This window comes from Cervus canadensis, chromosome 15 (assembly GCF_019320065.1).
Source record: "Cervus canadensis isolate Bull #8, Minnesota chromosome 15, ASM1932006v1, whole genome shotgun sequence".
Lineage (NCBI taxonomy): Eukaryota > Metazoa > Chordata > Mammalia > Artiodactyla > Cervidae > Cervus > Cervus canadensis.
The window spans coordinates 20,414,240-20,486,328 of NC_057400.1; positions in this window are offsets into that span (position 1 = coordinate 20,414,240).

Here is a 72,089-nt window from a genome sequence, read left to right on the forward strand (position 1 = left end):
TGTTCTAGCTGGAATGGGTGAAGGATAGGGAGGCCCGGCATGCTGCGATTCATGGTGTTGCAAAGAGCCGGACACGACTGAGCAACTGAACTGAACTGATGTTCTAGCTTGCACTTTTCACTTGCTTAAAAATGTCCTCAGCTTTTATTACTATAATCCAATAGAGCAAGGGTTTTAGACGGTTAGTGATGTGGCTATGTGCAATGCTGTGCTCAGTCGCTTCAGTCACGTCCTATTCTTCGTGACCCTATGGACTGTGACCCACCAGGCTCCTCTGTCCACGGAATTTTCTAGGCAAAAATACTGGAGTGGGTTGTCATGACCTCCACTAGGGCATCTTCCTAACACAGGAATCAAACCTGCATCTCCTGTGTCTTCTGCATCACAACCAGCTTCCTTACCACTGAGCCACTAGTGATAGGGATATCTTGTTTATTAAGATATCTACCCTGAGATCATAAAGATATCTGTCTATGCGTTCTTCTAGAAAGTTCATTGTTTTAAATTTCATGTGTCAGACGCACAATACAAATAGAATTGATTTTTTTGTGCACAGTATGCATTGTGGGTAATTTATAATAATCCCAGCAGTTTTTTTGTGTGTGAAAGTACAAAAGACTTAAAATATTAAAAAAATCTTAAGGAATAAAAGCTACAGGGCTTCAAGACAATATAAAACTACTGTAATCAAGACAGAGTGATACTGGCATAAAGACAGACGAACAGATCAATAGAACAGAAGAGAGAATTCAGAAATAATTTCTTAACTGCATGTTCAGCTAATTCTCAATAAATGTGTTAAAGTAATCCAGTGGGGTAATGAAAGTCTATTTAACAGATTATCTTGAACTACACTCAGCTTTAAATAAAAAATAAGTAGACTTCAACCCACCCTATACAAAAATTAAGTTTGCATAGATCATAGACGTTAGCATTAAAAATATATCTTTAAGTTTCTAAAACACACATGCACAAAGATAATATCACCACGACCTGGAAGTACGCAAAGGTTTTTTAGTCATTTTATTTTTAAGATATCTGATTGACCCAGCACAATTTATGTTGAAGGGAAGAGCCAATTCTGATTCCATGTTGGATCTTTTTTTTTTGATTTTACCTTTTGCTTTCGGTTGCTTTGTTATTATAATCACACATAATGGCCGGGCTCAGGGGACCCTGTCTGGTCAGGATTTGGGGAGAGCGGCACCTGTGGACGGAGAAAGGCCTGACCCTGGAATTTCCTCTGCATCTGCAGAGAAAAGTGGTCATGGTGGTTTAGTTGCTCAGTCGTGTCCAACTCGTTGTGACCCCATGGATTACAGCCCGCCAGGCTCCTCTGTCCATGGGATTTTCCAGGCAAGAATACTGGAGTGGGTTGCCATTTCCTCCTCCAGGGGATCTTTCCAACCCAGGAATTGAACCCAGGTCTCCTGCGTTGCAGGCAGATTCTTTACCAACTGAGCTACAAGTACTGTTAAAGCACCTTTGTCAGAGACAATCTGACACAGCCCACCTGTGAATGGCTACAGAAAAGAAATGTATCATGTTTTGCGAGATAAATGGCCTTTTTTACTTTACTTCCTCACCTTCTCTCCCTCTCTGTTCTATAAAAGAACCTGGCATCCAGACCCTGATAAGATGATTATTCTGAGACATTAGTCTGCTATCTTCTAGGTCAGCTGGCTTTCCAAATTAAGTCATATTCCTTGCCTCAACACCTCATCTCTCAGTTAATTGGCCTGTTGTGTGGTAAGCAGAGAGAGCTTAGACTTGGTAACAGTTACTGAAAAGATCTTGTCCGACAATGTAATCACTGGCATCAATCAAGTGTCCATAATTGCATGGATTAGTTTTTTGGCTCTGTATGTTTTCTCATTATTTCATTATGAAAATTTTCAAACATACTGAAAAGTTAAAAGAATTGTTTACTAAACAATTTTGAAAAAAAAAATGCTAAGATTATACATAATTGCCTTGAATGTATAGATCTAAAGATTATTTAAATATCTAAAGATAATTTACCATCTTAACAATATTGAGCCTTTCAGTCCATTAACATGGTACATTTCTCTATATATTTACATCTTTTTTTCTAGCAATATTTTCATGTTTTCAGTGTACAGGTCTTCTTGTTATTATTGCTGCTGTTAAATGTACTTTTAAGTATTTTATATTTTACAATGCTATTTTCAAAAAGACAACATTATTAAAGTATAAATTACATATAACTGCATTCATTTCAAATGTACAGCTTAAGTTTTAAAATCATATGATGTACCTATTTTTTAAATTAATAAACTTTACATTTTAGAATAAATCTTCATTTACTGAAAAACTGATCAGATAGTACAGAGTGTTCTGGTATGACACTCCCCTCCCCAGTACACATGGCTTCTCCTGTTATTAGCATCTTGTACTAATGTGGTAAGTTCATTATGTTTGGTTAATTGATATTAACACAGTATTCTTGTCTACCATTACAGTATCATACAGAATTAATTTTACTGCCCTAAAAGTACCCTGCGCTCCACTCATTCATCCCTCCCTTCTTTCCCTTAAAACACGCCAAACCTACAATCTTTTCTGTTGTTGCTGCTGTTTTACTGTCTTTATGGTATTGCATTTTTCCGGAAGGTCTCATTCTTTTAGAGAGATGTTTCTTTCCCCGAGATGGAAAACTGGAGAGGGCTGGGGCTGTGTGTTTACCTTCCCTGGGTTTGTTAGGCCGTGGTAAAACCCAAGGTTCCAAAATAGTTTGGTTCTAGGTTCATCTACCACAGCGCAACTGTTAGGGGAAGCACACGGACTGAAACTGCCCATCCTGGCCAGGTTCTCTCGTAACCGTTTGCATGAGTTGTTTTAGGACAGGAGGTCCCAGAAAAGAACACAGAACTAATAAGCCACAACCAACCCGAAGAATTTGGGAAAGGTCAAAAGGAGACAACCCGGAAACTAATTCCATCTCCATAAAACCCGGGACTGAGCCACGTGGCAGAGCAGCTCTGGGTCCCCTTACCCTGCAGCTCTTTGCCCAACTGCCCTTTTCCAAGAAAGTCTCCTGCTTTGTCAGCACGTGTCTACTCAGACAATTCTTCTCTGAATGTTAGACAAGAGACCACTTTTGGGGTCCTGGAGGGCACCCCTCTTCCTACAACACAACGGATTCAAATTCATCCCATTTTATGGCTAATATTCCATTGTATGCATGGACTGCATCTTCTTTACCCATTCACCTGTCAGTGGGCATCGAGGCTGCTTCCGCATCCTGCTACTGTAAATATTGCTGCAATGAACAGTGGAGTACATATGTCTTTTAAAATTGTGGTTTCCTCAGGGTATAGGCCCCATAGTGGGATTGCATATCCACACTGAGTCTCCAGCTATTCATTAATTACAGTTTATGTTTTACCTGGTGCTAATTCCAGCAGCAGACTTCTGCTTGTAGGTGTGAGCTCTTGATCTGGTGAACTACGATCTTTTATATTTTCCTACTCTTTAATTTTTGGAGCAGCACTTTGCCCTGTGACCTAAATTTTCCAATAGATCTTAAGAACAGTTGTTGATTTTTAGTTTGTTCAGTTTTTTTTTTCTTGTTATTAACACATGTGAGATCAGAAACAGGAAATCAAAGGAATAATCCATACATTAAAAAAAATTTTTTTTCCATTTTGCTTCATCTGAGTGGGTTGGCTAATGTAAATTATATAGTCTGATATACTTAAACCAGAAATCTCCATTATTATCTATAATAACCTTCATATCAATTCTATGAATAGTTAATCTATTATTCCTCATTAGTTGCCATTGATACCCTGTTTCTAAGTCTTTTCCTATATTTCTCCCTTACTGTATGGAATTGCCCTTTTAATAGCTAACCTAAGTAGTTTTTATTTTGATATGTGTAAATTCTTCCAATCCTTTATAACCTAGTCAAAATGGTATCTTTTCTAGCAAATGCCAAAAACATTACTTTTTTTCTTAAACTCTCTCAGTGTTTTATTTGCAGTGTTCTTACGCTCCATATCACATTTTCAAATGCATTAGTTATTTATGGGCAGATAGGTCACTGCACAGATTATAAGAGCACATCATCTCCCAGATTAATTTTTATTTACATCCCAGAACCTATTTCAGTTCAGTTCAGTCGCTCAGTTGTGTCTGACTCTTTGCAACCCCATGGACTGCAGCATGCCAGGCTTCCCTGTCCATCACCAACTCCTGGAGCTTACTCAAACCCATGTCCATTGAGTCAGTGATGCCATGCAACCATCTCATTCTCTGTTGTCCCCTTCTCCTCCTGCCTTCAATCTTTCCCAGGATCAGGGTCTATTCAAATGAGTCAGTTCTTCACATCAGGTGGCCCAAGTATTGGAGTTTCAGCTTCAGCATCAGTCCTTCCAATGAATATTCACAACTGATTTCCTTTAATTGACTGATGGATATCCTTGCAGTCCAAGAGACTCTCAAGAGTCTTCTCCAACACCACAGTTCAAAAGGATCAGTTCTTCAGGGCTTAGCTTTCTTTATGTTCCAACTTTCATATTGATACATGACTATTGGAAATACCATAGCTTTGACTAGATAGAACTTTGTTGGCAAAATAATGTCTTTGCTTTTTAATATGCTGTCGAAGTTGGTAATAGTTTTTCTTCCAAGGAGCAAGCATCTTTTATTTTCATGGCTGAAGTCACATTTGCAGTGATTTGGGAGCCTGAAAAAATAGTCTCTCACTGTTTCCATTGTTTCCCCATCTATGTGCCATGAAGTGATGGGACCAGATGCCATGATCTTAGTTTTCTGAATGTTAAGTTTTAAGCTAACTTTTTCATTCTCCTCTTTCAATTTCATCAAGAGGCTCTTTAGTTCTTCTCAGCTTTCTGCCATAAGGATAGTGTCATCTTCATGTCTGAGGTTATTGATTTTTCTCCTGGTAATCTTGATTCCAGCCTGTGCTTCATCCAACCCAGCGTTTCTCATGATGTACTCTGCATATAAGTTAAATAAGCAGGGTGACAATATACAGCCTTGATGTACCCATTTCCCAGTTTGGGACCAGTTTGTTGTCCCATGTCAAGTGCTAACTGCTGCTTGTTGACTTGCATGCAGATTTCTCAGGAGGCAGGTAAGGTGGTCTGGTATTCCCATCTCTTGAATAATTTTCCACAGTTTGTTGTGAACCACACAGTCAGAGGCTTTGGCATAGTCAATAAAGCTGAAGTAGATGTATTCCTAGAACTCTCTTGCTTTTTTGATGATCCAACGGATGTTGGCAATTTGATCTCTGGTTCTGCTGCCTTTTCTAGATCTAACTGCACATCTGGAAGTTTGTGGTTTATGTACTGTTGAAGCTTGATTTGGGAAATTCTGAGCATTACTTTGCTAGCATGTGAGATGAGTACAATTGTGCGATAGTTTGAACATTCTTTGGCCTTGCCTTTCTTTGGGGTTGAAATGAAAACTGACCTTTTCCAGTCCTGTGGCCACTGTTCAGTTTTCCAAATTTGCTGGCATACTGAGTGCAGCACTTTCACAGCATCATCTTTTAGGATTTGAAATAGCTCAACTGGAATTCCATCACCTCCACTAGCTTTGTTCATAGTGATGCTTCATAAGGCCCACTTGACTTCACATTCCAGAATGTCTGGCTCTAGGTGACTGATCACACCATTGTGGTTATCTGGGTCATGAAGATCTTTTTTTGTATAGTTCTTCTGTGTATTATTGCCACCTCTCTGAATATCTTCTGCTTCTGTTAGGTCCATACTATTTTTGTCCTTTATTGAGCCCATCTTTGCATGAAATGTTTCCTTGGTATCTCTCATTTTCTTGAAGAGAGCTCTAGTCTTTCCCATTCTATTATATTCCTCTATTTCTTTGCATTGTTCACTGAGGAAGGCATTCTTTTCTCTCTTTGCTATTCTTAAGAACTCTTCATTCAAATGGGTATATCTTTCCTTTTCTCCTTTGCTTTAGCTTGTCTTCTTTTCTCAGTTACTTGTAAGGCCTCCTCAGACAACCATTTTGCTTTTTTGCATTTCTTTTCCTTGGGAATGGTCTTGATCACTGCATCCTGTATAATGTCATGAACCTCTCTCCATAGTTCTTCAGGAACTCTATCTATCAGATATAATCCTTTGAATCTATTTGTCACTTACACTGTATAATCATAAGGGATTTGATTTAGGTCATACCTGAATGGTCTAGTGGTTTTCCCTACGTTCTTCAATTTAAGTCTGAATTTGGCAATAAATTCAAGATCTGAGCTACAGTCAGCTCCTGGTCTTGTTTTTGCTGACTGTATAGAGCTTCTCCATCTTTCCCTGCAAAGAATATAATCAATCTGATTTCAATATTGATCATCTGGTGATGTCCATGTGTAGAGTCTTCTCTTGTGTTATTGTAAGAGGGTGTTTACTATGACCAGTGCATTCTCTTGGTAAAACTCTGTTAGCCTTTGCCCTGCTTCATTTTGTACTGCAAGGCCAAATTTGCTTGTTAGTCTAGGTAGCTCTCACTTCCTATTTTTGCATTTCAGTCCCCTATAATGAAAAGGACACCTTTTTTGGGTGTTAATTCTAGAAGGTCTTGTAGGTCTTCATAGAACTGTTCAACTTCAGCTTCTTTAACATTAGCAGTTGGGGTATAGATTTGGATTACTGTGATACTGAATGGTTTGCCTTGGAAACGAACAGAGATCATTCTGTCGTTTTTGAGATTGCATCCAAGTACTGCATTTTGGACTCTTCTGTTGACTATGCTGCCTACTCCATTTCTTCTAAGGGATTCTTGCTCACAGTAGTAGATCTAACGGTCATCTGAGTTAAATTCACCCATTCCTGTCCATTTTAGTTCACTGATTCCTAAAATGTTGACATTCACTCTTGCCATCGCCTGTTTGACCACTTCCAATTTGCCTTGATTCATGGACCTAAGATTCCAGGTTCCTATGCAATACTGCTCTTTATATCATTGGACTTTACTTTCATCACAAGTCACATCCACAATGGGTGTTGTTTTTGCTTTGGCTGCATCTCTTCATTCTTTCTGGAGTTGTTTCTCCACTAATCTCCTGTAGCATATTGGGCACCTACTGACCTGGGGAGTTCCTCTTTCAGTGTCCTATCTTTTTGCCTTTTCATACTGTTCATGTGGTTGTCAAGGCAAGAATACTGAAGTGGTTTGCCATTCCCTTTTCCAGTGGACCACGTTTTGTCAGAACTTTCCACCATGACCTATCCATCTTGGGTGGCCCTACATGGCATGGCTCATAGTTTCATTGAGTTAGACAAGGCTGTGGTCCATGTGATCAGTTTGGTTAGTTTTCTGTGACTGTGGTTTTCATTTTGTCTGCCTCTGATGGATAAAGGTAAGAGGCTTATGGAAGCTTCCTGATGGGAAAGACTGTCTGGAGGCTAAACTGGCTCCTGTTCTGATGGCCCTGGCCATGCTCAGTAAATCTTTAATCCAATTTTCTGTTGATGGGTGGGGCTGTGTTCCCCCCCTGTTGTTTGACCTGAGGCCATACTATGGTGGAGGTGATGAAGACAATGGTGACCGCCTTCAAAAGGCCCCATGCATGCAGTGCAGCCCTCAGTGTCCTCCGACCCTGCAGCAGGCCACCATCAATGCACGCCTCCACTGGAGACTCCTGGACACTCATGGGCAAGTCTGGGTGAGTCTGCTGTGGGGTTACTGCTTCTTTCTCCTGGGTCCTGATGTGCACAAGGTTCTATTTGTGCCCTCCAAGAGTTTGTTTCCCCAGTCCTGTGTAAGTTCTTGTGGCTCTATGGTGGGGTTAATGGCGACCTCCTCCAAGAGGGCTTATGCCATACCCAGGTCTGCTGCACCAAGAGCCCCTGCCCCTGCGGCAGGCCACTGCTGATCTGTTCCTTCGCAGGAGACACTCAGACACAGTTTTGGTCAGTCTCTGTGGGGTCTCTGTGTCCTGGTGTGGACAAGGTTTGTTTGAGTCATCTGAGCATATCTGGTGGGTAAGGGATTTGATTCTAAATGCAATTCCTCCCCTCCTACCATCTTGCTGGGGTTTCTCCTTTGCCCTTGCATGTGGGGTATCTTTTTTTGGTGGGATCCAACATTCTCTAGTCAATGGTTGTTCAGTAGTGACTTGCAGTTTTGGAGTTCTCACCAGAGAAGATGAGCGCATGTCCTTCTACTCTGCCATCTTGAAAGTCACTCCCCAGTTCAGTGCTAGTTCAGTGCTTCACAACTAACAAAATGTTACTCATATTTAACACTATATCTCTCATCTTAAAAGTGAACTCTAATGAAGTCTAGCACCAATTCCAGTCATAAATAATCAAATCAAGATTTAACTATCACAATTCAGACATCTTCCCAGAAATTCCTATAAGCTCATTTTTTGTGGTCTTAAATCTTCATTCAATGTTGGCTATCATTAGTATCACATCAAGAATGCAGAAATTTTTCACTACCTTTCCAGGTTCTTGTGGCTGGCCTAAGAATTAAATTGACATGAGACAGAATATAGGGGAGAAAATCAAAGTTTAGTAACAGGTATACATCAGGCTTCCCAGGTGGCTCAGTGGTTAAGAATCTGTCTGCAAGATAGGAGATGCAACAGGAGCCACAGGTTCAATCCCTGGGTTGGGGAGATCCCCTGGAGGAGGAAATGGCAACTCACTCCAATGTTCTTATCTGGGAAATCACATGGACAGAGGAGCCTGGCAGGTTACAGTTCACGGAGTTGCAAAGAGTTGGACATAACTTAGCGACTGAGCACACATACATAGGAGAAACCCAGGAAAACTGAGTAACTCACCAAGATGACCAAAGCACTAACCTTAAATATCATCTTTGGCTGAAAACAAAAAAGGATTTTGCCAGTAGTGGCTTGGAATGTCAAGGGGGAGGAAGGCAATTCACATAGAGGAGGAAAATCAAATGGTTGGTAAACAAATGTTTTCTGGGTCATGCAGAGACACTGGGACACAGAGTGGACTATGACCTTTTTGCCTCTCATCACAACTAGCCCATATTCTTTGTTGATACCTCTGTTGATGGCTCTATTCCTGGAACAGGTCCTCTATCTAAATTATTTTAGGCAGTTGGTGGAAAGGTCAATATTTTTCCTGAGTCTTTTGGAGCTTGATTTTTTTTACATTGAAATGGATCCATGTGCCACAGACATATTTTGGGGGTGGCAAATTTTGCTCCTCTAGAATGGTCTCCACTCCAGGAGATAGTGGTGGACAGAGAAGCCTGGCGTGCTATAGTCTATTGGTTCTCAATGAGTTGGACATGACTTAGTGACTGAGCAACAACCGTGGTCTCAAATTAAATTATACTTCATGTCAAACAATTAAATATATTCTCTTTCCCTGGAACACTTCCCTTTCTCTGTAGAGTGCTCAGATTTAGCAATGTAGAGTTAGCAGGACCAACAGAGTAAAGAACAGAAGAGGGGAGATGAGAACACTATCAACTGTGACCTTACTAGAGATGGTAGTAGATGCTCATAGGTGCTCTGAGTTCTATAACTGCCAAACTGAAAAGTGCTGGAACAGCCAAAAAACAGTGTCTGTTTTTAAATCTGCCTTGGGAATAAGCAAGATGAAGTTATAGTTAAATTCCTTCATGCAGAGAACCCATTTCTAAGAGATAACTTGAGGAATGTAGGCTCAAATACATTTTGTGAAAAACTTGCCTAGGCATTAAGCTTTCTCCTAGACCTTAGAAACTGACTGCCTGCAATTCAGGATAAATATGGATAAGATGGTAAAAGTAGGAAATCATTTTTCCCTATGTTGAAGGAAAGCTAAGCTTTCCCAGAATGATGGAGGAAAACTGAGTTGCAAAGTAGTAATGGGAACATTTTTTCTCAAAATGGAAACATCTATTAGAATTTACATTAGTCATGCCTTCACTAGAATACTGTAACTACTTTTGGTTTTCACACCTTAAAAGAGATTTAAAGAAATAGGAGAGGGTCAAGAAAAGTCACAAAAGTAATTAAAGAATCATAAATCAAGAATTTTGAGAGAAAGTCAAGGGTACTATATCACTTAATATAAATAATTTAGTTCTACAAATATATATCAACTATGACTCTACTTTCCACAATTATGTCTTACATAAGAGAGAATATCAAAATGAGTTATGCACAGAGTAAGTAGTTTTAGCATTTAGAAACATAAATTTTTCAGGTCAACTGTTTCCCATATCTTTTTTCATCGGAATACTGTTTCACTGGTAGGTTTCAGTTAAGAGCACAAATGTTGCCCTTAGATAGACCTGGTTCATGTCTTGGCTTTAAAATATTCTTACTGTAAGAATTTGGGTAAATGTTATTAGTTTCTGTGTGTCTTGGTTTTCTTATAAAGAGGGAGATAGAATACATAGTAAGACTTAACTGAATGGATGAAATGAATGTGTATCTAATATATGTACATATAAAAACATAGTGCTTCCCTCTTCACTGGCACATAGTAAACACTTAATAAAATGTATTTATTTCTATAATAAATTATTTAGAAGCAGATCATGTGGAATGTCAAATTCTATGTGTCTATAAAGTTGTCCTGCAATTCCTCTGGAAACCAAAATGGAAGCAATTAACATAAATTCAGAGAAATGTACATTATTGGGGTGGGGAGGTCACTATAATAGTAGCTAGTAATTATTGAGCACTTTGTGACACTTTGTAGTATAAGTATTTCACATGTACTGACTCATTTAGTTTTCACAAAAAATCTTCATGAAGTACATGTTTCTATTATGTCCATTTTACATGTGGGAAAAAGATTTCAATAACTTTTACTATGTGACACAATGAATATGGGAGGAGCTAGGATGTAAACCAGAGAGTTTTGACCCACTTATCCACTGTCAAGATTAGTCTTCAAAATTTACAAACAGCTTATGATGTTTAACAGCATCAAAGCAAACAACTCAATAAAAAAATGGGCAGAAGACCTAAATAAAGATTTCTCTAAAAAAGATATACAGATGTCCAAGAGGCACATTAAAAGATGTTCTTCATTGCTAATTATTAGAGAAATGCAAATTAAAACTACAATGAAATATCACCTGACACCAGTCAAAATGGCTAGCATGAAAAAATCCACAAACAATAAATGCTAGAGAGGATGTGAAGAAAAGGGAACTCTCCTACACTATCGTTGGGAATGTAAATTGGTACAGCCACTATGGAGAACAGTACGGAGGATCCTTAAAAAGCTAAAAATAGAGCTACCATATGACCCTGAAATCCCACTCATGGGCATATATCTGGAGAAAAATATGGTCCAAAAGGATACATGCACCCCAATGTTCATTGAAGCACTATTTACAATAGCCAAGACATGGAAGCGACCAAAATGTCCACTGATGGAGGAATGGATAAAAAAGATGTGGGACATATACAATGAAATATTAAAGTGAAATTTAAAGTGAAAGCCTAAGTCGCTCAGTCGTGTCTGACTCTTTGCAACCCCATAGACTATGCAGTCCATGGAATTCTCCAGGCCAGAAGACTGAAGTGGGTAGCCTTTCCCATCTCCAGGGGATCTTCCCAACCCAGGCATCAAACCCAGGTCTTTCACATTACAGGTGTATTCTTTACCAGCTGAGCCACAAGGGAAGCCCAAGAACACTGTAGTGGGTAGGCTATCCCTTCTCCAGCGGATCTTCTCGACCCAGGAATCGAATCAGGACCTCCTGCACTGCAGGAGGATTCTTACCAACTGAACTATCAGGGAATGGAATATTAAATGGAATATTACTCAGCCATTAAAACAAATGAAATAATGCCTTCTGCAGCAACATGGATGGAACTAGAGATTGTCATACTGAGTGAAGTAAGTCAGATAGAGGGGAAATATCATATGACACCCCTTATAAGTGGAATCAAAAAAGAAATGATACAAATGAATGCACTTACAAAACAGAAACAGACTCATAGACTTAGAGAACAAACTTACAGTTGCCAAGGTATATTTAGGGAGCTTGGGATGGACATGTACACACTGTTATATTTAAAAAGGATAAACAACAAGGACCTACTGTATAGTGCATGGAACTCTGTTCATTGTTATGTGGCAGTATGAATGGGAGGGAAGTTTGGAGGAGAATGTATACATAAGGTTGAGTCCCTTGGCTGTTCACCTGAAACTATCACAACACTGTTAGTCAGCTATACACCAATACAAAATAAAAAAATTTAGGGAAATAAAAAAAGAATGGTGAGGTAAATACATTTGAGAATTATTTTATACTGGGGTAAACAGATTGTTATCTTCTCTGCTTTAAATTTGTTTACTTTATTGTATAAGAGAGCATGTCGACAGGGATCTGAGAATTCTTAAAAATTTTAGGACATCAACATAATTATCATGCCTAATCCACAGCCTAAAAACAACACACACACACACACACAATCACACACAAAAAAACCTGAGTATATTCTTAGACTATTGACACTAAAACAAAATTTTTGTCCACACCAACTGTGTATTTGGTCTTGGCAAGTCTGTTTTGAGGCTTTCTGTGTGTTGAGTATTTTCTTACCAATGACAGTATTTTCTTGCAGTATTTCAATTGTCATAAAATCTGTATCTCAGAATGCAAAAACTGAAAAACTTTCAAATCCTAGACCATAATCTATGTATCCAGTGTTTGAGAATTTGAATACCAGGTCATATTCAATACCGTAATTGGTGTCAGTAAAGAAATAGTATGTTTTTAAAGAAAAAAATAATTTCAAAATGAATTATTTCTGATGTGGGTTGAATGTATACCAAGTATTAAAAATTATTAAAGTAACTTAGACATAAATTTTTAAAAGCCACATAACTATTTTAAGCCTGCATGCATACATAAAGATTCTCACCCAAAGCTGGAGGTTCCAAAGATAAACTGACAAACAGATAAAACAGCATACCACAGTAACCAAGTTCATCATGCCTGGTGTGATACATAACTACAATTTCCTACTTGATTATAATATTTGGGTCTAAATGACAGAGAACAGTGAGACAGGGAATGTGAAGCAGTCAAAGCTAGAGACTTTTCCATCTCTGACAACACAAATCTTTGCCCAGATATTACAGAAGTCATTTTAGGCAGAAAAGATAGAGCTTATAATTGACTTTTGGTCCAGTAAACAAGAAAAGAAAATGAAAATGTGCCACCCTTAGGTTGATATAAACGTGAAAATTACACACATTATGTTTCTTTAGCCTTCTCATCAATCAAACTATTTGATTCTAAATGAATGATTTTTTGTTTTTTTGTTTTAGTGGCTCTTCTTATCATAATTAAGATAAACCCACTGTTTATTTTTACTATGGAGCTTTACTGCATTTTTGACATTAGTTGAGAAATATAATGCAACAAGGAGGAGGAGTATATTCCTTTGGAAAAAATATACAATTGACCCTTGAACAACATGAGTTTGATTTGCAAGTTTCCACTTATAGATTTTTTTCAATAATAAATACTGCAGTGCTCAGATCCAGGATTGGTTGAATCTATGGATGTGGAACCATGGAATCAGTTATAAGGAACCTCGGATACAAAGAGGAGGGCCAACTGTAAGTTAAACAGGGATTTTCCACTGCAAGGAATGTTGTTGCCTCTAACCTGACGTATTCTAGGCTCAACTGCATATATCATCGCTAGGGATTTTGATGCTAAGCACATTATTCTTAAAAGTGTGAAGTAGTTGAAAAGATGCTGGTCATTTATTTCTGCTTTTTGTTTGATTACTTGGCTTATTTGTAGCAATGTCTTCTTTGAAAAGTGGACATTAAATAATCAGTGAGCTACATCTTCTCCCACATCAAGGGACATGAAAATTGTGACACAATGTTGGAAGTGATAATGAAATATATTAACCAAAATGAAAAGAGTACTTAACCCAGGTTGAGCAAAATTCATTTGCATCTTTCAGTCAGTCAGCAGGTATTTATGAAGTTCTCACTTTTTGCTTAGTGCTGGGCTACACAAAAGGGGAAGTGAGCAGTGCTTTTAGAGTGTACTGTTTGTCAGTCATTATGTCAGGCACTTTGTGCACCCAATCACGCTGATTTCTCAGAAAGATCAAGTAGATTGGATATAACTGTATGCATTTTACATAGAATATAACATAAGTACAGTAAGTTACTTGCACAAGGTCAAACATCTAGGAAACTGCAGTTAGAATTTGAATCTAGAGTATCATGTGACTCTAAAGTTTATAATATTTTCACTCATGCTATTTCAGCTTACTTTCAATTTGGTGGTGAGTAAATGAAAAAGAAGTGAAATAATAAGTAAAGCTCATAAAGCAGGTGTCACTGAGAGCTAGGAAGTTTGGAAAAGAGATAGATAACATGGGAAAAGAGAAGAGGACATTAAGTATATCTATAGTAAGTCCTGTGTTGTGTGTTCCAGCTAACAGTACCTCTGCTATCTGATAATTAATGATGTAAGAATGGAATAATAAAACAGTCATTCACAATTACTGGAATATGTTTGGTCAATTTTGGCAGAATTTTGGTGACCTCCAATAGTTAAAGGTAGGTAAGAATTACATACATCCTTTCTTTAACGTTACTACCAGGTAGGAAAGGAAAAATGCGTCTCAGACTGAATCCCATCATACATGTAAGCATTGGTCATTAAACACATACAAATCTTTTCATAAAACTTGTCCTCTCAGCTTGGTGTAGTGTCAGCTCTTTCTACCCTTTCAGGAACTCCGCTAACAACTTGCATGAAAATTCCCTCGAGGTAACCAGACTGCTGCTCTGTTTCAGGTGAAAATGTCCTTCCATAGCTGGGTGGATGTGGGGCCTGTTCCTATTCTAAACGCAGGGCACTCAGAGGTCTGGCTATTGAGTCTGCTATATTTTTATACCCTGCTCATGAAAGGATGGGAATGTCCAACAATATTTCTATCCAACCCACACACAAAGTCCAATGGAAAATGATGTCCTGACATTCTCTCTGTTAAAAGGTAACATTTCTAGGTTTGATCTGGACAAAAGGTGCCTCTACATTTAAATACAGATAATCTCTAACTTAAGAGGGTTCAACTGGCAATTTTTTGACTTTACAATGGTACAAATGTGCTGAATGTTCAGTATGTGTAATATATATATAACATAACACACACACACACACATTTATATATACACTTTGAATTTTGATCTTTTTCCAGGACACAATATGCAGTATGAAAGTATGAAACTCTTGTGATTCTGGGCAGTCATGTGATCACTAGTGGAACAACCTACATTTAGCACAGTGTTCAATAAATTATATGAATATTCAACACTTTACTATAAAATAGGCTTTGCTCTTTGCTAAATGATTCGGCCCAACTGTAGGCTAATGTAAGTGTTTTGAGCACCTTTAAGTAAGGCTTAGGGGCTTCCCCGGTGGCTCAGCAGAAAAGAATCTTCTTGGGATGCAGACTACCAGCAATGCAGGAGATACAGGTTCAATCCCTGGGTCGGGACAATCCCCTGGAGAGGGAAATGGTAACCCACTACAGTATTCTTGCCAGGGAAATCCTATGGACAGAGGAGTCTGGCGGGCTACAGTCCACAGGGTTGCAAGGAGTTGGACACAACTGAGTGACTGAGGACAAGGAAGCCTTGCCTAAACTATGTTGCTCCACGGATTAGGTGTATCATGCATTTTCAACTTAAGATATTTTCAACTTAACAACAGGTTTATTGGGAACTCGTCTCATCATAAGTCAAGAAAAATTTGCCACTGTGTGTTCCTAAAGATGTTTGTGTATTTTGTGTGTATTTCAAACAATGCCTCAATTACAGTGTTTGAAGAAAAATTACAGGAAAATATAAAATTTAGTCATGCAAGCTTGATAATAAACTTAAGTTTTGATCAGAATCTAGAAATCCAAGAAAGATTGGTCCAGACTACAGTGAAAGGAGAGGATTCTATAAGAGAACTGACATGCTTGAAAACCTGTATAGGTAGGGCAAAGCATTATGTGTTTAGTGATTGGGACTCTAAAGATGAGATCAGAGTGTTTACAGTCTCTGAGCTTGCTTTTCAACTTTGGCTCATAGGCTTATGTTGATCATAGAAGTACATCTTTGGAGGGCAGTGGAAGTGGAAGATAAAGTCATATATTATATAGGGAAGGCCCATTTGATGGGGAGGAAGATGCGTTCCCAAAAGAACCTCTAAGTTCATAAGTAACTTTATTTCTAGTGATGCTTTCTTTTAGTAAAGAGAAGGACTGCCTCAGGAGTTCCTGTTAGAACTCGCAGGCTTCTGTTTAGCCTGGGCTTTCCAGAAGTCAGGAATATGGACTATTTTGCCTTTTGACTAAGGTTCCTCTCAGCTTTTTTGATTCTGTAAATGAGGAAGACTTTGAAAAAAACAAAACAAAACTTTGTAATCTTTTTCAGTGATTTCTTAGTAATACATTTCTTAAGACCTAGACCCTAAGGCTACCTTCTAAGAAGATACCACTTTATAGCAAGTTTCCTTTGATAATTCTTTCTCCTTAATGATCTTTTTGTTGTTTGTTGTTACTTTAAAAAGGGTGATGCTCCAGGGCAAGTCAAAAAGAAACTGAGCTGTCTGCCTTTTCTTTGAGTGGTAGCTGTGCATCCAAGAGACTGGTGGTTTTGATTATAGTTTAGTGCTATAGGCCCAGTGGTCAGAATGACTTCCGGTAGGGATTTTAAAAATGGATAATGCATCTAATGATTGGACACATTCCTCTCCTTTAAGAATGAAATAAATTGTTTAAAGAGACAATAATATATATATATATATATATTATATATACATATATATATGTATACATATATACACATACATATATATTTAAAAAATATATGTATGTGCTAAGTCGTATCCTACTCTTTGTGACTCTATGGACTGCAGCTCACCAGGCTCCTCTGTTCATGGAATTTTCCAGGAAAGAATACTGGAATGGGTTGCCATTTCTTACTCCAAGGGATCTTCCTGATGCAGAGACTGAACCAGCATCTCCTGGGAAACCCTTAAAATATAAAATGCACTATAGTCGCTCAGTTGTGTCCAACTCTTTGTGATAAAAGGCACTAGCTAAAGCAGTAAGTGTTAGAAGAAATAAAACATCTATTGACTCTTTCATCACCTTAAACTTTTTATCAGGCTTCTTCTCTAAACATTAATTATATTATCTTTTTCTCACTCATGAAATGTCTCAGTCTTTGTTTATAACTGATGACTGACAAGATGGTTTCAGCCACAATAATAATACAGCTGTTAAATTCATCATTAATACTCTTCTGTTACTCATGCTGAAGCAGGAAATTCTTTCAAGAATCTTTATTTTATTCTCATATTAATTGTCCTCTTAGCTATCAATTTACAGAAATCAGTTTTCACTCTATGTATTTTGCCCAATTTGAAAGACTCACAGTTGCCTTTGATAAGGTTTATGTGTAATATTACTACATAATAGGTAAGATGAATAAGTAAAATAATAAATGTATAAAAACCTGCCACTTATTAAAAGTCTATAAATGAGTTACTTAATTATAAACTGTATATGTTGTGCCATTTACCCTTATAACAACTGAAATAGATATTTCCATTTTAAAAATGAGATTATGAAAACCTAGAAAAATTAAAGTTTTATAATATCTTTTCTTTCATTTATTTGTATTAGTTGGAGGCTAATTACTTTACAATATTGTAGTGGTTTTTGCCATACATTGACATGAATCAGCCATGATTTACATATGTTCCCCATCCTGATCCCTTCTCCCACCTCCCTCCCCATCCCATCCCTCTGGGTCTTCCCAGTGTACCAGCCCTGAGCACTTGTCTCATGCATCCAACCTGGGCTGGTGATCTGTTTCACACTTGATAATATACATATTTCAATGTTATTCTCTCAGATCATCCCACCCTCGCCTTCTCCCACAGAGTCCACAAGTCTGTTCTGTACATCGTGTCTCTTTCTCTGTCCTGCATATAGGATTATTGTTACAATCTTTTAAAATTCCATATATACGTGTTAGTATACTGTGTTGGTGTTTATCTTTCTGGATTACTTCATTCTGTATAATGGGCTCCAGTTTCATCCATCTCATTAGAACTGATTCAAATGAATTCTTTTTAATGGCTGAGTAATATTCCATGGTGTATATGTACCACAGCTTCCTTATCCATTCGTCTGCTGATGGGCATCTAGGTTGCTTCCATGTCCTGGCTATTATAAACAGTGCTGCGATGAACATTGGGGTGCACGTGTCTCTTTCAGATCTGGTTTCCTCAGTGTGTATGCCCAGGAGTGGGATTGCTGGGTCATATGGCAGTTCTATTTCCAGTTTTTTAAAGAATCTCTACACTGTTCTCCATAGTGGCTGTACTAGTTTGCATTCCCACCAACAGTGTAAGAGGGTTCCCTTTTCTCCACACCCTCTCCAGCATTTATTGCTTGTAGACTTTTGGATAGCAGCCATTCTGACCGGCGTGTAGTGGTACCTCATTGTGGTTTTGATTTGCATTTCTCTGATAATGAGTGACGTTGAGCATCTTTTCATGTGTTTGTTAGCCATCTGTATGTCTTCTTTGGAGAAAAATCTGTTTAGTTCTTTGGCCCATTTTTTGATTGGGTGATTTATTTTTCTGGAATTGAGCTGTAGGAGTTGCTTGTATATTTTTGAGACTAATCCTTTGTCTGTTTCTTCATTTGCTATTATTTTCTCCCATTCTGAAGGCTGTCTTTTCACCTTGCTTATATTTTCCTTTGCTGTGCAAAAGCTTTTAAGTTTAATTAGGCACATGGCTGATTATTTTACCAAAACTAGAATTTGAACCAAACATAATACATATGCTTTCCCCTATGCTGTCTCTAATCATAAAATTTCTCTCATTGATTAAATCATCTATCTCAAGAATCTAGAGAACCTATTCATTTGGCATAATTACAGATAATCTAGCTAACATCTTAATAATGAAGATGGATGAACAAACTGTCTTTGTCTGGTAAATTCACTATTACTACAGTCTTTAAAGGAAAAAAAAGAAGTTAAAATATACTTTAGTTTAACTGACATGGAAGATGTGATATATAACTCTGGAATGATATTTATATGAATATCATAGCTTTTTATAAATTGTAAATAGCTACCCAGAAAATTTCCATTATTTTAGAAGAATTCAGAATTTTGGTGATTTTCAAAATTGATACTTTCAACATTAAGATTTTAAGATACTAAAAACTCCAAAAATGTAGCACAACCTTTACTTTTATTACCGTGGCTATTACTAAATTTCATAATTGAAATAATATTTCAACATTCAGATTAGATTCAGATCAGTCACTCAGTCGTGTCTGACTCTTTGCAACCCATGGATGGCAGCAAGTCAGGGTTCCCTGTCCATCACCAACTCCCAGAGCTTATTCAATTTCATGTCCATTGAGTTGGTGATGCCATCCAACCATCTCATCCTCTGTCAGCCCCATCTCCTCCCACCTTCGATCTTTCCTAGCATCAGGGTCTATTCCAATAAGTCAGTTCTTTGCATCAGGTGGCCAAAGTATTGGAGCTTCAGCTTCAGCATCACTCTTTCCAATGAATATTCAGGACTGATTTCCTTTAGGATTGACTGGTGGATATCTTGCAGTCCAAAGGACTTGACTGGTTGGATCTCCTTGCAGTCCAAGGGACTCTCAAGAGTCTTCTCCAACACCACAGTTTAAAAGGATCAATTCTTCGGCACTCAGCTTTCTTTATAATCCAACTCTCACATTCATACATGACTACTTGAAAAACCATAGCTTTGACTAGATGGACCTTTGTTGCCAAAGTAATGTCTCTGCTTTTTAATATGCTGTCTAGGTTGGTCACAGCTTTTCTTCCAAGGAGCAAGTGTCTTTTAATTCCATGGCTGCAGTCACCATCTGCAGCGATTCTGGAGCCCCAAAAAATAAAGTCTCACACTGTTTCCATTGTTTCCCCATCTATTTACCATGAAGTGATGGGACCAGATGCCATGATCTTAGTTTTCTGAATGTTGAGTTTTAAGCCAAATTTTTCACTCTCCACTTTCACTTTCATAAAGAGGCTCTATATTTTTCTTAGCTTTCTGCTATAAGGGTGGTGTCATCTGGGTACTGAGGTTATTGATATTTCTCCCAGCAATGTTGATTCCAGTTTGTGCTTCATCCAGCCTGGCATTTCACATGATGTAATCTGCATATAAGTTAAATAAGCAGGGTGACAATACACAGTCTTGACATACTCCATTCCCAATTTGGAAACAGTCTGTTGTTTCATGTCCAGTTCTAACTATTGTTTCTTGGCCTGCATGCAGATTTCCCAGGTGGTCTGGTATTCCCATCTCTTTAAGAATTTTCCACAGTTTGTTGTGACCCACACAGTAAAAGGCTTTGGCGTAGTGAATAAAACAGAAGTAGATGTTTTCCTGGAACTTCCTTGCCTTTTTGATGATCCAGCGGATGTTGGCAATTTGATCTCTGGTTCATCTGCCAGCTTTAATATCAGGAAGTACACAGTTCACGTACTGTTGAAGCCTGGCTTGAAGAATTTTGAGCATTACTTTGCTAGTGTGTGAGATGAGGGCAATTGTGCAGCAGTTGGACCATTCTTTGGCACTGTCTTTCTTTGTGATTGGAATGAAAACTGACCTTTTCCAGTCCTGTGCCCACTGCTGAGTTTTCCAAATTTGCTGGCATATTGAGTGCAGTACTTTCACAGTATCATCTTTTAGGATTTGAAATAGCTCAACTGGAATTCCATCACCTACACTAGCTTTATTTGTAGTAATGCTTCCTAAGGTCCTCTTGACTTGGCATTCCACGATGTTTCAACATTAAAATATTTTTAATATCTTAAAAATATTTTGTCCATAATATTATATTATATATAACACTCCATAATTATAAAATTATATATAAATATCTGTATAATTTATATATAATTATATATTATATAAATATATATTTTATATAATAAAATATGTAATTATAATAGTCTATAATATTATATTCCATTATATTATAGACCATAATACAATATATTATATCATATAATAATATAGTCTATAATATTTCAACATTAAAAGTGAAAAACTAGTATAACTGGTACTCAAAGGCCTTATAGCATGCATGCATCACATATGCACATATATATAGTTCTCTTCCATGTTTACTTGAGATCCTTCAGGAGATATAAATAAATGGTTTAAAAGAGTTGAAATTTTTCAGCTTTTTCCTTTTCCTCTGCTCCTGTCCAAGAATACCATCATTCTGATTTTTCTTGCCTTTATTCTCAAGAAATTTCATTTACGCATAAAGAATAGATAGAAATCCTTGTGAATTTGAAATGTATTTGTAATACATTGTATACTGTACTATATAACATTCTCTCCCTGTTTTGGCCAATACTATTTGATTTTTGATGAATGTATATTGATTTATCCATAGCTACACATATTTTATTTTCTCTTTTTAATACCTCCAGTATATAGACATGGGCTTCCCAGGTGCCACTAGTGGTAAAGAATCTGCCTGCCAATGCAGGAGACACAAAGAGATGAGAGTTTGATCCCTGGAGTCAGGAAGACCCCCTGGAGGAGAGCATGGATACCCACTCCAGTATTCTTGCCTGGAAATCCCTTGGACAGAGGAGTCTGGTGAGCCATAGTCCATAGAGGTGGACATGATTGAAGCAACTCAGCATGAACTCGTGCAATATATAAATATACCTCAAATTACACATCCATTCTCTTGTGATGTAGGTCTGTATGTCTGTACAATCCCCCACCTCATTTTGGCTTTTAAATAAAGCTTAAGTAAACATTCTTATATATTTCTCCTTTATTTTCTATGTAATAATTTCTCTAGGATAGATATATAAAAGGATTTACATGGCCCTTTCATTTTACTAGATACTGCAAAAGTGTTTTTTGTAAGGTAGTTTTACCAATTTATATTCCCTTGAGTTGTGTATGAGATTTGCCAATTGATTTGCATCTTCATAACTATTTTATGTTCTGTGCTTTATAATGTTGTCAGCCTAAATGGTGGTAATATATACCTCATTTTGGCTTAAAATCACATTTTTCTGATTACTAATGAGATTGAACCTCTTTTCATATATTTACTCACAATTTAGAATTTCTCTTCTGAGAAAGGCCTATTAATATTATTAACTCATATTTCTTTTCTTTTTTCCCTCTCTCCTTTATGATTTCTAAGCTGAAGACTAGTATTTCATCAGATATATATGTTGCACAAATAGAACCTTACCAAATCTGCAGCTTGTTTCTTCCAAAAAAATCTGTATTTAGGCACATTTGTCAATCAATTTGTTTGTGGTTTGGTCTTTTTCCATCTTGTTTAAGTGTGTGAAATGAAATATGACTCCAGTATCTTTTCATTGTGAAAATTCAATGTTACCAGGACCATTTGTTGAATAGTTTAAACTTTATCTACTGATTTACTAGGCTGACTCTGTCTTATACCAAGCTTCCATAAGTGAAAAGGTCAGTTTCAAACTCTGAAACGATATATTTATTTCTTTGTCAGTACCATGCTGTAAATTGATTTTTTGCCCTGCAATTTTACTGTATTCATTTATTATTTCTAATATATATTTTTTTAGTTTTCTGTATATAAAATCATGTCAACTGTAAGTAGTGACAGTTTTACTTATTTTCCAATCTGGATGCACTTTATTTCTTTTTCTTGCCTAACTGCTCTAGCTATGACTTTCAATATTACATTGAGAAGAATGGTGAAAGTGGGTTTTCTTGCCTTATCTCTCTGTGCTGGATTTTGGTTAACTTCCTCAAATGTATCTTTAGCTTTTCCATTTATTTCTTCCACTGTGTTTATTATACTGCTTTATTCTCTGTTGAATTTTTAATTAATATTTAGTTAATTTTTAGTTTTCTCAAGAGAGGCTTATTTTTTTCAGTTGAGAGTCAGGACAGAGAGAGTCAAGCTTCCTTTGTCACAGTGGTTTTCTTGTGTCAAGATTGAGATTTGTTTTAATTTTTAGACCACATTTATTCTGAAGATGTGGTCTTTTGCTAAAACCAATGTTTTTTATGCGTTGGTTTGGAGTCCTGCTTTCTGGTTCTTCTAAACCAAAAGTCTTACTGCCTATCTCTGGAGGGTCATTCATATATTTTTTCCCAATTAAAAAATCCTTATTGTATTAAAGTCCCAGCACCAGTTCATACTTATCATTCTGCTTTTGTTTCTGTCTTTATGACTGTCCTTTAGTGTTTTCCTTGCTTCCTCAAGAATTCAAATGTTCATTTAAAAGAATTTTGTTATATTTGATGCTTCATTTCTGGCTATTGTGATGAGTAGGATTTACATTTGATCTAGTCTGCATATTGTCATTCAAAACAGGGAAAAGGAAGGGAAAGGAATCAGTATTTATTGAACATTGCCTTGTGCACAGCATTTTACTGGAACTGTCACATACATCACTTCCCTAAATTCTTACAAGGAAAATGAGGATAGAAGATACTATTAATACTATGATGAAGTCTGTATTTTTAGAGAGATTATTCTAGAGGCCATTTGAAGAACACTTTGGGGACTCCCTCGATGTTCTTCAATGATTAATTTCTCTAATGTGAGAGGAAGATTAAAAGTGTTTGTTTTATTATAATTCAAAGCAACATGGTAATTTGCATGCCCTGGAAGACTGTGAAAATTGAACAACTTTTTATTATACTGAAAGGATGCTATTAAATGATGAAGTGAAATTTGATATGTTAGATTTACCATAGAAGGTTATACAGTGGTTATATAGTCTAAGTAGGGGAAGAAAAGTAATGATGAGTGTGCCTCACTTATAAGGCAGCCCTGAGATCAAGATCCCAAGCCCCTGATCATTTCTCCTGGAGCAAAACAGTCTGGAAACATACACAATTTCAACTCATGTAGGTAATTGTTATATCACTTTAAAAAATACATTATTTCCATTCAGTTCAGTTCAGTCGCTCAGTCACGTCCAACTCTTTGCGACCCCACGAATCGCAGCACGCTAGGCCTCCCTGTCCATCACAAACTCCCGGAGTTTACTCAAACTCATGTCCATCGAGTGGGTGATGCCATCCAGCCATCTCATCCTTTGTTGTCCCTTTCTCCTCCTGCCCCCAATCACTCCCAGCATCAGGGTCTTTTCCAATGAGTCAACTCTTCGCATGGGGTGGCCAAAGTACTGGAGTTTCAGCTTCAGCATCATACCTACAATTTTAATACACTGGAGGGGGGGGGAACAGGTGATATCTCATTCAGCAATTCCTCTCTCTACTTTGATCTGTGAGCACTGTGTGTGTTTCCTGCTGATCAACTCTTCTGTTCTTTGACCTATTTAGATCATCTCTCTTTTGGCCACCTTTTATGGAAGGTATTTATAGAGTCTTTTCACCCTCACCTCCTAATATCTGCTAACCTTTAACCCTGTTAGTTCAGTACAGGTTTAGCATCTTCAGAAGCCACTTGATATGGGCACATTTTTCTACCATAGCCTCTGAACTTTTAAGTGAGGGAAGGACCTCTCTCCTCACACGTGTTGCTGCATGAGTTATCTTGAAAATCTGAAGTCTGCAGCTGTTAGCTCAAGGACAACCCAGAGGAAAAGTCATTTCCTCCTAAACTTTTAAAGAAATTTCTTTGTGCTCAGTTCAGGCAGAAGGAAGGAGTAAGATGAAGGCACTGTAATAAACTGACCCCCTAAATCCAAATCTTTCAAGTCCAAAAAACCTTTTTTACTTTCTCCTTAAGGAAGCAAATAGCTGCAGGAAGGACATAGTATCAAAGTATGCCATGGTTTTCCTTAGCAGAATAAATGTGCATCTATTTTAAAATAGGATCATTAAAAGACACGTAACTATAGGAAAGAATGAGACCTGAAGTCAAATTTTTCATCCTTTTAAAAATCCTTCACGATTTTTGTTCCTTGTACTTCAGAAAGAGAATGATTAAAAGCTCAAACAAATCATAAAAAAAAAAAAAAAACACCACACACAGATACATCAGTGAAGGCACATTTTCTGTTTCCTCTGGCAAACCAGGATGTATCTAGGAAGTTTAATGACTACATATGAACAGTATTTTCTGTGTATGAATCACCTTTCATTGAGGATATTCTCTAACACTTTACCGCAAAGAATCCTATTAAATCCAAAACAAGCTCCATTATCACTGGGGACAAATTCCACTAAAGTGTTTTCAAGGCATTTAAGTTATGAAGACCAAGACCATACTCTTATTTTGCAATATGACAACCATTACACTCCAATCCTTTTTTTGGTATATTTTCTATGCAAAAGAAAATGCATAGCACTCTATAATTGGTTAGAAATCTTGTTACTTCCAGGCTATAATAGACAATGCTCAGGTCGGGTAAAGGATTAGGGACAGGGAAGGAAGGAATAGAGATGGTAGGTGTCAGACTCTCAGGGAAGAGAATCAAACTAGTTGTTCATAGTTATCAACTGCTAAATATCCTACTGAGAGAAACAAGAGACTCCATACCATTTATTCAGTGTCTTGTCTAGTTGGGGGAGAAGAACAACTAGAAAACCAGCATGAAGGGTTATTGCCTATAGCTAAGAGGAAACCGCAGAAACGGAGGCAGCATTTGCTGTGGATTTCAAGGAAGTCTTAATAAGACTAGGACTGCATCTTTAAATATGGGCTGTAGTTAAATTGTTGAAGGAGAAAAGGGTGGTTGTGGGGTTTTTGTGTGTGTAGGGCAGTGAGGAGGCAGGCAGGATGAAACCTCAGTCAAGACCCAATTTGATGTGAGCCTGATGGAATAGAATATTCTCCTGTATCTCTCAGAACATCTTAGTGAAGAAACCTTTACAGAGGCTTCCCTCGATTCCACATGCAGAATTCACCATTTCCCTAGTGTTCCATTTATAGTCCTTATAATGAGGTTTAATATAAGTAATTATTTTAAGCAAGTAAGTAGAGGGTTTTTTTTTTTTCTTCAAAGAGGTCTCCCCATGCCATCTCAACTTAGTAACACAATAAGGCTGGGCACCATCCTTTAAATCTCAGGTGTTTCACATAATGCCTAGGACAAGTTCAATGTTGATTGGATATGTATCAAAGGGAGGGAGGAAAAGGAGAAGAAGAGAGAGAAGAAAGAGAAAGGGAAAGAAAGTTTGCTGAGTACTAGACAATCATTACTACAGGGAAAATGCTTGGTAGGTTTTTCTGTGGCTGTAACAGAGAATATCTTCCATTGAATGAAATGGTTTTGGACAAACAGCCTTCTCTTAAACTAAACAAAACTAAGTCAAGTGGAAACATGATTGGTTCCGATGAACAAACTTCTGGGTGATTATTTCTTTTCCCATTTTCAGCTAGAATATTTTGGCATCAGAGGCATATGGCCCTTGTTACATTGTCTCCTTGAAAGGAGTTACAATGCCTATCATGTTTATGGTGTCTCTTTTGGTTAGGATTGTCTTGGCTCATTTTTGTACTCAATAAATAACTGTTAATGTTGTAAAAAAACTTCTGAAGTTTTTTTTAATTTCATTATTTTTTTTGATGTGGAGAACATTTGTGAAACACATTATAATAGCCCAAACTATGATGTGTAATTGCCATTATTAGACAGTGCTTTAACTAGGTATTCTAATAGTAATTACATTGAAAGAATGACCTTTTTCAAATCAACCCATGTTAAAGCTAATGTAGTAATGGATACATGTATATGTATGGCTGAGTCTCTTTGCTCTCCACCTGAAACTCTCACAAAACACATTGTTAATCGGCTATATCCCAATACAAAATAAAAAGTTAAAAAACAAACAAAACTAACAGTGTATGTCAGTGAACTGCTGAAATTTTTCAACAGCTTGGAAAATATAAATTTAGTAAATATAACTATCGCTGAATAATTTGTCACTCACCTGTACCTCTTAAGACAAATTAATATGTGTTAATTAAAATTAACATATCTTTTTATCAGCTCATATGCTTAACAAACACTTCATACCTGACAGGCTTTGAAAGGAGTAGGGAGTGAGAGACAGTAGACACCACAACACTGACAAAGTGGTGTTTCCTTGTTTTCTTTTTACTAACCATCCAATTCCCTTAAAGACTGCTCTTAGGACTTTCCTGCTTTATGCCAAATAATGTCTCCTCCAATAAGACCACTCAAAAGCCCTGGAGAAAAGGGGGAAAAAATGTCTGCATTATGACAGACTCTGATAGGTTTTCTCAATTCTTACTTAAAAGTCAAGGAAGCAGGTAGATTTTGAAGAACAAAAGTGTCAAATTGAACACTATCTTTTTACAGTATAAGGGAAAGGTCAGTGGGGAAGAAAAGCTTAAATTAAAATTTAAATCTAGGGCTTAAGGATCTAAATGTGACTCTAACCTTTCACATAATAAGCACAGTGTTGTAAGATGAGGTGTTCTTTTATGACCTCTTTCATCATCACCTCTTCAGGGAAAATGTCATATACAATATATAGATATTAACTCTTTGACGTAGGTTGGAAGAGCTCTAGGAAAATAACCAATATGGAAATTAAGTCCTTAAATAATATCTTGATTTACAACATGAAGGTACTTTATTGGGTGAGATTATCTGTAACTAGAAGTTCAATAACATTAGCAGAGGTGGTTTGTGAAGCCACAGAAAGACGGAAGACTAGCTGTTGCCTCTTGCTGGTGATCTGTATTCTTTTGTTGAAGTCAGTCTGATCACATCAGTCAACCGTAACTCTTTGAGTATATTCTTACTTGTTTTTATCTCTGATCAAAATTATTTTTAGAAATATGATTGTGGTGTTGTTGTTGTTCAGTCACTTAGTCATGTCCGACTTTTTGTGACCCCACAGACTGTAGCAAGCCAGGCTCCACAGTGTTCTCTAGGCAAGAATGCTGGAGAAGGTTGCTATTTCCTTCTCCAGGAGATCTTCTCTCATCAGGAATCAAACCCGTGTCTCCTGCATTGGCAGGTAGATTCTTTACCACCGAGCCACTAGGGAAGCATGATCATAGATACACTGAACTTAATTCTTATGTTTAAGTTGCCCTATTTTCTTCATTCAAGTTTGATGCTGTGTGTGTTGTTTATTCATCTTTGTATTGTGAGCATAAAATCAAGACTCAAGTTGCAACTTTCCTCTCTGGCATCACATATGAGGACAGGGTAATATATATTTTCCCTAGGTGAACTGTGAAGTCCTGATAGCTGGGTAGTCTCTCCAGTGTAACAAACTGTCACTAAATCCCTGCCCCGTTTTATACTTATAACCCACTTACCACTTTGTCATGATTTTCTATTTGATCTCAATAAGTTTCACAGATGAACTTTGTCATGATTTTCTATTTGATCTCAAAAAGTTTCACAGATGAACTTTCCTTAGACAACTCATCTTAACAACTTTATATTACTTGATCATAATTTACATCTTGGGCATGTCATTGCTAGAAATGCTTCAAGCAACATATAAATACCACCAACACATTAATATAATTTGAAGCAGTGGAAATTCTGAGGGAAAAATGTGTATCTACTAGATAAAATATATTTACTCATTTTATACTTTATTATTGGTTATAAATTGTATAGTAGTAAAATTTGTAACTTTAAATAAATTTGACAAAGATATTTAGCAAACATCATGCATCAGTCTAGCTAATAAGCACTGAGGATTGAGATCTCAGAGACAATAAGACAGAAACTGCTCTTCATGAAGTAATAGGATCCTGGAGAGAAAAAGGCATGACTACACAACTCTAAAACCCCGTGAATTTACAATAAAATCACAAGTACAACATTTTGAGAATTTGGAAAATGGAAGACTACTTACAGCTTTTATGCTATGGAGGAGTGAGGAGGCAATAAGGAGAGACTTTATTTTTCATTTATTCTAATCTGAAAGTGTGATGAAAATGATTATTTCTTTCTGTGAAAACAATGAATGTATCAAAACACACAAAATAAATTTATGAACAGTTGTATGTTATTTGGAGACCAGTTGCATGTTATAAGGAATCCAAAAAAAAAAAAAAAAGCTTGAGATATTTACCAGTGATTTATTAAATATCTATGACATATCAGGCCCTAAATTAGGTCAAGCAAGTACTAATACCAGGGAGAATAAACTAAAAGTAGAATTAGATTTCATTTTCAGAAGGAGTTGCAACAAATCTGTTGCTATATCTAATCTATCAAAATAAGCACAAGAATTTTCTGATTGAAGGACTTCCCTGGTGGTCCAGGGGTTGACTCTGCACTTCCAATGCAGGGGATATGGTTTTAATCCCTGGTTGGGGAACTAAGATTCGACATGCTACACAGCACAGCCAAAAAACTAAATCAAATAAACATAAAAAAATAATTTTCTGATTGAATTATTATCTATCCATAATTTAAAATAATTAAGGGGTTGTTCATGCTCTATATATAATACAGTCCATTACCTTCTAAAATAAATGCTCCATTGGACTCAAAGAACCTTAAGCAGTGGCCAGCACAAACTCTAGTGCACAGAAAGTACTAAGTACTTTATGAGTGATCAAAATCTTTTCAAAAACATTGATTAAAAATAATTGATAATTTTATTGCTTTAAAGTTCAATAAATTGTTTAATAAATCTAGCATGATAGAAACTCATACATCCATGGTGCAAGAGCAGTGTGCTGGAAGTAGCCTTTCCTGGCTCTTGAGAGCTAACTGCTCACAGTTTCAGGAATTTTTTGAGCAAGGCTTTGACATGATAGTAGCTTGAAATCAGTCACAATGGGAGTGTTGCACTACAATACTCAGCAAGTGTTACAAATGTTAAACATTTATCAGCAAACTCCAGACAGTGTATCTTTGAGTGCTGTGCATGTCCTAGCTGTTCCCTGTACTTTCTAGATCTTTCATCTAAAACTCAAGACCCTGGGAAAATTCTTTTTCTGGTCAAAATTTATTTTGGAAGCCATTGTTCATAATTAGACTTTGAAATAGCAAGTCAATGCCTCTCTATGTTATTCCTTGAGTTTTACATGTTGATTTTGAAATGAATGAAGCACAAGTCCTATTCCCAGAACTGTTAATTGCCTCCCAAACTGTGTTTTCTATCCATGGATCCATATCATGGTATCAAGCCATGTACATTTCCATAAGACTGTGGAGAGCTTTGCTCTTGCTTAACCTTAAGGTGATCCAGAAGTTTGACCCATAAATGGAGCTCTATGACAGATCCTGTTTGTTAGGATCTCTGCATCATCTATTCTTTGATTCTTAGTCAGCCTCTGGGATAACAATCAGGCTTCCCAGGTGATACTAGTGGTAAAGAACCCACCTGCCAATGCAGAAGATGTTAAAAGACACGAGTTTGATCCCTGGGTCAGGAAGATCACCTGGAGGAGATAATGGCAACCCACTCCAATGTTCTTGCCTGGAGAAGCCCATGGACAGAGGAGACTGGCCAGTTACAGTCCATAGGATCACAAAGGGTTGGACACAACTAAAGCAACTTAGCATGGAATAACGATCATTGACTCATTCTGATCTCCCTGACAACAGCCTCCCTTTGCCTGACCCATTCTTACCAACAGTTAACCAGATGATGCCACGATGATCTGTTTTGCTGCACTTCTGTTGTATTTCTGTGGTTTCCCCATCTTGACTCTGCACCCTCCACAGACACTGTAACACATCCCTCTTGACCTCACTCACTGCCAGAAAAGTTTGCCTATAGCCAAATCCAGAATTAAATACTTTGATTTGTTTTACCTTTTTTGACATTGCATTAATGGTAACATGACCAATTTGGTCATATAAGAGTCATTAATTCCTGTAGATCAGGCATGATTAATGGGCAAGATGGCAGCCATATGTAAATAGCTCCTGGGCAATCTGCCACCTGCAGATATTATCCAATTATATCTGTATTTAATGCTTAAGCAGCAAGCATTTTATCTGAGAAGAAATGTTAAAAGTTACTCCCTCATTCGATACATTTCAAATCTCATTTTTTACCGCGGTACTAAATATTGTGCAAAGAATTATCTGACTCATTGTACTAAGATCTGACAACTATTCATACAATAGAACAATAAATTATCCTTAATGGCAAAGAAATCGCATTAGCTAGAGCACTTGAAACTCTCTGTTTATTGATAATAGACACTAATCTAAAATGCAGTAATCTCTCCACTTACTTTCATTTTGATATACATTTGTTTGAGCGAGAGAAGTAGTGTTTCATCAAGCATGATAATGCTCCACTAGTTCTGCCAGCTACAGAGTAAAGCTACAGCCATAAAATATTTTGCTTTTCCAAAAGAAACATGCCAAGCCAAAAAATTAAAACTATTCCTCTCTCCCAAATAATCTGTATGTGTACAGGCATACTACATAATTATTTTAAAATGTAGTTTTTTTGCGCCAATTGATGCTAGGGAAATACCTCTCAAATTTTATCCTTGAAAAGACTTCATACAAAATGTGCTTATTGTAGCAAAGCTTTTTAGACATACTGCAATAGTTACAAGGCCAATGCATCCCTCTCTAAACATACCTATTTAACTGTGAGACGATGTATGAGGGGCATGAACAAACACATATTGAACACATATAAGATGTCAGGGACTGTGCCTGTTCCTTGTAATAAAATGGGTCTCAAGCCCCAGGCTGAGGTTAACACTGTTCCGCTTATTGATTTTCAAAATTCCTTACATTTGTATTTTTTTAATACATCCAACTAACACAGTAATTTTGTAAGTTTTGAATGACTGATATTAGGATTCTCATCTAAGAGCTACTAAAAACATAACAGAAAGAAATGAGTTGTATATCACCCAATTCATTCTGAGCAGGCAAGGAGCTACCAGATTCTCGGACTCACAGTCCCTGCAATATATCTCCATATAGAGAAAACCTTTTCATTAAAATGCTCATTCATACATATTTATAAGCTCTATTTTATATTGAGAATTCAATTAGAAGATGCAAATAAAGGGACTCAGATACAGCTTCTTTCTTAGAAGATGAAAACTTGTAAACAGATATCAAATAATTACACTTGAAATGTACTAAATTAGGATATGGGAGTCAGGGATGGTTTCTAACAGTGATACCAATCTAGACATTTGAGTGAGGAACTCTTACTAGTCAAATTAATTGAGAGAAGTAGAGGAAATAGGGGAGAGCGAGGATATACTTAAGGGTACCTGTAAATGCCCAGCGGTGAAGAGAGAACAGCCCATTTGGAGAACCACAGATACTTCCGATGCTGGAGGAGAGGCACAGAGCAGTGAGGAGGCGGAGAATGAGGGAGGCCGGGAAGGTAAGCAGAGGCCATAAAGGGTATGAGTTTGTTTCACTTAGCTCTAAGAACAATGAGCACCGTCAATTCAGTACAAGTGATGAGACAAGCAGTTGTTGGTTTAAATGTAAAAATTCAGATAGATGCCAATAGTTTTCTCAAAAATGCTTAAGCTTCACCATCGGTATACTACTGTTAAATGACCATTTTAGCAAAATGTGGTCAAATTATGAAAGACTCCAAATATGACCTTCATTTATAACTTGTATTTTATATGATTTGTTGAAAGGCTTTGAACAACAAATTACCTACATAATCTATCCCAACACCTGGTCATTCTAGTCTACTATGTGGAAAAACTTGCTTATTCAGATTAATTTAATGCACTAGGCACTTACAGTTTTGACCACTACAACCATAATTTAAATTAAAAAAAAAAAAAAACTAAAATATTGGTGATCCTAGATGAGATCATATTTTAGCAAAGCTAGATGACATGTTTATAGCACATAAGTTAAAAAATAAAAAACCCACCAGACTTCAGTAGAGGAGAAGAAAAAACTACTTATCATTTTCTAAGCTGGGTGGTGAGTTCTAGGGAATTCATTATACAACTCTCTCTAATTTGATGAAAGATTAATAAAATTAATATTTTATTTAGCATTGGCTTCTTCAAGATTGAAATTATCAACAAGAGCATGAATTCTGAGCCAGACTGGGAAAAGTCTTACTGCTTTGAAACATTAAGAGTTCTTCTGACTCTGCTTTTATAATTAAGAGTCTAGCTTGTATGTCCATTTTCCCCAACCAATATATAACATTAGTGTGATCTCAATAAATATTCCAACAAGATTTTTTTTTCCTTGAGGTAGAAAATTAGGTTCTAAAGTCAATACAAAAAATAAATATCCAAGAAGATTTAAAAAAAAACAAAAACTGAAAAATGATAAAAATAGGGCAAGGAAATTAATAATGAATATTAAAACAGATTATAGAACATATATAATTTAACAAGTTTCTACTGGTACATAACTGAATAGACCAATACAAGATCCTAAAGAGCATGAACTAGCTTGATTTCTTTAAAATGTCAATGTCACAAATGAGAAAACATAAAGAAACAGTGGTACTGTTTTAGAGACAGCTCCTTCCTTCGAGGAGCTTAAACAGATATGAAAAACAAACACAACGTGATTTTGATTGGCTTCTAAATTTTTATAAACGGGCATTTTGGGGATAATTGGGTAAATCCAAATAGGGACTGAATATTATGTTATTATGATTTAACTGCTAAATACCTTGACTGTTATGAGGGTATTACAGTTATGGAAAGAATACTCTTGGTCTGAGAAGACCAGGCTGAATTATTCAGGGATGAAATTTCACGATTCTGCCACTTCAAAAGTCTAAAATGTGGGGTCCTGTTGCCTAAAGAACTCCAGGGTTTGCCGAAGCCCAGTGACCACAGCTGCTTACTTAGTCTTAGCCAGACTTGGCACTCGCAGACTCAGGCATGGGTAAGTTTATTAGCAATCATCACTTCTCTTATTTCTCTGTAGACACTTTAGTTTCTAAGAAAGCAACAAAGCAGTCACATGAAAGACTAACGGGTCTTGTGAGTAAAAGTTCACCTTGATCACAGTAAGAAATGCTTTTCTGCTAATGGGAAAGCACAGTAGACTGCCAGCTCTAAGCCTGTTTGGGCTGTGTGCATATGCCCTCTTCCATGAGATCCTGGAACCAGAGAGCTCCTAGCTGACAAAACCTGTGGAGGAGAATGGATCCGGCCCAGAGGTGAGAAGACGACAATCCTTTCCTGTCTCAAGGATGCTCCGAAGGGTCTGCACCCTGATGGCATAAAGTTGTAAATAAAAGACAGACCTACATTATGGGTGCCCCTGATGCCACATTTGTTTATGTAGCTTATCTGTTCAGAATTTGTCCAAAGAGTACCAATGCTGAGAGGTACGGAAGCAAAAGCTGACAGTATCTCCGCTTCAAATATTACTATGCACTTGACATTATGCACAGTAAGGGAAAAAAGCATCTTATACCTGAATATAAATGAAAAATAACAGGGTCATTTTCTCAAGTTCTGTTTCTGAAATGAAATCTTGAGCATCTACTTTAACTTGAACTTCTTAGCACAAACAATTTTGTCCCTGATTTTTTGCTATAGTGATGTCTGAAGATAGGACATGATCTTTCTGAATATGATAATCATGTGAGCTCTTTTTCACTCTGAACACCGTCATGCGCACTGGGTAAACCTTGCAAATTTTGTGTGTTTTCCCTTTTAAATGCCACCTGGTTTCTTGAGTTGGTAAGCCACTCTTTTTTAATAACTGACTCTCTTACATTTTTGCAAGTAAACTTTTCCTTCACTTTTATAATTATTTTGTCTCTGAATTTCCCTTTGACTGAGGTAGGAGCCGCATGTCCCCGAAGCAGGTCACATTCTAAATTCCAATGATGCTGGTGTTAGCAATGCATTTAAGACAGCAGCAGCGACCACAGTAACTCAGACAAGGGGAGAGTGTTCACGCCAGACAGGCAAAGTTAGGAAACTTCCAGACCAGGAGGAATTCACATAGACCATCAGTGCTAACAGCAGGAAGCCTTCAACAACAGTTCTGTTCCAATAATGATGGGCAGCAGAGGAGGTAGGGATTGTGGTAGCTGAATTCTAGAGGGCTCCAAAGCCAGTTCAACTGACTGTAACAGCATATTCACTGGAATATTTATTGGAAGGACTGATGCTGAAGCTGAAGCTCCAATACTTTGGCCACCTGATGTGAAAAGCCAACTCACTGGAAAAGACCCTTGATGCTGCAAAAGATTGAGGGCAGGAGGAGAAGGGGGTGACAGAGGATGAGATGGTGGGATGGCATTATCGACTCAATGGACATGAGTTTGAGCGAATTCCAGGAGACAGTGAAGGACAGGGAAGCCTGGCATGTTGCAGTCCATGGGGCTGCAAAAAGTCGGGCATGACATGACAGAGCAACTGGACAACAACAACAACATTAGAAGATACCTTAACTGTTTACAGGTCACAAAGACCAGGAACTATGCAGTTAGATGTCCTATAGGGGGCAGGGCAGCAGAAGGGAAGAGGAAAGTTTCCGCAAAAGAGGATGCAAGATGGCAGCAAAACAGTGGTAAGACCTGCTCCCTATGTTAATCCCTGGCTTTCGCAGTCTACAGATGCTAGTTAAAAACAGTAAGGCTGATGTATACGAGTGTACAACTAATGAAAAGAAAGAAAGAAAGTGAAAGTGAAGTGGCTCAGTCGTGTCTGACTCTTTTTGACCCCATGGACTGTAGCCTGCCAGACTTCTCCATCCATGGGAGTCTCCAGGCAAGAATACTGGAGTGGATTGCCATTTCCTTCTCCAGGGGAGTTTCCCAGCCCAGGGATCGAACCAGGATCTCCTGCACTGCAGGCAGACTTTTTAGCGTCTGAGCCACCAGGGGCAGCCCACAGCAATGGTGTGCCATGGGGAATGAATTAGTCACTTGCCTTATCATGGGTCTTGGTCTGCCTAGAGAAAGAGGTAACTTTCTAGTTTCACAAAGGTGTCATTTGGGTTTTGCAAAAGACTGTCTTAAGAGCGGAATTAAACAAGATGGAGTTAAGGTCAGAACAGATATAGACACAGAAGCAGTCAGTAAAGGTTTGCCACTGGGGCTAGGCGGACTGTGTCAAGACTCATATGTTTGCACAGCACCTGCATTCAGAAGGGTCTTGCACTCCCAAACAATGCTGGGCTGCCACCATATTGAAATTCTTAATAATCTTATCTTTTGCTCTTGTATTTTGTAAATGAAGCACAGCAATGGAGCATGCACAAGAGCAAAGGTGTTATATGCAACATGCATGTTTTTGCTCCATTTGCATATGTGGACACGCTGCCGTGTAAGCACAGAATTCTAGTGGATGCATGACTCATGGCTGCCCAGTAAGGCTCAAGAGTACAAATAACTCTATGCAAGTGAGAAGAGGCACTAACAATATTTAGAGGCCAAACATGTCATTTGAATCAGATCTTGCTTTAAACATAGAAAGAAGGCGATAGTGTTCTAACTAACACCAATGACCAACGTGTCTTATCATATCCTTTTTAATCATATTAGTTGCCTGTTAGTCAACCACTCTTGCTGAAAAAGATGACATAGAAGGAAAGAAAAAATGACAACCCATAGTTCCTTTCCCTTTTAGTTTTTCCTTACTCTTCAGTAAGTAGAAGACAATATTAGCAAAATATGCATGTAGCAAAAAGTAAAATAAAAGACAACTGAGTTAGTTTTGTATAGAATTTCCACTGTTTTTGATGAGAATGAAATACATATGTAAGTGTGACCTAAGAGATATGAATTGTGATTTTGACATTTCTATTTATGAGATAAACACTTATATTTATATTTAAAACTGGCATTGCACAATATGAACAATAAAATTCATGCTAATAATTTAAATGTTTAATTTGTCTTTAATTAGAACACAATTAAATGGCCAATAAAAAGCATCTTGACATATTGACAGGAGAGGAAAAAAGCTTATATTTTAGTATCTTCAGTGGCACTTCCCCCTCCCCTAGCTTTTTGAACACGGAATTACACATTTTCCTTTTGCCCTGACCCTACCTAATGCAATGAAGAAATCAGAGTAGAGATTTCCATACTTTGAGGAAAATGGATCTGGCCCAGAGATTAGAATTGTAAACTTCCCTCCAGAGAACTGAGAATTCAGAGGATTTTAGAAAGCGGTACATAAACTCATGAGAGATATAATATTTGCCTTCAGAATAGAAAAAAAAATAAGATTAAACAGATAAAAACCAATCCTTTAAAACATAAAACATAATTTCAAGGGGAAAAAAACAGATATGAGCTTTAGAATTTAGCATTCATGCCCCCAAACCAATATCAAAACAAAGCAAAACTCAGAAAAACAAAATAGCATTAATGATCAAAAAAACTTAAGAAAATTTATGTGAAACTAGCAAACTTGGGCCACACAGATTTATAGACAACAAATCATTTACTAAAATTTTGCATGTACAATTAAAACTACTCTTAATCATAGGTAATGTGTTTATGAAAAAGATGTAAATAATTTGGACCCATAAGAACACAACTTTCAATGATCTCTAGAGGCAGACTTGCTATTTTCTTTTTTTTTTTTTAATTAAGAGCTACACAACTGTAGATTGATGAAAATTTACTATAATCAGTGACCTTAAATAAGTGGAAAGGGTGAGCCAGCTCTGCAGCAAATTATATAAAATGAGCTACAGCCAACCCTGACTAATGTCACAGCCACAGGGATGCATGGGTGGAAATGTCTAGCCTGTAAACAAAACCTCCTCTTGCCAACAGACTAAGACAAGCTGTGAGGGAAATCAAACAAATTCAGACTATTGCTGGGGGAAAATACAAATCTGCCAGTATTTTCATGAGAGAGTATCACACATTCCAAGTGCAGAGGCCTGGCAATGAGTTTATTGCTCTTGTTTGGTGGGTTGGCCAAAGATTCCTTAAGATCAGGGTGATACTTTTATAGGTCTTGGAGTCAGAAAGGCTCCAATTTAAATAACAGTTCTGCTATTTAGCGGATTTCTCAGGTGGTGCAAGTGGTAAAGAATCCTCCTGCCAATCCAGGAGACACAGGAGACTCAGGTTTGATCTCTGAGTCAGGAAGATCCCCTGGAGGAAGTAATGGCAACCTGCTCTAGTATTCTTGCCAGGATAATCCCATGGACAGAGAAGCTTTGTGGGCTGCAGTCCATGGGGTCACAAAGAGTCAGACACGATTGAGCCTGTTCTGCCATGTATCAACTAAGTGAATTACAGAGATTTAATCTCTACAGACCGTAGCTTCTATAATGTGGAGGTAAAGACTACTTATCTTCCAGAGTTGACTTGAACTTTATATGAGGTAAGTATGAAGGGTTTAGTCTAATGGCTAACATAGAATAAGTAATCACTATTATAATATGTTGAATATCAATCAAATAATACTCAATTGTTATCATACTCACATTATTATATTTCCATACTCAATAAATAGTTGCTATTATTGCTGCAAGATTAATGTACAGCTAAACAGCATTATAAGATATAAACCACATAGATATTAGTTACAAATCTGGAAAATTACCTCCTCCGACATAGTTAAGTGCAGTGAGATTACACTCTAAAAATCTTTTTTCTTGGTTTCAGGGAAATGACCCAAAGGTCAACATGTTGTGTGAATCAGTTTAATGTCAGAGCACTTTTCAGCAAGACAAGTTGCTGAGAGATGACCCCTTCAAATGTTTGTCAAAAGAAGAGCGAGCTTTGATTGACAGAAAGGGGAAAAGAATGAAGAAATGAGAGATTTAATCCATAGAAAGCTCAATCCCCAAAGAAGGCATAGTGCACTCCATGGAACCTGTGGGTTGTTTGAGGGACCTGGGAGCCTTTAACAAGACTGTACTGATAGAAGGGTGGAAAATGTACAAATTGAAAAAATAGAAAGATTTTTAAGTTTTACTGAGATATAATTCACATATCATAAAATTTAAAACTTTATAACTCTATATTTTTTAGTATACTCACAGTGTCATGCAACCATCATCTCAATTTCAGAATATGTTTGCCTGTCCTTCTTGTTGCCCCCAAAGGAACTCTGTCCCATAAGAGGTTAATTCTGTGTTTCCCTACCTCTGTTCCAGTCCTAAGTAGTCACTAATCTTCACTCTGTCTCCATAAATGTGCCTTAATCCTGGATATTTCAAATATAAGAGGTGGAGTTTTCTCTAGTTTCTTTTACTTAGCATAAAGTTTTTAAGGGTCATCCACGTTGGATCATGGATCAGTACTCCATTCTTTTTATTAATAAATAATATTCCATTGTATGGACATATTATATTTTGTTTTCCCACTTAGTTGATAGACATTTAAGTTTCCCACTTTTTGGCTATGATGAATAATGCTGCTATGACCACTCATGTACAAGTTTTGGTTTGAACTTAATTTTTCATTTTTCTTGTGTAAATATTGAGGAGTGAAATTAAAATTGGGACCTTCACACATTGCTGATGGGAATTTAAAATGAGGCAGTCACTTTGGAAAAGGGTTTAGTAGTTCCTCCAAAAGTACACAAAAGACTGACAATAAAACTATTTTAACATTTAATAATTATATACATTATAATTATAATTATATACATTATACTATACATTATATAATATTATTTAAATAACAAATGTCATTTTAAGTGATGTAAAAACAAAACTCTATATTTGCAAAGCTAATCAAGAAAATTTACATTTTTAAATCTATCCATCTGTCTAGTATCTATTTACCTACTTACCTCCCTCCCTCCCTCCCTCCCTATCTGGGGGTTATGTACGTAAATACTTTACTTTTTCTCTAAATTCTAGCCTTATATGAAATGGAGTATTTACTGCCATATATGTAAACGAGGATGTCACAGCCATCACGGGTTCCAGCCTTCCAAATGTAAATTTCTGAGCCCAGGAAAAACAATAATGTCTATCTGGCAGCCATCAGTCACTTCCCCAGTAAGCTCTGAGAAGCTTGGGGATTCAAGAAAGCGCAAGAGGCAACCATCGGCCACATCCCACCATTCCATGTGAGGAATTAAGGATGTGAATAATCAAGAAGCAGGGTTTGGCACCAGATAACTCAGATTCATATGAAAAGAATGAATTCAGGGAGCCCAGATGTTTGCTCTTTCCATACATAGAAGAACACTAAATTCCTTTATTTGAGATATCTGGCTTTCCTTAATTAACAATAATCTTTTGTTATTCAGACTAACTGCCCCTTGCTGCAAACTTCTGTGTAACCTGATTCCTCCCTCCACCTCCAGGGAAACAGTTCTCCCAGGAGATGCTTTCTCCTGGGCTTGAAGTTCTAAAATTTTTCACCAAATAAACATAACTCTCAACTTTGAGGTTGTACACATTTTTTCAGTCGACACGTAGGTGAAGTTGAGTGAGTGAGTGAGTGAAAATCACTCAGTTGTGTCCGACTTTTTGCGACCCCACGGACTATGCAGTCCATGGAATTCTCCAGGCCAGAATACTGAAGTGGGTAACCTTTCCCTTCTCCAGGGGATCTTCCCAACCCAGGGATCAAACCCAGGTCTCCCACATTGCAGGCGGATGCTTTACCAGCTGAGCCACAAAGGAAGTCCAAGAATACTGGAGTGGGTAGCCTATCCCTTCTCCAAGGAATCTTCCTGACCCAGGAATCAAACTGGTATCTCCTAGATTGCAGGTGGATTCTTTTCAACTAACTTCTAGGTTAAGTTAGATCAATAACACCCTATATGAGATTATATTTACTTGGATTAATGCCAAACTTTCTCCTAAAAGTGGTCTTTTAATGTGTTATCCTTTGTTTTTATAAAAGAATCCCAGTAATCTGCCACTTGAAAAATATTACACTATCAACATTTGATGTGTAGAAATGCTTACTGAGAACTCATTTATTGCATTGCTCATGTTGCTGTCTCTAAGTATATTAGTCAATGAGGGCTGCCGTAATAGAATACCACAGACTGGGTGTGTTAAACAATAGAAGTTTATTTACTCCCAGTTCTGAGGCCGGAAGTCTAAGAAGAAGGTGCAGGCAGAGTTGGCTTCTGACCAGGACTCTCTCCTTGCCTCATAGGCAGTTACATTCTCCCAGTGTCACTGCTGTAAAACCCAAGCTTGTGTGTCCAAAACACAGTGAGGCCAAACAAACCAAAACACTAGAGTTTGGAGCAGGAAAATGTTTAGTACAAGGACTAAGCAAGGAGAGTGGGTGGCTCATGCTCAGAACCCCCTAAACTCAATGGGTGTCAGAAAAGAGCTCTTAAAGGCAAACATGGGAGAGGAGCAGCTGGATGCGTGGCTTTCTTCGGATTGGCTGGTGGAGAGGTAACAGGATGGTATTCCAGGAATCTCAGTCATCAGCCTTCTGGCTCTGAGCAGTCCGAGCTCTTGAGAGTCCCTTGGACTGCAAGGAGACCGAACCAGTGAATCCTAAAGGAAATCAGTCCTGAATATTCATTGGAAGGATTGATGATGAAGCTGAAACTCCAATAATTTGGCCACCTGATGCGAAGAACTGGCTCACTGGAACAGACCCCGCTGCTGGGAAAGATTGAGGGAGGGAGGAGTAGGGGACAACAGAGGATGAGATGGTTGGATGGCATCACCGACTCAGTGGACAGGAGTTTGAGCAAGCTCCGGGAGTTGGTGATGGACAGGGAATCCTGACGTGTTGTAGTCCATGGGGTCGCAAAGAGTTGCACATGATTGAGCGACTGAGCTGAACTGAACCTGAGTCGGGGGGCCCTCACTTTTCAGTATGTGAAAACTGCTATTCATACCCCCACCACGACCCTGTCCCATCACTGCACTATAGTTTCTTGATTGCCTTTCCTTTGTTTCTGCATTCCCTCACTTCCCTAATTAGCAAGTGTTTGAATCTGCTGTATGGAATTCAGGGAAGCTCTAGGTGGTGAAGTATTTTTCCAAAAAAACAAGAAACAAGGGACATGGAAAGGCTTTTGTACTCAGGACAGCCCCATAGGGTCCTGCTCGGTTTCATCTTCAATGGCCTTCTTTCTGTGCTCAAGCACTCCTTGTGTCTCTTACACTCTCCTTCATCGGTTCATCAGTTCAGTCACTCAGTCATGTCCAACTCTTTGTGATCCCATGGACTGCAGCATACCAGGCCTCCCTGTCCATCACCAACTTCTGAAGCTTGCTCAAACTCATGTCCTTTCAGTCGGTGATGCCATTCAACAATCTCATCCTCTGTTGTCCCCTTCTCCTCCTGCCCTCAATCTTTCCCAGCATCAGGGTCTTTTCCAATGAGTCAGTTCTTCATATCAGGTGGCCAAAATATTGGAGTTTTAGCTTCAACATCAGTCCTTCCAATGAATATTCAGGACTGATTTTTCCTTCAGGATGGACTGGTTGGATCTCCTCTGCAGTCCAAGGGACTCTCAAGAGTCCTCCAACACCGCAGTTCAAAAGCATTAATTCTTCGGTGCTCAGCTTTCTTTATGGTCCAACTCTCACATCCATATGTGACTACTGGAAAAACCATAGCTTTGACTAGATGGACCTTCGTTGGCAAAGTAATGTCTCTGCTTTTTAATATGCCGTCTAGGTTGTTCATAGCTTTTCTTCCAAGAAGCAAGTGCCTTTTAATTTCATGGCTACAGTCACCATCTGCAGTGATTTTGGAGCCCTAAAAAATAAAGTCTGTCACTGTTTCCACTGTTTCTCTATCTATTTGCCATGAAGGGATGGGACCAGATGCCACAAACTCCATTTTTTGAATGTTCAGTTTTAAGCCAGTTTTTTCACTCTCCTCTTTCACTGTCCTTAAAAGGACAAAAAAAGCCTACTGGATTAGGGTTCCACCCCTATGACTTCATTTAATCTTAGTGATCTCTTTAAAGTTTCTATCTTCAAATGTAAACACACTGGGTGTTAGGACTTCAATATATGGATTTGGGGGGATATAATTCAGTCCAAATATTAAGGTAACTTGTTTTTGCTTTTAGATCTTAGTACCATAATGCAGCTTTGAACACCTACAGAATGATGTAGTTCTGTTTTACAATAACCATAGCTATATCGCTTTTTTCTTTAGTTTTTAGTAAACATGAGTCTGCCTCCAGTTTCAATGATCACAAGCATGTGGACCACTGAGCTTTAGGACATGTAATTAGTTCTCTGCCACTCCTTTTTCTTCCACCTTCCTCTTATCAATTCTACCCAGTGATAACTATCTGCTTCTATTTATTTTCCCCTTGTTTCTGATTCTTGCTTCTTAATCATTTTTGCCAACATTTTATTATTCATGTTCTGATTGTTAGATGACTCAAATCTTTTCTGAGACAAGGCAAAAACATATAAAGAAAAAAAAAAGAGTAGTCAATACAGAGAACTTGAATCATTTCAGACACACAACCTAAGTCCATTATACACATATGAACTGTGTACATATGTCTGTAATTCTAGTTTACTGTTTCCAGCCTTTTTCAGTTTTCACTTTCCTTTTGAATCCCCCTATTAAGTAGAAAGTTAAAAAGCTTTTGAGGGAATACATTTCCATTCATTACAGCAAGAACATGTTGGGAGACTTTTATATGCAAGTATCAAAAGAATCGCACTAGTGCTAACAAGAAAGAATTTCATTATAATGTCATTTTTCAGTACCTACAAGTTCTTTTTCTAAAAGAACTGAGAGCATTTTGAGGAGAAGGAACCAAAGTAAAAAGAGAGACCTCTAGCATTCTTTGCATACCTTATCCATATTTACCACTGTGCCTGAAAGATTTTTCAATTCCTGAAGGAAGTTTACCATGCCAAGATTTTAAGTCTCTGTTTCTTAACTTCATTAAATATATTACAAAGATATATAGGGCAGTAAAGGAAAGAGAAAGAGAACACAGATAAAAATGTAGACCCTCCTAATGGAATTTAAAGCTAAATAATATATACTTTCAGGTGCAATTAATATTTGCTCAGAGAAGAAGCAGGAAATTAGGGCAGATGATCTCCAATAGGTGGGTGAAAATGGGAGAGATCAAATACATCTTTAAAAGATGTGCATGGCTAATATTTGTTCTCAACTTCCCTGGATAAATTTACTCATTTGTGTCTATCTCAAAGAATATAACTTGCTTAAAGGGAGATGCTTACTGACCAATTGATAATCTGTTATATTTTCATAAAAATAAAGTGTGCATAACAGATCCTTGAAAACAAATTGTAATTTTTCTGTCAAGAGGAAATGCACTATGAGATAGGGTGAGATAAAAGAAAATAGAAACACACGTAACAGTTCTATCTAGGTTACTAATGAATTTGAGGACATTTCTATTAGACTATTGTGGATTTTAACTACAGATTTTATCAACCACATAAATATATAGTCCTATTACTAGTTGAAGACATTATGTTGTTGTGAAAAAAGGACTAGAATAGGAAGTAGGAACAAGAGTTTGAGCCAACGTCCAACTTTTATTTGCCTGGTGACCTTGAGCATCTCATTTAATTTTTTTACACCCCAGAAATATTTTCCCTATCTACTAGGCTCAATTGTTTAACAATCAAAAGAGCAAAGGAGAGATATAAAATCATTATATATTCAAAAGATACTGCTACTGTTACTTTATTATTTAACATCATTAAGCTCTTATTTTTCAAGTGTTCTACTGGCACATTTTACCCATATAAATATTTCTATATTGATTTTAAAGATGCCACACATCCATCTGTAACATGTAAGAAACGAACAGCAAGGACTTTCATTATCAGAAAAAGTAAAAGGTTACTTTAAATGTTTTAATGTGTTATAGAGTCGAGAAGAGTAAAACCATGTCCTTGTTTGTGTGTGCTAAGACCGCACAACCAACAGATAAGTGACTCTGTGGTGGTAGAGGTCATGTGCCAAAAGACTGCTAAAGGATTTAAGGATTGCAAAGAAGTGATTCTAGAGAAGAGACAACTCCGTTCATTAGTTACCACTGCCTTATATTTGGAACAACAATTCCATAGAACATTCGGGAACAAGATTTGGAAAACTATGGCCAAATCTATCTGTTGTTATAAATAAAGTTTTATTGGAACACAATTGTGCTCATTCCCATGGGTATTTCCGTACTGCAGTAGCACAGTTGAGTAAACAGACGGTGTGGCCTAAAATATTTACTGTTTGGCCCTTCACAAAAAGTTTGTTGACCCAGTTCTAGGTCACTGCCTAACTGATGTCACTGGAAACCTCCCAGGGGTCACGTAAGAAGGATGACTGGACTGTGAGATTTATATTTGTTACCTCAATTTGGGTATTAAACTAGGTTGCTGACGTAATATAGTGCTTTTCAAATGTGAGTGTGAAAATCAGCTGTGTAGCATAAGAAAAATACTTTTTTTTTTTTTTAAAGAAAGGAGTCCACCGCTTTAGAGTGTCTCTGAAAAATCTAAGAGATCTGATAAAAAGGCTTGGTGTTTTGATTATATAATTCAAGTGCCTGTTCCTCTGATCTGTGGGAATTGTGAACACTTGTGGCTCAGCTGGTAAAGAATCTGCCTGCAATGCGGGAGACCTGGGATCGATCCCTGGGTTGGGAAGATCCCCTAGAGAAGGGAAAGGCTACCCACTCCAGGATTCCGGTCTGGAGAATTCCATGGACAGTCCATGGGGTCGCAAAGAATCGGACACGACTGAGCGACTTTCACTTTCACCAAGAGAATCAGATCAGGGGTCTCTCAGTGGCCACAGGTTCCATAATCCATAGATTGTCCCCTTCTCTCACAAGGGAGTAAGAGAAGTTTTAACTATTCTCTCCTCTGCTTTTGATATATATTGTGTGAAATTCTCTTGTGGTCACTTTCAAATAAAAGGTAGCAGAATATGCCACCCCCAAATAGCCGTATATCAAAGAGGCATTTCCTGGAGCAGCAGTTCTACCACCTGACAGTAGCAACAGAGTCAAATGCGCGGCTCTCCTTCTCTTCCACTTTGTCAAGGTAGTTTTACTTCTGAGGTGCGGGGGAGATGTATGTGTAATGTAGCTATTGTTGGCATGCCTTTCTGTCTTACCCTGATGGAATTCACTGATGTCTGATTTTCTTCCATTGTGTCTTCATCAATTTAGGCCTATGCTGCCAAGTCTGAGTCTGTGGTCTCGCAACTCAGCCAGTTTCTTCAGCCATTCCATCTAATTCCTTCTTATACCAGGCCCAGAACGCTTGATTCATCTGGCATGTCTCAGCCCTTCTGAACCTCACAAAATACTCCATGCTGTTTACTCTTTCTGATGATGTAATTAGCAACTTTTCCTACTGTTTCCCCATCTATTTGCCATGAAGTGATGGGACCGGATGCCATGATCTTAATTTTCTGAATGTTGAGCTTTAAGCCAAATTTTTTACTCTACTCTTTCACTTTCATCAAGAGGCTCTTTAGTTCTTCACTTTCTGCCAAAAGGGTGGTGTCATCTATATATCTGAGGTTATTGATATTTATCCTGGCAACCTTGATTCCATCTTGTGCTTCCTCCAGCCAAGCATTTCTCATGATGTACTCTGCATATAAGTTAAATAAGCAGGGTGACAATATACAGCCTTGACGTACTCCTTTTCCTATTTGGAAATAGTCTGTTGTTCCATGTCCAGTTCTAACTGTTGCTTCCTGACCTGCATACAGGTTTCTCAAGAGGCAGGTCAGGTGGTCTGGTATGCCGATCTCTTGAAGAATTTTCCACAGTATATTGTGATCCACACAGTGGAAGCCTTTGGCATAGTCAATAAAGCGGAAATAGATGTTTTTCTGGAACTCTCTTGCTTTTTCGATGATCCAGCGGATGTTGGCAATTTGATATCTGGTTCCTCTGCCTTTTCTAAAACCAGTTTGAACAGCTGGAAGTTCACATATTGCTGAAGTCTGGTTGGAGAATTCTAAGCATCACTTTACTAGCGTGTGAGATGAGTGCAATTGTGCCGTAGTTAAAGCATTCTTTGGCATTGGCTTTCTTTGGGACTGGAATTTAAACTGACCTTTTCTAGTCCCGTGGCCACTGCTGAGTTTTCCAAATTTGCTGGCACATTGAGTGCAGCACTTTCACAGCATCATCTTTTAGGATTTGAAATAGCTCAAGTGGAATTCCATCACCTCCACTAGCTTTGTTCCTAATGATTCTTCCTAAGGCCCACTTGACTTCACATTCCAGGATGTCTGGCTCTAGGTGAGTGATCACACCATCGTGACTATCTGGGTCGTGAAGATCTTTTTTGCATAGTTCTTCTGTGTATTTTTGACACCTCTTCTTAATATCTTCTGCTTCTGTTAGGTCCCTACCATTTCTGTCCTTTATTTTCTGGGCTCCAAAATCACTGCAGATGGGGACTGCAGCCATGAAATTAAAAGACGTTTACTCCTTGGAAGGAAAGTTATGACCAACCTAGACAGCACATTAAAAAGCAGATACATTACTTTGTCCACAAAGGTCCATCTAGTCAAGGCTATGGTTTTTCCAGTAGTCATGTATGGATGTGAGAGTTGGACTATAAAGAAAGTTGAGCACCAAAGAATTGATGCTTTTGAACTGTGGTACTGGAGAAGACTCTTGAGAGTCCCTTGGAGTGCAAGGAGATCCAATCAGTTCATCCTAAAGGAAATCAGACCTGGGTGTTCATTGGAAGGAATGATGTTGAAGCTAAAACTCCAATAATTTGGCCACCTGATGTGAACAGCTGACTCATTTGAAAAGACCCTGATGCTGGGAAAGATTGAGGGCAGGAGGAGAAGGGGACGACAGAGGATGAGATAGTTGGATAGCATCGCCGACTCAATGGATATGTGTTTGGGTGCACTCCGGGAGTTGGTGATGGACAGGGAGGCCTGGCGTGCTGCAGTTCATGGGGTGGCAAAGAGTCAGACAGGACTGAGTGACTGAACTGAACTAAATTAGCAACTTGAGGAGGCTTTCCTTAAAATCAACAAACTAGTATTGTATGTAGGCGTGGCTTCTCCAAAACCTTTAGCATACCCCAGTCTGAGATGAGAATGAGGCAAAAGTTTACTGCTCCCAGTTCACTCTAATCCCATCCATGGTTTCATCCTTTCCCTGAGATTCACTTAGCATAGTGTCATGCTTTGTGGTCGTTTCAGGGATGTTCGCCCCTCCCACCCCCGCCCCACCAAACCCAGGGTTTTTGTCTTTATTTAGATTTTTTGTATTTTGTTCATGATTAATTTTTGCATTTATATTTTAAAAAATTACATTAAAATATAATTATCTTGATTAATGATTTTTGGTGACCTCTTAAATTTTGCACCCTAGGAGAGTGGCTTGCTCACCTCACTTTATTCCCAGCCATATTATTTCTTCCAATTTTGTCTTTCCTCCCCACAGCCAGCGATCTATTACTCCATTTGAGTGGGAAAGTGAAGTCGCTCAGTCGTGTCTGACTCTTTGCGACCCCATGGACTGTGGCCTACCAGGCTCCTCTGTCCATGAGATTTTTCAAGCAAGAGTTCTGGAGTGGGTTGCCATTTCCTTCTCCAGGGGATATTCCCGACCCAGGGATCAAACCCAGGTCTCCCACATTGCAGGCAGACGCTTTACCGTGTGAGGCACCAGGGAAGCCCTTGAATGGGAAACTAGCACTTAAATTTTCATGTAACATCATTATGTACACTTGTTATTGATGATCTTATAGCTCTGCTTTTTTTGGATCTTGGAGTCAAAAGACTCTTAAATGCCTTTTCCTCACTTAGAAGACAAAAAAGAAAAAGAAAAGCCCTACCTCTGTGATTTCAATATATTGCCTTTCACGATTCTTGTTTTCCTCTGTGAGGTAAAAAAATGTAAATATTTGGCAACTCAGTTGAATTTTTTATTATTTTTATTGTTATTATTACTATTATTGTTTTCCATTTATATCACTCTCTTCCTATATATACTGCATAAATAAAACCATGATATTTTCCCAGTGAATAAAAATATAGTCAGTATCTGAAAATAGTATCTTACTATAGTTAAAATAACAATTGAGATAAGGTTACACTAGGTAGAAAACTGAGTAATTGGCCAGTATCTAACTGCTACAATGATCAACAGAAAATAAAGTCTTTAAAAAAAAAAAAAAAAAGAGGATAAAGAAATAGTTAGTTGATTGCAAGTTCCTCTGAAGGCATAGACTGTGTTTTATATATTTTGGCAGATAGGAGAGAAAGAACATACATTTGGTAAATAAGTATAGCATCATGGTTGGCATTTTAATGATGTCACTGCTTACTTCCTACTTACAACATTCTGTGGAATCTCACAAAATAGACCAGAATAAGAAATATCAATCATGAATATATAGATTTTCTCCATATTTTATAAAAAGACTTATTAAAAATCATGCCACAATTTTTTTAAGTGAAGAATTTTAATTCAGGCTCCATTTTGAAAAAAAAACAAAACAACAACAATAAAGTGGAATGAAAGTGGGAAGAAAGGGAGCAGGAGGCCACATAGAGAAAATAAACCTTTTGGATGGATTTAGAAAAGAGATAATAAACTGGACAGAAAGCATAAAAGTCCTGCCGTAGATGGAATGACTTGATGCCAATTTCAGAGGCAGGAAGAACCATAGACAGTCTGCAATAAAGTGTGGGAGGCCAAACAGTCCTCTGGGAGCGATGAGGTTAAGGAAATAACCGCGCAGGAGGCAGAGTGACAGCTGACCTCTTGCTCATTGAAAGAAATCAGCATGAAGGAGGTTGGAGAATGTCGTGAATTTCACACTATGCTCTTCAATAGCCAGTGGCTTATCTTTATGAGAGCCCTGAGACACACTTTCACTGATCATTTATCCAGACAGTTGAGTTTCTTTAATGAAATAACATTACTCCTTTGGGGAAAGGATGTGAGGATAGAACATCAGGCCCATAAGCAACTCCCACGATGAGAGTTTTGGCGCTGGCTGGCTCTCCATGCAGAAGGGAAGTAATCATGCTTACATCATGATGCAAAGCTGAGAGGTAGGGATTTCTTTAAGATATTTTCTTTTTAAATCCGCCTCTCACATCCCTCACTGTCATCTAAATGAATATAAAGTAAGCTTAAAGGAACTGGGAGACTAAAATTATAATGATTGTGATGATAATAATGACATTACCTTCTCTATAAATTTTAATACAATATTATGGCTTTTCTTGAAAAAAAGTATTTCACAATTTTATTTATGTGACTAGCTCCACATGTCTTATTTTCTGATTTTAAGTGAGAATTTTCCCATTTTTCAATTACATATTATATCCTTAGAGCTATATTATTAAAAGACTCAGAGTACCTCCTCTATCTTCATTTTTTTCCTTTACATGATGAAGTAATTCATGATCAGACAGTAGATGGTGCTATTATTTCAAAGACCATACAGTCCCAAAGACTTCCAAATTATTTTAAGACTATAGAAACAAGTGGGGAAAAGTGTGAAAGCTTGACATCGTTTTCTAGTTTACAAAGGTTATGGAGTGGGAAGCTATTTTTATGTAGTGACCTGTTCTGTCCCTTTGGGGGATAAAATAACCATCAGAGCTTCCCATCATAATTAATAAATTCTGGCTCCCTAGAAAAGAAGAGCTATACCCACATTTAATTTTCTCCTTTGAAGCAGCAACAGTCACAGATGCTGTTGCTCATACTGACTGCCATTACAGACAGAAAGCAATTCACGCGCACTCAGCAATGCAGAAGAAGATATTAAAATGTAAAACACATGAATGTGAAGTTTCTTTAAAAATGCTGAAAAAAAAAGATATTTCTAATATAAAGCAATTTATATGTAAAACATCTGTAATCACAAAAGCACCTTAAATACAATATTCAAATGCAAGCCATAAAGCGCTGTATCTGACAATGATAAATCAACATATTAAAAGCTCGCCTCTTCTGGCAGCAGATGCTCTCGGAAAGAGAACTGGTAACAGATGTACACCATAGAGGGGGTTCCAACAGTGGTGACACAGGCAAGAGGCTGAGTGGAGCCAGTGTTTACACGGGTGGTGGATCGTGGGACCTGCAGCTACAGCACAATCGCCTTTGAGGTACCTAAAGAGTAACGCTACAAGTTGTCTCTTTAAAACCCCATTACTCAGACTTAATGCTCATTGACGGGAACCCTTTACCTGTCTGCGTGCAAAGGTTTGGATGATTCTCATTTTTCATGCCCAAACAAAACATATGGTGATGGGCTCTCTTAAGGATGAGTCACATAATCCCACTAAATCTGCAACTCTGAACCCCTAAATGTAAAGAAAAATGCGAACCCAGCACTGGGAGATACTGTGGAAGTAATAACAAACACTGGCATTTGAAACATCTGGATAATTAATTGCGTCATTTTTAATCGGCATGGTTTTTGCATCGGAAGGCCAGCCATATTTTCAAACATGCATTTCTAAGAAATGTCAGTCTTTTAAATGGTACCTTTTTTAACTCTTGAGCTTCTAATTCGATAATTTTGAATTAGAAATATTGGTTTTAATTGTCAATTAACAATTCTGTTCTATGAGCATTGCTAATGTCTCCTGTCCTTTATGTTCCTCCTAACTTTGAGGATCATAGAATGGTACAAGTGATGTAAAAAATAAGTAATATGCCATTTTAAATAGGTTCTTTGAAAACATTTGCTAACACTGCTTTATTTCACATTATACACATTTTTCTGTTATATATATATATATGTGGCAGTTTTAAGGCATGGTATCAAATTATCAGACATTTCTATCATTTATAGGTGATTTCTATGCCCATTTCCAGTGAATCTGGGTGATTGTTTTGACTAATATAATTCAGAGGAAGTGACGTCACATTGACATCATGTGACTTCAAGACAAATCAGAAGGAACACTAAAGCTTTGGCCTGAGTGTCTCAGAATGCTCAGCTGCCCACCATGGGACCCCTCTGCACAGGACCCCACATTCTGAGAAGTCTAAGCTGCATGAAAGAAGTCTAGCTGAGTCTAGAGTCTAGAGTCTAGAAGTCCTAGCTGAGGTTACCATTCCAGTCATTCTAGCCCAGGAGTCAGAAAGAGTGAAAAACCTCCAAATAATTTCAGTTTCTAGGTGTTGAATCACCCCAGACATTCAGATCATCTCAGTTGAGGCCCCACTGTGTCCTTTCGGGTTATCTGACCCACAGAATCACTAAGGATAAGTCGTGGGTTAGTTTGTTATTCTGCAATTGACAACTGGAACACCAGAGGAGGGTTATAAATTGCAGTAGCATTGCCAGTTATAAACTGTCAAGATATTCAGGTGAGCATGTTTAGTTTTATTTATTTATTTTTGGTTGCACAGGTTCTTTGTAGCTATACATGGGCTTTCCTCAGTTGCCGCAAATGAGGGCTATTCTTCCTTGTGGTGCAAGGGCTTCTCATTGCAGTGACTTCTCTTGTTGCAGAGCACAGGGTTCTGGGGAACGCAGGTTTCAGTAGTTGTGGCACGTGGGCTCAGTAAATGTGGCTCTCAAGCTCCAGAGCACAGACTCGGTAGTGGTACTCCGACTTAGCTGCTTCGCAGCCTGTAGAAACTATCTGGACTTGGATTGAACCCATGTCCCCTGCATTGGCAGGAAGATTTCACCCATTGTACTACCAGGGAACGCCAGTACATTTAGTTTTACATACTTTCAGTATTCTGAGTCTTAATAAATTTTCTTGCTTTGACTCTTTCCTCCCTCTGTCCAACCTAGTTGCATGTGTGTGCATGCTAAGTCGCTAAGGAGCATGGACTATTGGCATATACATCCCTACTCTTCATTGTGTACCTCCACTTCCCCTCGGATATATCCCTTCTTCCCTTTGCCTGTAGTCCACACTCCTTAGATGGGTATTTACTGACCTTTATTCCCTGTCACTACACATTGCTGTTGTTCAGTCGCTAAGTCATGTCCAACTCTTTAGTCATGACCCCATGGGCTACAACATGCCAGGTTTCCCTGTCCTCCACCATTTCCTGGAATTTACTCAGATTTATGTCCATTGAGTCAGTGATGCTATCTAACCATCTCATCCTCTGTTGTCCTCTTCTCTTTTTGCTTTCAATCTTTTCCAGCATCATGGTCTTTTCCATTGAGTCAACTCTTTGCATCAGGGGGCCAAAGTATTGGAGCTTCGACTTCAGCATCAGTCCTTTTAATGAATATTCAGCATTGATTTACACTTACATATACACATTTACTTCCAACTATTCCTACAAATGATCACAAAAATTGTGGAAAATTCTTAACCACCAGACCACTTTACCTGTTTCCTAAGAAACCTGTATGCAGGTCAAGAAGTAAGAGTTAGAACTGGACATGGAACAAGTGACTGGTTCAAAACTGGGAAAGGAATATGGCAAAGCTTTACATTGTCACCCTACTTACTTAACTTATATACATAGTACATCATGCGAAATGTTGGGCTGGATGAATCACAAGCTGAAATCAAGACTGCCAGGAGAAATATCAATAGCCTCATATATGCAGATAATACCACTGTAATGGTAGAAAGCTAAGGGGAACTAAAGAGCCTCTTGATGAAAGTGAAAGAGGAGAAGGAAAAACTAGCTTGAAAGTCAACATTAAAAAAATATTAAGATTATAGCATCTGGTCCTAAAACCTCATGGCAAATAGAAGGGGAAAAAGTAGAAGCAGTGACAGATTTTATTTTCTTGGGTTCCAAAATCACTTTGGATGATGACTGCAACCATAAAATTAAAAGACTCTTGCTACTTCAATGAAAAGCTATGACAAACTTAGAAAGCATATTAAAAAACAGAGATGTCACTTTGCTGACAAAGATTCATATATTCAAAGTCATGGTTTCTCCAATAGTCACGTACGGATGTGAGAGTTGGACCATAAAGATGGCTGAGCACTGAAGAATTGATGCTTTTGAACTGTGGTGTGCAAGAAGACTCTTGAGAGTCCCTTGGACAACAAGGAGATCAAACCAGTCAATCCTAAAGAAAATCAACCCTGAATACTTACTGGAAGGACTGATGCTGAAGCTCCGATACTTTGGCCACTTGATGTGCAGAGCCAATTAATCAAAAAAGACCCTGATGCTGGGGAAGATTGAAGGCAAAGGAAGAAGGGGACAGCAGAGAATAAGACGGTAAGATAGCAACACTGACTCAGTGGACATGAATCTGAGCAAACTCTGGGAGATAGTGGAGGACAGAGAAGTCTGGCATGCTATAGTCCATGCGATTGCAAAGAGCCTGACATGACTTTGCAACTGAACAATAAAATTCCTACAAATGGTTTACCAAATCTGTGAATTTCAAGAGTAAAGAACTAGAACAATTTCTAGGGTAAATTTTCAAACTGCATGCCCTCTCTGCAAAGTTCATCTCAAACCCAAGCACCCCTTGGTGAATCTGAATCAGTTTTCCTGTGTGTGAAATAAGTGTACATCTATCCTTAAAATACAATGAAGGACATAGACGTAGTTAAGAACCTCTAAACTTTCATGTTACAGATATTGTTCCTCAATACTTTTGCTATTTATGTTCTTACTATTTAGGATACTGTCCTCTGGTACTTCCTCTTAGTTTATCTGAGTCAAATTACTTTTTAGTCAAGAAGCATTTAAGCTCCTTTTCTCTGGATTGTCTTCCTAGGATTTAAATATGATGTGTCTAGATACCATATATTGACCATTCAATGCCAGCACTTTGGTTAGCTCTGAACATACTAAATCATGTGTCACTCCATTTTCTCAAATGCTTTCTATTACCAATCATTTGGTAATTGCTCTATCTTACTCTTCTCTGTTACTTATTGTTTCACCAATATTGTCTCAGATGTTTAAAATAATCCCTGAAGAACAAGGATTTATTTATTTTTTCTTGGTGTCCCTAAGATTTTATAAAGTGAACTGGGACATAATGGGTGGCCAATAACAATTTGTAAGGAACAATTCAGCTGAAAATTATTACCTACTGTTACTATCAAATCTATTGGAATTTCTAGATATCTTTAATCACTGGCTCTTTTCATTATATCAGTCAGGTTCTAAAATGATATATGAGATTTAATTTTGTTAGTAATTTTATAATTCCACTGAGGCCATTTTCAAACACAATTTATTCTCAGGTGGTTATTCTTACGTGACAAATTAGATACACTTTTTTTAAGATGGGAGATAAGAACCTATACAATTCTTGACTTTCACTGAACTTAATGGATTTCTACAGTACTTTATTGTTTCAATCTAATTAACCACTTACCTTATGTCAAGTATTAATGATACATACTTTAAATATAGAATCATCTCTTCCACATTAGATTTCAAAAAATGTCCAATAAACATGTATATTAATGATGCATTTCAGAAACCTACAAAGCAGTTTGGTAAGAAGTCATAAACCCCCTATAGTTAGCAAGATTTTCACCCAATTTTCCTGTTCAAGGTGCATTAAAATTTGATAGAGCTCATTAATTTCAGGGGGGAAAAAAGGGCATATGTCTTCCAAACTACATGCACTATTTTAATATGTTAAATTCCTTAGGTTTGTTTTCTTTCTCATCTACTTATTTTTTAACATCTAATGCCACAAATATATATACAAAAATATGTTTTCATATTGCTGTATGTTTCAGTCAGTGAAATATTACTTTATGCCATTAGAGCAGCCTCATAAATTCCATGAAGAAAATAGACAAAGATTGTTTTGGCTGCATGTTTGTTTTAGACAATCTTCTTCCTTTTTTTTTTTTTTTTTTTTTTAACTTTGCTGCAGTTGTAAAACGTAAAATGCTGTACTGGACAACTAAAGAGATTATTCTATTCAGACTAGTGTAATAGAAAAAAAAAAACATTCATTAATGAGGAATATCTAAAAAAAAAATAAAGAAAGAAGGGGGCCTGTGGTTTTAGAGAGGCAGGTAAACAAGGGGATCCTCTGTGAGTTTTATGGGGTTCATGAAGATAGACAGAGATGAATCACTAAGAAAGGGTAGAGATGGGTCTTAACTGAGAATAAAAAGGATGGTCCTCTGCTGTTAGCCAGGAGCTGGATCACAAAGCAGTAACAGCACAGGGCTCAGACAACATTCAACACAGTCTCAGGGAACTGGGACGGAAGAATGCTAGAAGTTAATGCACACAACTAGGAGGGAATTCTGATGACTCTGTGGTGGAAAACAAAAGCTCTAACCCTGGGTATAGAGCCCTAATGACATTACGACTGATGGAAGAAGCGGTTTTAATTGTATAAATTAGAGAAATGAGGAATGAGTTCCTAAGTCTCTTAGCTTCACTTTATCCATCCTCAACTCCCAACTCCCTGCTGGAGATATGGGTTATGGCTCCGTTACTGCATGAAAGATCTCTGTAATGGGAAATAGAACAAATAAAGAGAGGAGGAGGAGAAATGGCATAGGAGGGTTCTGAAATGTGCCTTGAAAGTGACAGTGTTTGAAACTATTAAACTTCCTGTAAATGAGACCAGAAGTGCAAAGACACATAGAAACATGCATCTGGCATTAAAATACTAATAAATGTTTTAATTTAATTTCCAGAAAATATGGCTTATACAGTGATTATTTTCTACCTCTTTCAACTTTATACTGAGTGTGGGCATCACACAGAGCGCTGCTCAGAGTCAGCTAACCCTTATGTTACTTACCAGTTCAGTTCAGTTGCTTAATCGTGTCCAGCTCTTGGCGACACCACGGACTGCAGCACGCCAGGCTTCCCTGTCCATCACCAACTCCCGGAGCTTGCTCAAACTCATGTCCCTCGAGCTGGTGATGTCATCCAACCATCTCATCCTCTGGCATCCCCTTCTCCTCCTGCCCTCAATCTTTCCCAGAATCAGAGTCTTTTTCAATCCAGACAATAAAGCGAATCTGCTTCACAAAATCAGTGGGTTGTGGTTTCCGTGGAAAGCAAATGAGAAATGGAACTCAACTTCCAGTACTCGCCTAGTCCCACTGTGACCAGTGTTATGTGTAAAATGGTCATTTGACAAATTGTATGAAGCTGATGAGCTATAGATAGGTATGATGGAAGAACTGCTTGAGAATGCCATTGTGTAACTGTATATAATACCATCTAACAATATTAGAGTATAAGACTATCTAATAGATGCTTCTTGTTACATAGGCATTTCTAATTTAGTTGGTTAGTTATTTTCTTTCAAAACGACTTTACTTTTAACCACAAATTTCTCATTGCTGTTCCCTTTCTCTCTCTTGCTCTGCTAAGTAAAAAGATAATACTATTATACATGCATTAAAGCAATGCACGGCAGAAAGAAGTAAGTCAAGTGGCAAATGGAGAATCTTTATCCATGGACTTAAAATTTAGGGGAAGGAATCATTTATTTGGTATCATCAGTTTTAACTATCTAATGATGAGGGGAGAAAGGATGGCCAGTGAGGAAATTTCCAATTGTGCATATTATTTTTACCTAATTATAATTTGTGATATTTACTATTTTAGTAATAAGAATATGTATGTATTTCTGTGTTTAATGTGGAATATAAATATAGCAGAATTAGCTACTGAAACTTGAGACTGAGTTTTCACGGCAAGACAAAACTTCACTCTGTCAGAGTATATTCTATTACATATAGAATATATGCACATTTCCTACCATTTTCAAACTTCAAACTCAGCTCTAAAATGTGCAACACAACCTTCTTTTTAACATATAAATTAGGTTGTGTAATCAGGCAATTTTACTGTTAATCTCAATTATATTAAGGATATAGACAAAAATGTGTGTGTGTGTGTGTGTCTTGTGTGTATCTTTAAGTTTTATTCTCTGAAATTTCCTCATCAGTATCTCAAAACTGAAACATTTGAAAAATACATTTGTGATGAACTATTAATTTTAGCGGCTTCCCAGGTGGCTCACTGGTAAAGAATCTGCCTGCCAATGCAGCAGACTCAGATTTGATCCCTGGATCAGGAAGATCCTCTAGAGAAGGAAACGCCAATTTACTGAAGTATTCTTGCCTGAGGAATCCCATGGACAGAGGAGCCTGGTGGGCTATGGTCCATGAGGTTGTAAAGAGTCAGACATGACTGAGCAACTAAACAAATTAACTGTAATATTGTGAGGTTCCAGGTGGATATTAACTATAGCTTCCTTAAAGGGCTTTTAAAATCACAACTACTCCAATGGCAACTAATTACTAGAGTTGATCTTTGTCACTCTGACAGGCAAAAAAATTTTTTCCAACTGTTCAAAATGTACACAAGGAAAAAAAAATTATTTTATTCAATTTCACTCAACACAATATGCACTAGGCCAGGGATGAAGTATGTGAATGTCAGAAAGAGATTTAACCAGGTCTTAGAAGGTGAGGAAGGTGAGCTAGATAATGATGAGAAAGGCTAAGGGAATAAAATCATACTTTAAAAAAGAATATAGTTGAAATCAGTGAGGTAGAAGAGTTGGTACAACATTAGGGCTAGTAATTGAAGACTCTGATGACTGAAGTTAGGTGGGTAGGGAAGATTTTGGTGATCTGGTAAGATAAGAGTTTTAAAAGGAAGACCAAATAGTCTGATTCAATTCTCTATGTAGGCTTTTAAAAAACCCTTTAATTTTATATTGCAGCATATCTGATTAACAACACTGGTCTAGTCTCAGGTGAACGGTGACTCAGTTATATACGTAGACGAGAACAGCGGAGGCTTTTGATAAGAGAAATTGTTGTCTCTACTCCTTGTTTAAGAAGAGAAATGTGATGGTGATATAAATCATAGACTGAAAACACAAGAGACTGGAAATCAATACACCAATTAGGAAGCTATTATAATAGTGCTGGCATGCAGTTCAGTAGCATTGGGAAGAGAAGAGAGATCATTGAAACAAATGGCATGGTTAAGAGAGAAGTGACAGAATTTAAGAAGTGGGTCAGAGAATAAAGCTGATGTGACTCAAAACTGAGTAAAAGGAAACAAGAGGGTTCAGAAATGGAGATAATGGCGTCACTTCCGGGTTGTGACTGTGGCGCTGCCAGCATGGTTACACTGAGATTATAGGTATCAGCCAAGAATCGAGCTTGATGATACGGTCTTGAGGGTCATGAATTTAAAAATAAAAGTTAAACTCTGAAGGTAGATGATACTTTCAAGGGCAAAGTGTGTGGTAAAAATAGACAAGGTTTATATTCAAATAAAGGATGAACTTAACACTTTAGCAATTGGAGGAGGAAGCTACAAAGGCATCTACATTTATAGAAGTAGGAAAAATTAGATGAGTACAAGTATTTTAATAAGATAGAAAGTAGTGTTCAATAATTTTATAAACTAAAGTCATGAAGCTATCAATTAGAAGGCTACCAGTTATTTCCAAGAGAGTAGCTGAGTAGAACTGTGGGGAGCCAGATGGTGTGGTGTAGCCGAGTGTATTATTAAACCAAGGTGGAACAGATACTCTGGTTTTGTGATACTAGAAATGAAGAGAAGGCAGTTTGGAAGGGCAGTTAAATCAGGAAAAGGAGGATTTCAGCAGAGAGAAATCAGATTCCAGAAGGTTGAGTGTCTCAGGCAAAAAGTAAAGAGCTTAGAATAAGCTAAAGAATAAACTAAAGGGAAAAAAAAGAGAGAGAGAGAAGTTTGCAGAAAAACATCAAGAAAAATACAAGCTCCATATGTCAATCAAAATATTAACACTGAATTCTGGAGTTACTGTCAGGCTTGGTGGCTGATGTCTGTCTTCACGAATAGTAGGCAAATAGTAAATGACAACTCATTAATTATCAATACAGAAATATATAATTCATTTACATGCTATTAGAAACAATAAAGAGATCTCTAGATGTGAATTTCAAGGTACAGAGCTTTCTTCCTGAAAAGCTAAATATTTAGCTACTTTCTAAAATATGTATCATATAACTTTCCCTTCTTTGAGAACACAAGAATGATAAATTTTATCTTTTCTTGTGACTTATGTGTCATTTTGAAATCATCAGTGATGTATAACAGTATTTGATAAAAGTGAGACAAGCAAGAGAAACATCACTGTGGAGGTGGGCAAATGCCAATAAAACAATTCTTTCTTGTGGAGGCAAAACCACTGAGCTGAATAAAACAGAGAACCCTGGGTTTAAGTTCTTTCTGCAACATTTACCGACTTCACCTTGATTTCCTTCTCTGTGATGAAAATCCAGTTCGCTAACTGAAATGATCCATACAAATGCAGGGTAATACAGCAATCAAGTTTTGAGGAAAATTCAGGAAAAAGATCAAGAAGCAAATTTATAAACCAAATGGTTCCTCTCCTTCCTGTGTTTATATATACCATTTCCAGACCAGCTACTTTTGAGGGCACTTGTTTTTGAAATAATCTTACAGAGAAGAACCATGCAGAATTTTAGTTCTAAAAAGCAAATGGCACATGGTAAAGAAACAGATAGATTAGTTCTGTCAATGAGAATGTTTTAGGGTGATCTGTCCTGGGTAATTGGCTCAGCTTGCTGGCCAACCCCAGAGTCTGCCACTGTAGCACTGCATAATGTGATCTCCCATGAGGAGTTAAAGCAAGGTTATTAGATTACATCTCGGTATGGTCTGATAATTCCTTGGTGTCTCAGTCAGTAAAGAATCTGCATGCAATGCAGAAGACCTGGGTTTGAACCCTGGGTCAGGAACATCCCCTGGAGAAGGGAATGGCTACCCACTCTGATATTCTTGCCTTCAGAATTACATGGACAGAAGAGCCTGAGGGCTACAGTCATGGGTCCTAAAGAGTCGGAGACAACCGAGCAACTAACACTATACACATGGTCTGATGCAGTGGTGTTCAAACTGTGTACCACGATACTTGAGGGTTCTCCACTGCGGTGGTTCAGGGACATGCGGTTAGTATGAAAAGTTCCAAGGTTTTGTTTTTTTTTTTTTAATTTACAAAAAGTATTTGTTATACACCAAATCAATGAAGCTTAAAGGGACTGACCAAGAAGGTTTTGGAGAAAGTGTTCAAGAAGCAAAACTCTGAGACCTGTCCTTACCTTAAAGATGTAACTCCACTGGTATCTGTTTAATATCAGGGGGAAAAAAACAAAATAAAAGAATTTAAAAAAAAAGAATAATTCAAAGAACTTGGAGGAACTAGTTAAAACAAGTTAGAATGCAGTGTCAAAGAAAGGAGGATGCAAGATGACATGTTTAAAAAATACAGAAATGTTTTCAAAGTAAATTTACTGTGATTGAAGGAATTGGTGTTAAATGACTTCAATTAATGCTATTCGCGGAGAACAGCAATGGCAGGAGTTACACTGGGTACTAAAGAAACATGGTACATGTTTGGATTTCCCACTAGGAAGGAAGGAATGGGGTTTAATTTGAGATAAATGCTAGAACTGGCTAATACCAGGGCTGCCCAGTAGAGGTCATTTATAACATTAATCATAATTATTCTATAAATTTCCCCTCACTTCACTCTGTAAGTCAATGGCAGGAAGACAGAACACAATTCAGGTCATGAAACAATCTTAATTGAAAGGTACAAGCTGGAAATATAAATACTAATCAAATTTTGATCAGAGTCTCAATTAATATTTGAATAATAAGTAGCAAAATAATGGAAAAACACAGTAGCCTTATTTCATACGATACTGAGTTGTGTAAAAACTTTGTAAAAACAAAGCCCTTGTGTTGTATTATTGAACTCTATAAAATAATGATAATGAGTGGGACAATTCTTTGATATTGAAGGGTTGAAAATATGGGCCTTATGTCTAACTGTCCATGTCCTTATCTGTTATAAGATTTTTAAGAAGAATTAATTTTTCTGTTAATATTTAAAATAAATAATACCTGACACTGCCGATGAAATACTAGGTTCATATGAAAACACTTAGTTTGTTCCCTTAGTTTGGGTCCTTGTACACAGGGAGCCACGAAGTGAAGGGGTGAAGAGCACAGATCTAAAGTTCAGTCCGTATGAGTTTGAGTCCTTCTTAATTTTGTGCCCACGGGTAAGTTACTAAAACTTTCTCAGTTTTCAGAACTATAAAGTGGGAATTTAAAAGTATCACACTCATAACAGGTTGTGATCATTAAATAAAAAGCTCTAATGAAAAATTCATGGCCCATGGTTTGGATCGACTACTACTGAGACGACTATTATTATCTATGATGTGGGATCCTACCCTTACACTGTTTAATTTTAACAGTTCACTTGAGACTTGCTGTCTTCAACTTCATCATCTCCCATTTAAAAAGACAGTATTAGAATGTAGGTTTCATGAGGGAAGGTGTTTTAGTTCATCTTTGTTTACTGTTTTGGAACCAGGACTTAAAATGGTACCAAGTCTTAGTAAATATTTCTGAGTGAATGTACACACTTTTAGTGCTTTATAATGAAAGATGAGAATACAATTGGGTCAATATGCTTCTCTCTCCTTTTGTCTTCTTGTTAACAGAAGCAGAAGGGTTTATTACTTACAATCACAGCTAGTTAAAAGGTGGATTTATACTGTTAGATAAAAGGGATGCTTGTGCTAAGACAGAATATAAAAATGAGGAACACAGAGAAATGTTATTTTAATTGTTTGAAAAAGACTAATAAATCAGGTTGGTTGGAAACATCTTAATATAGAACATGCCACTTTGCCTCATACAGCCTTGGGAGGTCGTATGTATAAATGATGAAGATGTGGAGATAATTCTGATGGGTAAAAACAAATCACTAGAGCTTCTGTGTTATTATGGGTATTTGGCAGTTACCAAAGGAGCCATTCTATACTTTATTGTCATGCTAATACCAACTATAAATGTTTTTAATCTTAATGAATACAGTATTTATACTGACATTCTTTCCATTTTCCCACTATTTTCCAAGGAAAAATACTTACCATGTTGGAATAAGTCAGAAGAATAAAATGGCATGGTGTAAAATTTCAGTGATGTGGATTGATACATATTGTGATAATTACATTTTGCCCCTCAAAAGTTTTCATGACTCTTTGATTGATTGATTGATTGATTTTTGTGGAGATAAAGGTTTTTTAAATTAATTTTTATTGGAGCATATAGGTGCTTTACAGTGCTGTTAGCTGCTGCACAACAAAGTGAATCAGTTATATGTGTACGCATATCCCTCCTTTTTACGTTTCCTCCCCATTTAGGTCGCCACAGAGCACTGAGTAGAGCTCCCTGGGCTCTACAGTAGATTCTCATTATCTGTTATATACGTAGTAGTGTCTACATGTCAATCCCATTCATGACTCTTTTAAATGGAAAATAAAAAAAAAAGCTTCTCTTATTCAGAACTGAGTAACAGGTCTCTCATAGGTATGTCTCTTTGCTATGTTTCACACAATGGAAAAAAAAATGACGACAACTACAATTGGCTAAAAAACAAAAATCTTGACAAGCTTTTTCTTTTTTCTTTTCTTCCCTAGCATATCAAAATTCATCTAGACAATAGGTATAGGACTATTACCAAGGTACAGACTAACAAATTGCCTTCAGTTATCAGATATTTTTTCCTTTCTCCTTGGATTGTTTAAGAAGCAAAGCAACCATTTCAGTGGAGAAAGTTCATTGGAGGAAGATGAAGTTACAAAGAAGGATCAATATTCCAGGTGGCAAAGAAATTCAATCATGTACATCTCATTAAAATACATCACCATCATGGAATCAGTCATTGTGAGAGCCCCAGTACACTTTAAAGAAAGGTCCTATTGCTTGACAGATATTCCTTTTCCCTTTTGATGTGTCTCCTACCTTAAGTCACCATCACTTAAATAATATCCCCCAATTCATCATTTTTTCCAGGTGCTCTCAGTTGAAACCTAAATATTAGCTGAAGAGACAAAGATAACATACACAAAACCCTTAAAATAAAATTGGTGCTATTTCATAATCAGCTGGATTTTCAAAAAAAAAAAAAAAGATGATTCATGAAAATAGAATGACAGAACTTGAGAGAAATTTTATCTGCAACTCTATCATCTCTTCTCAGAATAAACAGGATTCTAAATTGTGAAGTGGGGGACTCAGAGATGGTTCATATCCACAGAGTACTTTCCCTTTGGCAATTTAGTAAGTGAATAAAGGAAAGGTAGACCAGATAAATACTCATGAAATAAATTCAAAAAAATTCACAATTACCTCTGACTTTTATTGAAGTGAAGTAAAGTTGCTCAGTCGTGTCCAACTCTTTGCGACCTCATGGACTGTAGCCTACCACGCTTCTCCCATGGGATTTTCCAGGCAAGAGTACTGGAGTGGGCTGCCATTTCCTTCTCCAGAGGATCTTCCCCACCCAGGGATCGAACCCAGGTCTCCCACATTATAGGCAGATGCTTTACCATCTGAGCCACTAGGGAAGTCCTGCCCTTTATTATTATAAATCATAAATCATCAGATTTATGAATCCTCACTATTTCTTCAATGGTTTTTTCTCTAAGGCAGTGGATCAAATCATGGATGCACGTTAGAATTTCTAAAGAAGCTTAAAAAATTACTTGTGTCCTGGCCTCAACCTTGTAGATCCTGCTTTAATTGGTTTGAATTGGAGCCAGGCCTTGGTTCTCTTACAGAGTGCCCTGGGCCCTGTGCATGAGCAGCATGGGATGAGAAACACTAGTTGACATACTGGCATCTTTTATTCTCTCCACTGTAGTTAAAACTAACTACACATGCCCTTCTGTGGAAAAACAATTCTTAAAAGATCACGGATAGATGTTTAACCCTTCCATTACCACCTAATATACTATGCGGCAGGTAGCGTAGGGCTTCACTGGTGGCTCAGTGGTACAGAATCTGCCTGCCAGTGCAGGAGATGTGGGTTCTAACTGTGGGTCTGGAGATGCCCTGGAGAAGGAAATGGCAACCCACCCCAATAATCTAGCTTGGGAGATCCTATGGACAGAGGAACCTGGTGGGATATCATACATGGGGTTGCAAAGAGACAAAACTTAGCAAGTAAACAAGAGGTAGCTTTCACATCTGTCCATGACCTATTATTATGCAGCTCGTAGAGTCTGTCCAAGGCACTCCTACCTACTACTTTTCTTCCAGAGCTCCTGCCCTTTCCACTTCCTCCCCATTATAACCTCAGGCTATGCCTCAACTTCCATAGTCCCTCCATCTGGATTTGCTCTCTTGAACATGACCCATACTGCTGGATAACATGCCTTGTTTCCATCATCTCAGTCCTATTTTTAATCCTACCTTGGAGCCTGTCAACTGCTCATATAATTACACTTTGAGGCCTAAAACTTTTGATGTGAGGAGGCATGATTTTTCAGTTCCTCTTCAAGGAATGATTTATCATAAAGAAGTGAGAATTTCAAGCACCTTAGGAGGTCACTAGAAAAGGAATTTTAGCATGCTGCAGCATTTCCCAAAATTGATTCTCCAGAAATCTAGTCCTCTGAAAGTTTCTGCAGAGATTTTTAAGTGTGACAAATTTGTTAAAGTTTGCACTCTATGCTTTACAAAAATAACTGATCTTAAAACCCATGCTTCCCATAAAACTCCTATCACATGGTATATAAAATTGCCCATCAGTGAAGTCACCTTTGGGGGCAGGGGCTCCATCTGGAGGAGGTGGAAATGAATTGAATGCATACAATGCCACCCAGAGCTCATGTGTGAAAAGCAACAACCGTAATGAAGAAGCATAATATGCTAAAGCTGACATTTATTAAATAATTAATATATTATTCTATCAGTTTAGCTCAATCATTCAGTTGTGTTCAACTCTTTGCGACCCCATGGACTGCAGCATGCCAGGCTTCCCAGTCCATCACCAACTCCCAGAGGTTACTCAAACTCATGTCCATCGTGTTGGTGATGCCATCCAACCATCTCATCCTCTGTTGTCCCCTCCTCCTTCCATCTTCAATCTTTCTCAGCATTAGGGTCTTTTCCAGTGAATTGGTTCTTCACATCAGGTGGCCAAAGTATTGGAGTTTCAGCTTCAGCACCAGTTCTTCCAATGAATATTCACGACTGATTTCCTTTAGGATTGACTGGTTGTATCTCCTTGTAGTCTAAGGGACTCTCAAGAGTCTTCTCCAACACCACAATTCAAAAGCATCAATTCTTTGGTGCTCAGCTTTCTTTATAGCCTAACTCTCACATTCATAAATGACTACTGGAAAAATCATAGCTTTGACTAGATTGACCTTTGTTGGCAAAGTAATGTATCTGCTTTTTAATAAGCTGTCTACGTTGGTCATAGCTTGTCTTCCAAGGAGCAAGTGTCTTTCAATTTCATGGCTGAAGTCACCATCTGCAGTGATTTTGGAGCCTCCAGAAATAAAGTCTGTCAGTGTTTCCATTATTTCCCCATGTATTTGCCATAAAGTGATGGGACCAGATGCCATAATCTTAGTTTTCTGAATGTTGAGCTTTAAGCCAACTTTTTCACTCTCTTCTTTCACTTTCATCAAGAGGCTCTTTAGTTCTTCTTTGCTTTCTGCCATAAGGATGGTGTCATCTGCATATCTGAGGTTGTTGATATTTCTCCCAGCAATCTTAATTCCAGCTTGTACTTCATCCAGCCTGGCATTTTGCATGATGTACTATGCATATAAGTTAAATAAGCAGTGTGACAATACACAGCCTTGACATATTCCTTTCCCGATTTGGAACCAGTCTGTTGTTTCATGTCCAGTTCTAACTGTTGCTTCTTGACCTGCATACAGATTTCTCAGAAGGCAGATCAGGTGGTCTGGTATTCCAATCTCTTGAAGAATTTTCCACAGTTTGTTGTGATCCACACAGTCAAAGGCTTTGGCATAGTCAATAAAGCGAAAGTAGATATTATCCTATACTATCTCATAATTTATATACATAAATATATACATAATTATGTATATTGTCATATGTGTCATTGTGTTAGGTACATTTATAAATGAAGGGGATATTAAATATTTCTATTAAACATCCCACTGCATCAAATTCTCATTCAATCATAGAGTAGGCATAATTATAATCTTCACTCTATAGAAAGAGAAACTTTGACTCAGATTAGGTCACAAATATAAAATAATTCAATTAAAATCTCAAGAATCCAAAAATTAAAATCTTATCCAGAATGATCCCTAACACCATACACAAAGATAAACTCAAAATGAATTAAAGACCTAAATGTAAGACCAGAAACTATAAAACTCATATAGGAAAACGTAGGCAGAACACTCTTTGACATAAGAGTCTCTATGACCCACTTTTCAGAGTAATGGAAGTAAAAATAAACAAGTGGGACCAAACTAAACTTAAAAGCTTTAGCACAGCAAAGGAAACTATGAACAAGGTGAAAAGAAAGCCCTCAGAATGGGAGAAAATAACAGCAAAGGAAACAACTGACAAAGAATTAATCACCAGAATATATAAGCATCTCATGCAGCTCAATACCAGAAAAACAACCAAATCAACAAATGGGCAGAAGACCTAAACAGACATTTCTCCAAAGACATATAGATGGCTAATAAACACTTGAAAAAGATGCTCAACATCACTCATTATTAGAGAAATGCAAATCAAAACTTCAATGAGGTATGACTTCACACCAATCAGACTGGCCATCATCAGAAAATCTACAAACAATCAATGCTGGAGAGGGTGTGGATAAAAGAGTACCCACTTGAACTGCTGGCAGGAATGAAAACTGATACAGTCACTATGGAGAACAGTATGGAGATTCCTTTAAAAACGTGGAACAAAACTAGCATATGACCCAACAATCCCATCACGGAGCATATACTCTGAGGAAACCACAACTGAAAAAGACACATGTATCCCAATGTTCACTGCAGCACTATTTGCAATAGCCAGGACATGGGAGATGTGTATACACACACACACACACACACACATAGAATGGAATATTACACAGTCATAAGAAGGAATGCATTTGAGTCAGTTTTAATGAGGTGGATGAACCTAGAGCCTATTATACAGAGTGAAGTAAGTCAGAAAGAATAAACAAATATTGTATATTAACATGCATATATGGAATTTAGAAAGATGGTACTGATGAACCTATTTGCAGAGTGTGAGGCTGTCACGGCTAACGCCATGGCAGGCAGCCTAGATTAGGAGTAGGCCTGGTTTCCCGGGCTAACATAATTATCAGGCCTCCTGTAGCCAGCCAATCAACATATGCCTAGCCAGAAAAAAGGGAACCTATCAGGGGAAAGCTTAAAGCCCCACATTGGGCCAACAAAAATTACCTTGCAACTGTGTAACCAATCCGCTTACGCCAACTACCCACTGTGTAACCAATCCGATTGCGCCAACTACCTGCTGCTTATTTTGACCTAATAAATACCGGAGAGAACTGGGGCTCGGGGCCTTTAGTCCTCACACACCTTGTGAGGGCCGGAGGCCCTGGCTCGAGTCAGTAATAAATTCCCCTATTGCGAGTTACATTGTTTCGAGGAGTCTTCTTTCCCGACCGGGACTCCGACTACGGGCAGAACACAGAGCAGAAAATGAGACACAGGCAGAGAGAACAGACTTGTGGACACAGTGGGGGATAGAGAGGGTGGGATGAACAGAGGTGTAGCATTGAAACATATACATTACTGTATGTAAAGTTAGATAGCCAGTGGGAATTTGCTTCAGTGGGAATATGATTCAGGGAGCTCAAACTAGTGGTCTGCCACAACCCAGGGTGGAGGGATGGGAGGGAGGTCCAAGAGGGAGGGGACATATGTATACCTATGGCTGATTCATGCTGATGTATGGCAGAAACCAACACAATATTGTATAGCAATTATCCTCCAATTAAAAATAAATAAATTGAATTTTTAAAATATCCTGCCCAACTCCAGGTACATTTCTTAACTATTTCATGCTAGAGCACCTCCTGTGGGGCTGTGGTAGAGGTACACCAGTACAGGGAAAAAGCTGCCGTTAGGAAACGGTGAGTTGCATCACCCAGTCTCATAGCACCCTGGGTCACTTCCCGTATCAACGTAAGCAGTTTATCTTCTCTTCAATATTTTATATATTTTATTCTCATTTGTACCATAAGTGGGCTTCCCTGGTGGCTCAGATGGTAAAAAATCTGCCTGCAATGCAGGAGACCTGGGTTTGATCCCTGGGTTTGGAAGATCCCCTGGAGGAGGGCATGACAAGACCCTCCAGTATTCTTGCCTGGAGAATGCCCATGGACAGAGGAGCCTGGTGGGATGCAGTCCATGTGGTCGCAAAGAGTCAGACACGACTGAGCAACTAAGCACTGAGGCACTGCACCAGAACCACATTATTGACAACAAAAAATAAATGTTTCAAATAAGTAAGGCAATTACATTATGCCTGTTATAGGTAGGCATGAAAGTTAATTCTAAGTTTTTTAACCAGGCAGTGAAAAGGGGGAAGCACAATTCATTGCATGATCAATCATATCTAAAATATAAAATAATAGTGAATCAATACAAGCAAAACTTTTTTCTTAATTCTGAGATTTTTATTTCCCAAGGAATTCATAATGAGCCTTCTGAACAATGTTCTCACAGCAGATTATTCTATTATTCCTTGGCTTGCATTTTATCAAGTTCTTCAACACAGACCAACGGCAGTGTACTGGAGCATGATTCAGCAAATGGCTGATCAGCCAGCCTTGTGCTGTTGGAGGGGGAGGTGAGAGGGAGGGTGCAGAAGTAATGCCTTGTTTTTAAGATGAGAAGCTGTTTGTTGGTTTCTGCCAAATTCAAGGATGGATTATCTTAGAGGATGTAAGGGAATGGATAGACTATGATACATTCAAACAATTCTTCATAAATATTATTTCCTCAATCCAATGAAGCCTTTGATAGTTACTGAGCAGCAGGGAGTTCCAGCTTCTATCCCTAGTGTACACCTGGAAAATCTATTATCCAACAAATAGAATCTGATCATCAAGCATCTGTCTTCCTAGGCGTTTTTTTGAGGACTCTTTTAATTCTCCCTGACCTATCCCCTCTGTATTATATAAAGGAGAAGCAGCTTTAAAAATATCTTTTCCAGTAATCTTTGCTGAGAAAACTAAACAGCTCCAAAACATTAGCAGCCTCTATCTGTCATGTCAAGGTAGTTTTCTATAGCCTTCACCTTTTGTTCTTGTTTGTTCTCTTGCCAAAAAGTGGAAAGGGGTTAGATGATAATGAGGGAGGTTGTGGTACTGTCATTAATCACCCTTCTGGAACCGCCCAAGAGTCCCCATGCACATCAAATTCAGAAACAGTTCTGACCTCTTCTTTGGTCATTCACCACATGGGGTAATCTAACCACACAGTACAAACAAAGAAATGTATTGTTGTTTAGTCGCTAGGTCATGTCTGAGTCTTTTGTGATCCCATGTACTATAGCCTGACAGGTTTCTCTGTACATGGGATTTCCCAGGCAAGAATACTGCAGTGGGTTGTCATTTCCTTCTCAAGGGGATCTTCCCGATCAAGGGATCCAACCCGAGTCTCCTGCATTGGCAGGCATATTCTTTACCGCTGAGCAATGAGGGAAGATCTCAAACAAAGGAAACATCATTGTAAGTTCCTTTGGGAAATTTTTGTGACCACGTATTTTAGCACATGGCTATAATCTTGTACTTGGCACAAGCAGCAGGGGAGGACCATCTTCCTCATGAGCCCTTAAACTTATTCCCATGTGTGGAACTGGTTCAAATTAGTTACTGAAATGAAGGAATTATATGATTTAGATAGCTAATTGCTGAGTTAAAATGGAAAAGATTTCCATCATCCATCATTCAAGTCTTCTGAGTTTTGTTTAAAAAAGGAAGTTGTGGAAATTCAAGAAAGTAAAATATTTACTTTTTATTTGCTTTATTGGTTATCTATGTGATGGATATTTGTGTTCCATTTCAACTAGGGCCTATCACTGTGAGGATGGTGGTAGGATGGAGGAGTAGAGAGAAAGAAGTAATTGATGATATTCACCTTTCTTGTTTTCTCCTAGAAATTATAAAATTGACTAGCTTTCTTGTTCAGGGATATACAGCCAGGAACAAAACTATCTAATTTCCCAATTTCTGTAGTTCAAACGTAAACAAGTTTTCTGGCTTTCAATCCTCTTCCATCAAACACTAAAAAGTTGTGTGAGGTCAGGTCTGCATGTTAATTGAATCCTTTATCTATGAAATTCCTGCCATTGATGCTTCAGAGAACATTAATGAAGAAGATGGAACAGGCTCTATCTTCAGAAAGCATCAGGTGTTTTTTTTTTTTTTAATTATTTTTAGAGAACTTCAATCCTGTGTAGGAGTGACAGTGAATGAACAGGGCAGAGGAGAAGGGATGAGCAGGGGTTGGTCAAAATTTAGGGGAAAAAAAAAATGTCTGCCTGTGGTGGTAGTGTTGATGACAATGAGACCCAGATTGTGTGAGCAGGTGGATAGCTTGAAGGAAATAATCCCTATGGAAGAAATAATTCTTATTTCTAGGGAGGTCAAGAGATCTTCTACTTGTGAGATAATTTGCTTCAATGTTGAAATCCCTAAGAATGATGGCAGGCTTGTGTGGAAAAGAAACATTTATCAGGTGAATGAGGGAGAAGACACAGCAAAATCAACAAGGAGTAACACTAGTAAAATCTGGTGACATGTTCCAAAGAAATTAGAATTTGTGAAAATGGGATAAGAAGAATTTATTTCAATGTGAAAACTGGGAACATACAACCCCTTATGCTTACAGCCTTGAGGTGCATGAAGTGAGTGTGGGAGGGAACCAAAACCAAGGGAAGCCAGGACCTCAGCAGATGGTCCCATTAGTTAGAAGAGAGATTTTTGGAGATGAATTTAAGGATGTAAAGAAGTCTATTGACCACAGATCCTGAATTCCATAGCACATAGTATCAATAAGCATTTGGGGAAAAGAGCTGAGAATAGGAGATGAGGCTTAGTAGAATATGTTTGTTGCCATATGGGAATAGATGTCTGTTGAAGATAGATGTCTGTTGTTCAGTCCTAGAGGACTGAAGATCTAGGAAGCTTGGGCTTTGCGCAAAGAAGGGGTGAAAGGAGATGTTGGTTATTAATAATGCAACAGACCTCAGACCTCAACTTTTAGTAAAAGCAAGAAAAGACAAGATTTCATTCTGACTCAGATTTAACCCTCTAGACTAAAGGTGTTGTGTGCACAGCTATTTCAGTCATGTCTGACTCTCTGAGACCCCATGGACTGTAGCCTGCCAAGCTCCTATGTCCATGGGATTCTTCAGGCAAGAATACTGGAGTGGTTGCCATTCCTTCCTCTAGGGGATCTTCCCGGATCAGGGATCAAACCCAGGTCTCCTGCATCACAGG